The sequence below is a fragment of the Scleropages formosus genome, chromosome 17 (assembly GCF_900964775.1).
Source record: "Scleropages formosus chromosome 17, fSclFor1.1, whole genome shotgun sequence".
In the NCBI taxonomy this organism is placed as follows: Eukaryota; Metazoa; Chordata; class Actinopteri; order Osteoglossiformes; family Osteoglossidae; genus Scleropages; species Scleropages formosus.
Genome location: NC_041822.1, coordinates 993,413 through 1,054,876, shown reverse-complemented (window position 1 = coordinate 1,054,876; position 61,464 = coordinate 993,413). Strand labels below are relative to the sequence as shown.

The 61,464-nt window shown below is 41.5% G+C and overlaps 1 protein-coding gene across 1 annotated transcript; it reads right to left on the bottom strand.

Annotated features, from left to right (window-relative positions):
- Positions 1-5,349: 5,349 nt before the first annotated feature.
- On the bottom strand, positions 5,350-48,802 carry LOC108931015 (vasoactive intestinal polypeptide receptor 1-like). The gene is made up of 13 exons (XM_018746569.1): positions 48,705-48,802; positions 43,178-43,286; positions 30,664-30,771; positions 26,129-26,229; positions 25,178-25,275; positions 24,818-24,950; positions 22,672-22,825; positions 18,742-18,802; positions 18,538-18,607; positions 18,315-18,406; positions 8,809-8,938; positions 6,696-6,737; positions 5,350-5,687 (listed from the first exon to the last, which is right to left on the bottom strand). Exons 1-13 carry the CDS (start codon positions 48,774-48,776, stop codon positions 5,505-5,507), a joined length of 1,353 nt encoding a protein of 450 aa, XP_018602085.1. The 5' UTR covers positions 48,777-48,802; the 3' UTR covers positions 5,350-5,504.
- Positions 48,803-61,464: the final 12,662 nt, after the last annotated feature.

Genomic DNA, 61,464 nt, shown 5'->3' with positions numbered 1-61,464 from the left:
GTACAAAACATGTCAAGCATATAAAATCAATATACAAAAACATATACAGTATACTTGTAAAGAAGTATATCGAATTGTGTGTAAAACTTTTTATATGAATGGTTTTTATTTTTCAATTTCCTCTGTACAGTATGTTAAGCTAATTATTGTTATGCTCTTGTGTTCAGCTGAACAAACTATTGGAGTCCAAATCTGTAGAACCTACTCAATGTATTTGGGGGAAAAAATGATTATTTTTTAAACTATGTATCAATAGAACAATAAAAAAAAAACAGGAATATAGTGACACCTAATAGGCATTTAAAGAAAAAATTACACTGATATTGTTTAAAAGAATATGAAATGAAAATTAATTTAGCTAATTTGTTGTCTGCATAGTTCAAGTCAGGTAAACTACATTAATGGTTGTATTTACCATATAGGAGCATTGTTAATATCTGCCACTTTTTAAAGATTATGCAGGTACATATCTCATCTTTACTCTAGTTTCTCAGATGGGAGGAATGAACAAATTAATTCCACTTCACAAAAAAGCCATTGGGACAAAGAATTCCAAAGATCCAAAGTATTTTAAGTTGATAAACTATTTCACTAAAGTTATACTGTTAGGCTCTGTATTAACTTGTAAAGCCTGCAAATGCTTTACAACTGATGTCAGTGAAGATTTTCCTCTTACATTATTATCATGCAGTTATAAATAATTACTATTTTCTTTAGTGCCCAAAGTGCCTTTCAGTCACCTTAAGAGCAACAGTACCTAGTATTGCATTTTTTTTTTCCAAAAGCAATCAAGAAAGTTCTTTAAAATGAAAAAAAAAAAAAAAAAATCACATAACAAAGTGCTTTTCTTATGCATAATCAGTATTCTCAACCAAAACGCCTTTAAAATTATGTTTTAAGTGTCAGATGGCAACTTTTATTTTGAAAACCTGCATCCTAATAATCCAGTTTCTATAAGTGAGTAATTATTATTAACGTTGCAATATATCATGGTATTCATGTATTATGTTCCAGTTTAACCTTGTAACAGTATTCTTTTTATTATTGTTGCTGGTTGGATAACATCAGTATTTATTATTATTACAGTACTAGTAGTAATACTATGAGCTGTAGCTGTAGTTGTATTTTTTGTAGAAGTAACAATTTTTTTTTTTTTTTTTGTTTCAGCAGATGCCTCAATCCAAGACATCTTGTAAAATATTGCAATGAATGCATAGCACGAGAGAGACATCAGTATCACAAATGGTAATAGTTTAAGTAAAAGAAACACGTAATTCCCTCATGTGCCACTTTGGTTCTGTGAATTAGTTTAGGAGTGAATAATGGTTCTTGCCAAGACATCAAAGATGTACGCCAACATTTTCAGTCAAAATTATGTTTCAAAGTATAATAATAATAAGAACGTTGAGAAGCTTGTGGGAAAACTCAAGGTAACCTGAGTGTGAAAGACTGAAACAGTACATTTTGCTCAGTTTGGCAGAAATTGAAATATAGTCCATGTTTTTAAAGTGGCAATACACAGATTTCTCTTTTATGACTCTCAGGCAAGCCATTAGTTAAATAAATATATATACATTTATGTAATGAATATTTCAGTTACATTTCCCTTATTTATACTTGATGTCATTGGCCTGGACTGTAAGTACAGATTGTGTGGAAAGCGAACAATATTTTTATAGTTGCAGAAAATATTGTATTTTACAAAAGAGCTCTGAAAACATTATGTCATAGGGGAAGATCTTACCACATGTAGACTGCAATGACATTATAACCAATCTGAAAACTACCTTTAATGTATTGTTTTAGCTTTAGCACTTTGAATGAACCATCCCTGTGTTGATGTCAAACTAATCAGCGTCACTTTTCTCTGTGTGGGTTGATCAGATTAAGTGGATTAGTGGTTAAAAATGTGCATATTGTGGCTCAAGACACAATGTTCAAAGGTCAAAGTTAGAGTCTTATTTTAACATACCATGGCAGTATTTTTGTAAATGGGGCAATCCTAAATGCAAGAAAGTAGAATTACATACTGTATGTGTCTTTATTTGCTGCTTGAATTGTTGTAGTGATTGTTCTGTAAAAGTGCAGGCAGTGTAACAGTCTCTGGAATGCTTCTGAGCTGGCTTCCAATGTTTGGATAAAAAGTATGATGAGAGCAATTACATACTCAATCCCAGAACACAACCACGTACAGTTGGTGAGGGTGTCATTCATTGCCACTTTTCTGAAAATTTAAGTGCACCTCACTAAAATAAGAGAAATGGAAACTCCCACTAGAGGTTTTAAACAAAATTACCACAATACATGTAAAATAGCCTTATAGCCTTTAAAATATTTTTACAGAGTTCATTGTAGGAGAAAAATTAAGTATACTGCATGCATATATATATATATATATAATATAGTGTGTGTATGTATGTGTGATATATATATGTATATCCACACATACATACACACACTATATTTTTTACACTATAAAACTGTTGATATTTTTTCTGGGTAACCACCAATCATCAATTACCAGTGAATTATGAGGATTAGTTTGCCCCTTCAGAGCTCTGGGTGAAAAACAAAAATGAACTGTGAGTGTCCTGTACAACACAGAACTCTTGAACCACCAAACTGGTCACGGCATAGGAACAAATCGCCCACAATCATTGCATTAGTGCGTGTGTACACTTTCTGTCTGCAGTTCTTCCTGTCCTGTGTCTAATAATTAACACCAGCATTCATTTCTTAGCCTAAAATCATAGATGGAATGACCATGTCTCAATGGTGTAAAAAATGAGGTGTCACCATGTTCTGTGCTGGTATCAGAAGGATATTCATGTTATCTTTTTACAGCCAAGAACCTTGGAGTAGTTTAGCTATCAAGCAGAACAAGAATAATCTATGATTTTGTCCAGTATTATATCAGACTTGCTCTATCTAGAATGACTTTGTACATACAGGAAGACGTAAATACAGGGCCCTTTAGACATTCAAACCTACAATGCATTTCCTGACCTCAAATATGTAGGGAAAAATACCTTCAGATACTTGCTTTAACTTAACTAATGCAATGAATAAATGTATAGATGTCATTAAATGAGCACCCTGGAGAAGAAAAGTAAAATAGCTGTCCAAACACGCTGTCTGATTTTGGTGGCCACCTGTTCTGGGGGCAAAGTGGAGCTGAGACTGGTTGGTTATGTTTGTGACTTGCAGTGAAAGTGTTCATACGTATGCGTATCTGTGTAACTGTGTGCCTGTGGTGGTTGTAGTACTTGAACTCTGAATGTAATACATGCAAATGGGATGTACTGTACAACTTGCTCTGCTGCTCTGCTATCATTGCCTGCTGTTTTTCCTCCATTTGCTATAAAACACATTTGTTTTCTTGTACAGTGTACATTAGAAGTTTTGTACATGATTGATATGACATTAATGGCATTAAATGTTTTTTCCCATTTTGACAATGATCTTCATTAGTGTATATATATTGAGAGCAATAACAACAATATACTGTACATACATATTATTATTATGAAAAAAACCAATAAGTGCAGAATAGTTTATGTTGTTTTTCACAGCTTTAAAAAAGCAGGGTCAGAAAGTATGGCACAAATAACAAATCTAATGATTACTTTCTTTTTGGGAGGCTAAACAACATAATCTATACATAAAGTCACTACAAGTATGACCACAGTACTCATGACTGGAATGGCTGTCGCATAAAATTCCAGATACAGCACACTGAATAACTACTTCCAGTCTTCACAGATTAACTACTGGCTGAGCTGGGAGAGTGAAATGGTGTTGCTTCGTTCTTTGATGATTAGTAGATGAGTATGACTTGAACAAACATATTCATGAATGCATTTTGAGATAGTTACAGCATCTGAGTTACATAAGACTGAAACAACAAAATGAGTAACATACAGATTTGAATACTCATAAAAAGTCAATTTACAGTCTTAGTGCTCCAGTAATACAAATTAAAAGACAGTTAAAAAAAGAAATTCTGTGCAAATTTATCGCTGCTTGCATTGCAGAATTAAGAAAGTAAACTGCAATCTTGTATCACAAAAGTAAACATTTAAATGCATTGATGTTAGGTTGGAAAAACTACATAGCATAGATTTAATACAGGCTGTAGCATTTGCTGTTCAGCCATTAATCTATGCTTCCTGCATGATAATTTTATATTGCCACACAAGCTAAAACAATAAATGAACAACCAAACAAATAAAAGGAAAAAAAAATGCTAATGGAAAAATGTAATTAATTTCACACACACACACACACACACACACACACACACACACACACACACACACACACACACATTTTCAGAACCGCTTGTCCCATACGGGGTCACGGGGAACCGGAGCCTACCCGGCAACACAGGGCGTAAGGCCGGAGGGGGAGGGGACACACCCAGGACGGGACGCCAGTCCGTCGCAAGGCACCCCAAGCGGGACTCGAACCCCAGACCCACCAGAGAGCAGGACTTTGGTCCAACCCACTGCGCTAATTAATTTCATATTACTTGAAATTAATGTAGAAACACAATGTAAAATAAATTCCTCCCTGGGTTATCCAAAAGTATGCATTAAACTGTACAAATGAAGATTGCCAAGATTATTGGATGGTTTATTTCTTCCTGAAATTACATTATGACAATAGAAAAAATGTCATTTTATCTAACGACCATTTCAGTATATCTTCTTGCAGCTGCTGGGGTCTTTTAATGAACTCATTCCAATTTCACTTGTCTGTGACCTTCAGAATTAATAACCTCAAATATCACAGGATATATCGTGTGTATTGAGTATACAGCACCTGTCATACTTTAGCCCGACAACATTAATGCTGAGCATGGTACTCCAACACCATGAGCTCTCCAGAGCACTCCATAGCAGAACTTCGTCATCCATGCATGCTTCAGTTACCCTTACAAGAAATGGCACTCTGTAGTCCTCACTGTCTCAACTAATAACATTATAGTATTGGGTGTCACTAAAGGGACAGGATGAGGCAGATTTTTTTTTTTCTATCTGTGGTCTGTATGGAGGGTGACAAAACAGATCACCACCACTGTCACTGCTGCTGTAGGTCACTGGAGTGTAAGTGCAGTTTGCTTTTCACCTCACAGAAAAATAATTGGATTTTATTAAGTTACAGAATTATAAAAATAACAGGACAACACAAACACACAAATGGTTTATCACTGGCTGAATATTAAGTTCACTTTACCATGGAGATGGTAGTGCATTTCCTTGAACAAAACATTGTTTTCTAACCTTTTCACCCATACACAAACTCTCTCTCACACACGCACACACAAACACACACACACAGTATATGCATTTACAAACATGAATTCTTGCGCTGTATGACTCTGAACTGTGGAATTATGGCTCCTGAATGTTTTAGACTGCATTGGATTACCACACCCTGGTAGCTGTGTAGATTGTCCTTCTGAGAATGTTCTCATAGCTCTTAGTGATACTGGCCATATCTCAGACAGTAGAGATGGCACTGGGGTCCTTTGAGACAGGGGGCCCTTTTGGGGACAGCCTGTCCAGGACTGTAACCTGTGAAATGATGGTGTTTTCCGTGAACACGGGCTTGCGCCTCTTCACTAGACTCAGACGGCCTTGTGTCTGCCACTCCACCAGCCTTCGCCTCATCTCTGCCTGGACCTGGGACAACGACAAGGTGTATCCTCAGCAGTTACTTTCCCGGATCTGAGCCATCCCTGCATCAAAACCAGTCCCTCCCTACTTTAGCAGACCCCAAAACACTGCTGAAAAAAATAAGATTATTGTTTTAGTGTTCCCAATGAAAAACTTATTCCCCTTTCTAGCCTCTAAACTCAATAAAAATCCACAACCCAATCAGGACTTAAACCTTCACCCCAAAACTCAAGTAGCTAAACATTATCTCATAAAAATTCAAAACTCTCCAGATGTTGGTAGTAATGTGTTACATTTACTGTGCTACTTGTACTTAACTAAATTTTGGGAGAAATGGTACTATTCAGAGTAGTTTTTGTAGTTTCAGTGTATACCACATCTATAAGGAAATAATTCTTATTTAATACTTTAACTTTCTCTCCATAAACATAATTAATTTGAAAAGGTATACTTGCTGCATCTCAACCCACAGGTGGTCCCCAATTTACGAAGGTTCGACTTAAGATTTTTTTGACTTTACGATGATGAGCTGGCAGACATTGATGAGCTGACAGACATTCAGTAGAAATTGTACTTCGAATTTTGAATTCTGATATTTCCCAGGCAAGCGATACGTGGAGCGAAACTCTCTTGCAATGCTGGGTAGCAGCAGCGATCCGCATCTCCCAGTCTGTCACGCAGAGGTGTATTAGGTGTATTAAATGCATTTTCGACTTACAATATTTTCGACTTCCAATGGGTTTTGCAGAACGTAACCCCATCGTAAGTTGGGGACCACCTGTATGTCTTTTGCTAAAGGATGTCAGTCAAATTATATGAACTCCCAAGTTTGTATCTCACTTGCTCATGAAGTACCCTTAAGAGAGGTTCTTACCCTGAAGTGTTCTAGTAAAAATTACCCAGCTGTATAAATAGGTAAATAATTAAAAATTAACTTAACACAGCAAATTGGTTTGGAAAAAAGCATTGGAATCACCATTGAATCACTGATGCAATACATCAATCACTCCTTACCTCTCCATTCAGGAAGCAGTACAGCAGAGCCACCACAAAGCCCTGAAACATATGAAACCCTCAGTAATGTAACTGTCACGAATTTTTCACATTTCTGGGTTATGCACCATATTTAACCATTTGTTTATTTTGTGCTTAATCAGTTTTGCTTGATAGTGCTACTATGCTAAAGTTATCCTTTTGTAACCGTAAAAACAGTAAACATTTCAGTAAATAGTGCAATACCGTTATTAAGATTTTTTTAATGTAATTGTTTTGTTATTAGAAGGGATTTTAATAAAGCATTTAATTACAGTTGATAAATAGGTAATTGATAAATTACTGATTATTTACATATTCCCAGCCTTTGCAAATTAAGGAATGTAATTTTTTATTTTGCCATATAATTAATTTCAACAATTTTATGTGACACTTAAAAACTTGAAATCAGTTTTGCCTGCAGAATGTACCATAGGATAAAAACTGAATCTAGCAGAGTACTAAATAAAGACCCTTAAATGCAAAGCACTGAATAAGGGCTGATGACAAGTAATAGAGTAAGACATACTAGGGAAACAGTTACACCTGCACTGCCACCTGATCAACATCAACTGCTGACACTGGACACTAACAAGGTTAGAAAGGTTCCGCACAGTGTGAGGAAAGCGGCTGGTCCTGATGGTGTCCAAGGCTGTGTACTTCGCGCATGCACCGACCAACTGACACACGTCTTCACCAGCATTTTTAACCTCTCCTTGGCCAGCGCTGTTGTCCCTACCTGCCTCAAAACTACAACAATTGTGTCCATTTTCAAACAGCAAAATGTGAGTTGCCTGAATGACTATCGCCCAATTGCACAAAGTGCTTTGAGAAGCTGATTCTGGCACGTATTAAAAGCATCATCCGCAGAGGATGCAATCAGCCTCGTCCTCCACACTGCTTGGAGTCCCTGAATGGGTCGAACACATATGTCAGAATGCTCTTCATTGACTTCAGTTCGGCCTTTACCACGGTCATCCCCAATGCACTGGTGTCCAAACTCCACAACCTAGGCCTAAACACAGCGTTCTGTAGTTGGACTCTGGACTTCCTGACCAACCGTCCCCAGAACATTATGTTAGGAAAGCACACATCCTCCACTCTCACCCTGAACACTGGTGTTCCACAGGGTTGTGTGTTGAGTCCTCTGCTGTATGCACTCTTCACCCATGACTGTCTACCTGCCCACGCATCAAACACCATCGTGAAGTTCACAGATGATACAACAGTCATTAATTTGATTACAAACAATGATGAGACTGCACACAGGGACGGGTTACAAAACCTGACAGCCTGATGCTCTGTCAACAATCTCATTATTAACACCAGGAAAACAAAGAAGATTGTGGTGGATGCCATTACAAAAGACCTCTCTTGGCCCACACACACCTCTACTGTCATTGGAGATGCACAACAATGCCTTTTTCTTGAAAAGACTGAGGAGAGCGAGACTGCCCCAGGATCTTCTTGTGAATTTCTACTGATGTACAGTGGAGAGTGCACTGACGTATGGCATTACAGCATGGTACACCAGTTGCACAAGAGAAGAACAGAAGACTCTGCAACGGGTCATCAGGACGGCTCAGAACATCATTGGCACACAGCTACCGGCAATCGAGGACATTTATCTGTCCAGATGTCAGAGCAGAGCCTCCAAAATTATCAGGGACCCTACTCACCCTGCACACCGCCTCTTAAACTGCCCCCCTCTGCAAGGAGATACAGGACAATTCATTCACACCCCACAAGAATGAAGAACAGCTTCTTCCTCAGAGCTGTGAAACAGCTGAACACTGCTTAATTTTTATTGTATTATATTGAATTGTACTGTATTATCTATTTATCTATTTATCTATTTATTTACTGTATTATCTGCTTAAACTGTTTAATTTTCTATTTTTATACTTAAGTGCTGTGTTTTATATTGTTGTCTAAAGAACTCAGGGAGTTCCACTATAATTCCGTTGCATTGCACAGCAGTACAATGACAATAAAGTCTTCAATTCAATTCAATGACTAATCCAGAGTTCAGATAAAGATCTATATAGCCAAATGTCTTATGTTCAGGAGCAAATGCTGCAAACCACTGGCTTACCTGGAAGGAGCCAAGGCCCAGCTCGATGTACAGCCTGGCAGCCTCACCCATGCTCTCAGGAAGGAATGCGAACACTATGTAGTGCATACCGAAAAGTGGTATGAGGAACAAAGTGGACTTTGCCAGCCTCCTGGGGGAATGAGGAAAGAAGGGGCTGGAGTGTTAAGGCTTCAGGGTGACCTCCCCTGCAGACACCATGTCCAACTTCCCAGATTAAACATTAGTTACCATTCTTCTCATGCAAAACCTCTAATTGCATTATTACACATTTGAAAAAGAACCACTTTAAGGTAATGAAATATGCATATTATGAACAACCAAACTGAAGTTAATACAAGATAAGATGGTAGAAATACTGGTGTATACAACATTCAACAGGCATAGGACTCAGTATAAAAAGAATTATATACCACAGTTTCAGCAAAATTTAGCCCTCAGTTTTTCTGTTGCAAGACCAAATTATTTTACTATGAATAATTTTCAATAATTCCAAAATTAAAGATATTTTTAGAATTCCATTAAAAATAAAAACCTGAAAATGACAACTTCCCTATGCCCCTTGTCATACCTGTGAAATAAAGGCAAGTTTATTCTTGCTTACAAGGTTCACTCTCTTGATCTGCAATTCAGCTGTGTCTGGACCACTTAAAATAAATATGCCTGAGACCAAAGCAACATTTCCTATACATTATTTTATAATGTGGACCAATGACTTTCACATTCAACTTCCAAATTAAGTAATTAGGGACAGATTGTTGAAAAACATAAAACTGCAAAGCCTTGAACCTTTACAGAAGCACAGTTAATAGATTATAAAAAATGATGGAAAATGGCATAACCCAGCCACTACCAAAAGCAGGAAATTCTACCAAACCATGCAGTTTTCAACTGTCAGCAAAGTGATCAAGAGGTCAGCTGGAACACTGACAGAGTTGTACAGCTCACTGACTGAATGAAAAATACTGCCCACAGACCAACAGTTTCTTCAGCAATTCACCAATAGGACCCCTTTTAAGAAAGGAAACACTAAAGATTCTGGTAGACTCTAAGATCTTCACATTGAGTCATCTGCACTGAATTTAAGTTACTTGAATACCTTGAACTTATTGAACAACTTAATTGAAATCGAGGTCTCAAAGAAAATCACACACACATACACACACACACACACACACACAATGTCTACAACCGCTTGTCCCGAGTGGGGTCGCGTCAAACCGGAGCCTAACCCAGCAATACATGGCATAAAAAGAAAAAGAAAGGGTCTGAAAGAAAAGCATTCTTTTTTATTTTTGTTTAGAATGCAAAACCTAAAAGACACCACTGTTAATGGCTGTGTCAGCATCACACTATGGAGCTGTGTGTAGTACAGACTGAGAAGATGAGGAGAATTCATTTGTAAATGTAAATTTATTTTTGAAAAAAAAAAAAAAAATTACCAGTACAGCCCAAATTTTGGACTGCTTCAAGGAGCCTTCCTACATTCCCCAAAACTCTGAGATGTACGTCGCTTTGGAGAAAAGTGTCTGCTAAATGAATAAATGTAAATGTAATGTAACTCCATCCAACAATCCTCAGATCAGCTGCTTTGATGTGTCTCTAATGCTGTCTTAATAAGCATCTATTGTAGATGGTCATCATCATTCAATTTCAGGCAGGGGAGTACAACCCCACCCCAGCAAGGGTGGTACCATTGGTCAGCTCACAATATATTCACATAGAAGAAATTAAGCCAAATGTATGTATGCTTGAGCCAGCTTAGCCTAATTTTATGATACCCAGGCAGGCTACAGCTGTAGCAACACCTCTTAAATTGGTATTGTAAATTAAATATTAGCTCAGGCTCTTGTAGTACAACATGTGTAGTCACTTGCTGTGGTATTAATGAGTTTGGGATTAATAGGCTTTGGGTTTTTCATACTACAGCAAGCTATCCACAGTTCCTACAGATTTATCTGAATAAGAAAGAAAAGAAAACATGAGTTCTTCAGCTGATACCATACCCTTGCTCTCAATTTAAAAATTAAAACAACTAAACTTTTAATATAATTCTATAATTGTCATGGTTTTCGTCCCAGAAGGAAGGGGCGGACTCAAGAGCAGAATGCACCGGGGTTTATTCAGACGCTAGACAGGAATCAAAGTCAGGTACAAGCAAGGGTCTTCGAACTGCAAACGGGCTAAACCAGGAAATCCAGTGTCGGAGTCGGGAGAACAGGCAGTGGGTCAGAACACGAGTTCGCGGTTCGCGGTTCGCGGTTCGCGGTTCGCGGTTCGCGGTTCAGGGTTCAGGGTTCAGGGTTCAGGGTTCAGGGTTCAGGGTGGGAGCGAGGAGTGAGGACGTGATCGGCGAACAAGGTTCCGCGACCCTCATCGTTCGTTTCAGCCCTTTAAGATGTCGAGCCCCAGGTGTATCCGATTACACCGATAACGTGGGTGTGGCAATAATCAATTACTAGCTGCGATAGTATCAAAGCTTGACCACTGGGCTTATAATTAATAACCAGTGTGATGCTAATTCTTGCTTTTACACATCAGAGCATCTTAATGATTCTGGAAGGTAAAATATCAGATAAGTAGTAATTTATTCAGTGCCAGTTATGACGTGAGAGACCTTATTTAACATAAGGTTATATAACTGTAATGGATGAAAAAACTAAACATCATATTTAAAATGGGGCAGAAGGAATAGCACTTGTGCTATGTGATAGGATGTGGGTTCAAATCCCGTTATCTGAGTAGTTTTCATGTTCTCTTCAAACTTGTCTGGCTTTAGTCTGGGTGATGCAGTTTCCGCTCCCCCGTCCCACGACATAGCCAAACTGATGACTCCAAATTGCCCATAATTTGTGTATGTGTGAGTGAATGGATGTGTCAGTGCTCTGCAATGGGCAAGCATCCTATCCAGTGCGTAGTCTGCCTTATTCCTTATCCTTCTAAAACAGTCATTGCTCTGCCTTGACCCTGCATTAGAATAAGCTGTTAATGATAAATTGGATGGATGGATGGAAATTTAAAACGGAAAATGAAAATATAAAATAAATAAAATTATGAAAACACATGCTACACTCAGAAAGAAATACTTCATTACTTTCACACATTTCTCCCTCAAAGAAATATAAAAATAAATTTCATGTTTCAGTGTTCAAAATAAAGATACAATGACACAAACTGTGCTCTGCCTCGCATAAGTAGCAATGTTCTTAAAAACTACGAGCTGTCAGTAGCCTTTCACTCTCAGCTCTGCCGTCAGCTACACATTTTCTGCTGTAGAACTGCTAACCTGTCAGCTCTTGGTTGCTTCTCAGACAATCAGATGCACAGAGCGCTGCTTTAATCTATAACTCTGAAAGATGCCATTTCCGTGACATGTCACCAACTCACAAGGCCTTAGAAACTGAACCCAGGCCATGCAAGATGCTTGTGAACTCCACCTGATCGCTTGCATACATTATCTCAAAGTGAGCTATCCGAATTCTATACCTTTCCCTTGTGAATTTTTACATTTTGCAATACACATATTTTTTCCATAGCACACAGTACAAAATGGTATGCCTAAAAATTATGATTCATATAAGCATCACTCCTGAGGACTATATTGTTGCACATGGTGTACAGCATATTTAACCTCAGCCAGGTATACAGCACTGGAACATTATATAAAGCTTGTCTTGTAAATATATAGAAAGTAAACTAACAAGGTGGGAAGGATTTGTCACAAGGACAATTTGTGTGGGTAGTTAATCAGGTATATGGAACAAACAGTGCTCTACTATGATCTTACAGAGATGTGGACATGGATTCTGGAGGGAGTTTTGAGGATGAGAAGAGAGCTATGTGCTTTATTCATTAAAAAAAACTTACATAAAAATATGAATACGTAGACACACAGCAGCATGGAAAGCTGCTCCAACAGATTCTCTCAGAATATATCACAGAAAATTAGGCCCTCAAGCGTAGCTTTCAAATCTTTGCATGATGTGGAATTTATTAGTTGGAAGACCATTTCAGGATTCTGGGGGACAAAAGCTGAATGTTTTACTGTTAATAGGGGTTTTATTTAGTCTAAGATTTACTCAAAAAAGTGCTATTTATGATCAAAGAGTTAATTCTAGTTTGCACATCATGGACTGTAGGATTGTACATCATGCACAATAATGTGCAATAACTTCATTACTGTTCATTTGATAGTGTAGTGGTTAAAGCTGCAACATTTGGACTCAGATTGTAAGTGGCTTTGGCAAAAAAGTGCCAGATAAATGAATAAATAAAAACAAATCTTACAAAATATAGTAGATTAACCTTGCATTTGCAGAGAAAACACATTTTTTCTGTACATAGTAATTTGTGTACTCTTTAACGTTGGCTAAGTTCACTGGCTATAAATATATATATATTATATATATTTTTAAACCATGTTTTGTGAACATACAGGTTTGGCTTAAAATGTTAAAGCTCAAATTCTCTGGAAAGCTCCTGTATTGATTATAGTCAAAGGTTAATGACTGATTAAAATCAAAACTCACAGGTTGAACCTAAGGTCTCAAACATTATAGGCTTGTTTATTATTTTTGTTCTATAGACTTTCATTACCAGCGGGTTTGGATGGGTACTGCTCTCCGGTGGGTCTGGGGTTTGAGTACTGCTTGAGGTGCCTTACAATAGACTGGCGTCCCGTCCTGGGTTGCCAGGCAAGGCTCCAGCTTGCCGCTACCCTGCTCCGGACAAGCGGCTACAGCCAATGTATGCGTGTGCGTGTGTAACTTTCATTACAGGCAGTCCCCGAGTTACGAACGTCCGGCTTACGTAGAACCCGTAGTTACGAACCACCCCCTTACTGAATGGAAGTAGAATTTTTTGTCATCCTTAAGTAACAATCAAAGAAAAACTTCATAATTAAGCCTCTTATTTTCAAAATTCGGTTACATACAATGGTTTGTAATAACAAACGGGCACTACTTTGTGCTGTGCATTAAAATATTACATGTCTACAGCAGTTCGTCGGCTCGTGGGCAGGGTGCGTGACACCGAGGTAGGACAAAGACTTCTGCCTTTTCCTGTTAAGTGTCTTGTGTGTTACTGTATTTGGGTTTAATTTTTTTGTTTTTACCCTCCTAACCATGGCACCAAAGCGTCAATGTGATGCAAGTGATCGGGATGCTTCAAAGAAAAGGGAAACGATCACGACTGAAACTAAAGTGGAAATCACATACACACACTGTCTGAAACCGCTTGTCCCAAGCAGGGTTGAAGCAAACCAGAGCCTAACCTAACAACACAGGGCACAAGGGTAGAGAACACACCCAGGACGGGATGCCAGTCCATCATAAGGCACCCCAAGTGAGACCCCCAGACCCGCCAGAGAGCAGGACCCGGCCAAACTTGCTGCACCACCACACCCCCCTATAAAGGCACCATCCTTAAAGTGGAAATAATAAAGCGAAAGGTGAAACACTGGTTCTCTCTCTCTCTCTCTCTCTCTCTCTCTCTCTCTCTCTCTCTCTCTCTCTCTCTCTCTCTCTCTCTCTCTCTCTCTCTCTCTCTCTCTCTCTCTCTCTCTCTCTCTCTCTCTCTCTCTCTCTCTCTCTCTCTCCAAAAGACACTTGGAATCTCACTCCAGAGATCTAACCCCCCTGCTTTCTCAAAACTACCTTGCTTTGCTCTTCTAAGTCCTGTCCCTCATCGTTCGCCAGTCCCGTTCCACCTATCTTTGATAAGGACTGCATGCCTTGTCCCTCGACCACGATTTTGGATCCTTGCCTCTGTGAAGTTCGTCAGTCAACCGATCTACCATTCACCCGTCACCAATCGTGAGAACACGTCTAATCTTTCGATTTTGAATAAACAATCCTGCACTTACATCTAGCTTCCTCCGTGCCCTCTGTGCATCATCACAATAGTAGCATTTTTTATCTTTTTCTATGCCTATCTCTATTACAAATACAAAAAATTGTATTATTATAATTGTTATAACTATTATCATTACATTCTTACATTGTATTATTATTATTATTATTATTATTATTATTATTACTGCATTGTTATATTAAAGATGTTTTAACATATCCAGAAGTGTTTCTTTAAAGTTTTTTTTATGCATAGAAAGGTACACGATATATGATATACTAAGACAAACATTTGACAAACTGGCGTTAGATACCCACCATATCTAACTGTTTCGACTTATGTCAAAATCCGGCTTAAAGACAGAGGACACGGAACTCGTTCGTAATTCGGGGACTGCCTGTATTAGTTGTCATTGCTTATATAGCATCTGATATCTACTGTATATTATTCAGAGATTTTTGCATCTAGATTTCAAACAGTACCCAACTAATGGCCCTAACAGTGTTCTTACAACCCTGTCAACTAGAAGCTACCCACCTTTGTATTTCCTACCAGCTGTGGACTCTCAAAACCTGAACAGTCTCCATTTAGCTTCACTTACTTCCAGAGAGCTAGGAAACATAAATTAAATCAGCTAAGAAACATAAATTAAAACAAATTGAATTAAAACATAAATGAAATCGTTAGGTCCCGCAGGACTCAGTACTGGATCCTCTGCTCTTCTCGATCTACACCTCCTCCGTCGGCCCTGTCATTGCCTCCATGGATTGAAAAACCACTGCTATGCTGATGATACAAAACAGAGATCCTACACCTCCCAACTGGTCTGTCTTCCTGTCATGATCTCTACTGCAAATCTCTCCTGTCTGGACTCCCAGCTACTGCCATCAAACCTCTACAGCTGATATAGAATACTGTTGCCCGGTTTTGTTTGACTTGCCGAAGCGCTCCCATGTATCTCCTCTATTTGTTTCTCTGCGCTGACTTCCTATAGCTGCCCAGATTAAATTTAAGACTCTGGTTATAGCTTACAAATGCATCAATAAAACTGCTCTCAGCTATCAAGTGCTACACCCCAACCAAACCACAACGCTCTTCCACATCTGCCCACTTGGTGGTCCTGCCCACGAAAGGTAAAGCACAAAGGTTCTCAGTTCTTGCTCTATTGTAGTGGAACAAGCTCCCCCTCTCACTTAAAACCGCTGAAACTCTGTCCATATTAAATATTAAAAGGGATTAACTTTTTAGTTGCATGCAGTGCTATCAACCCATGATTACAGTAATGCCTGCAGCTCAATATTGCTATAAATTCTTTGCTTACCTGAAACTCTTATTCAAAGCAGCTCACAGTGCATTGCCCTTTTATAGTGCTGGACCTTTAATGGAGCAAGTCAAGGTAAGTATTTTACCCCTAGATATTACAGCTATACAGGGGGCGCAGTGACACAGTGGGTTGGACCAGGTCCTGCTCTCCAGCTGGTCTGGGGTTCGAGTCCTGCTTGGGGTGCCTTGCGACGGACTGGCGTCCTATCCTGGGTGTGTCCCCTCCCCCTCTGGCCTTATGCCCTGTGTTGCCGGGTAGGCTCCAGTTCCCCGCGACCCCGTATGGGACAAGCGGTTCACAAAGTGTGTGTGTGTGTGTGTATATATATTACAGCTATAGTGGGGACTCTGATTACAAATCTATACAATTAGCTACTATCCAACAGAGGATTCTTCTCATCTTAGTTAAACGATTCTCAGTGCAAGCAGTGACATTGTATTATAAAACCATTAAGATACCTTTTTGTTCTGAGAAACTTTGTTTTCAAAAGAGCTATTTCATTTAAAAATGGTCTTATGAGGCAATTCAGGAATATTTCAAAACAAAGTTTTCTTTTTCTGTTTCAGATTTGTGTATATAGATTTGAAGAGGGACATAGTGGTATAGTGGCTTTGGCTGGAGCTTGCTCTGTAGTGGTCTGGGGTTCGAGTTCTGCTTGGGGTGCCTTGCGGCAGGCAACACTCCTGCCACATTAAAGCAATTCAGAATGCTGCAGCAATAATTATAAGCATGAACCAGAAAGCATGATTGTATTACACAAGTTCTCATGTTCCTGCATTGGCTCCCAATGAAGTAATACACACACACACACACACACACACACACACACACACACACACACACACACACACACACACACACACACACTGTCTAAGCCGCTTGTCCCATACGGGGTCGTGGGGAGCCGGAGCCTAACCCGGCAACAAAGGGCAAAGGGCTGGAGGGGGAGGGGACACACCCAGGACGGGACGCCAGTCCATCACAAGATACCCCAAGCGGGACTTGCACCCCAGACCCACCAGAGAGCAGGACACCCGGTCCAACCAACTGTGCCACCACGCCCCCCAAATGAAGTAATATATAGGATAAATCTAAATGTTTATATACAAGGTTTTCAAGAGTTTGTCAGTTTATCAGAAGTTGTAAGTCCACACTGTCCACAGTGCAACTTGTGATCACAGGCTAGGTCTTTCTTGAAATCCATAGATTAAGTAAATCAACTTACTAGGACAAGTGGGATAGAAGATGGATGGATGGATGAATGGATGGATGGATGGATGAACTTTTACATAGCGTTCAGACAAAGGATCCCAAAACTCTGGAATAGTTTACAAGCCAGTGGTAGAGATGCCACTTCAGTTAGCACACTGTAATACACAATTAAGTGCCATCCTTTTTTTTGTATAACTGTACAGTGTTAGTATACCATGGTGAGGTAGGTTGCCAGCTGGCCTTGGACTCCCTAAGGTTTTTTCCTTCTCTACTGGCCTTAATTAGTCTGGTTTCCTTTCTTCTATTTTTTTCTGACATTATTCTTCACTTCTTTGTTTATTTTTTCACTTATTACTTAATGCACCTCATTTAGTTCTGAGATCTTTAAAGTATTGTGGCACACAGCACTGTGGGTTTGGATGGGGCAAGGAAGGGCACAGAGGCAACATTCACACACACACACACACACACACACACACACACACACACTTTCAGAACCGCTTGTCCCATACGGGGTCACGGGGAACCGGAGCCAACCCAGTAACACAGGGCGTAAGGCCGGAGGGGGAGGGGACACACCCAGGACAGGACACTAGTCTATCGCAAGGCACCCTAAGCAGGACTCAAACCCCAGACCCACCGGAGAGCAGGACTGTGGTCCAACCCACTGCGCCCCCCTACTGCAACATTCATCCCGAACGATTTATTTTTGAACACCAGCACCAGGGAAACAATGCTATCGGTCTGAGGACCCCATTTCCTCCAGGACCTACACTTACAGCCAGCCTTCCCAGCCTGCTTAGCACCCCCAGACTCTTTCTCTATACACTGGTAGGCACAGTCACCCCATCATTTTCCCCATAAGTGCCCCCAGTGGTTGCACACCCACATTTAACATTATTCCCTACAATGCAACTATTTACATTACACAGGTTTCCCTCCTAAAACAGTAATGCGGGCCATTACAGTATTCTTTAATTTACTTTATAGTTTACTCTTCCAGGAACCTGTTGGGAAGGCTTACACAAATATGTATGACACTGAATTAAAACATTTAATGGAGTCGATGAGTCCACATAAGCTTTTGGACACAATCATACACTGGTTTTGTAAATGGACTCACATGAAATTGCTTGTGTCGCTCCCACCCACTGCGGGGGACCTCAGCTTCTGCACCAGGATTCGGATTATGTTGATGAAGATGATGAAGTTCAACTTTAGGGCAGAAAAAAATTTATTGTGAAGTCATTACAGTGTTTAGTGCTTGTGAACGTGATCAGTGTTGTTGAAAGTTGCCTCGGACAATGGTATCAGCTAAGAAAAGGTTAAATAAATGTCTCCCTTACAAGTACTGATGCTGTTATTGGACCCTTGATGATCCACCAGATGATCACATTATCAGTATCATCCCAACACCTAAAATTACAAACAGCAGCAAAAGAGAATTGAGCCTGAACTGTTATAATTTTCTAAGTCATGTGATAACTACAGTGAAGGAAAAAAAATCTGTTAATTGTTGCAAGACGGCAATACTAAGGAATCATACATACACTCTGTTGTCATAAAAACTCCGAGTTAGTACCCACACAGTGAGTACTGCTGATGGGACACCTAAAAGAAATAGGAAAAAACTGACACTGGTATGTACTATGTCCAGATATGTTTAAAAACACGAGTCCTCAGATACAGTTATATTCACAAAACTTGTACAGCAGTATAATATTTAAATACTCACTCACTGAACAGTTTGTTCAAGTTAGCACAGAAAATTAGAGAACATAATTTTTTCTTCTAGAGCACCTATAAAATAATCACATTTCTTTCTTAAGGTTTTATACAAGATACACATATTCATATTGTGCACACTGAATGTATCAATGCAAGGGTGACTGACAAATATAGTTTAGAAATTTTTTTTGCAAGTCTAAATCCCCTGCAATTTATTGTATATGTCACGCCCTCCACCTCAGCGCAATGAGACGCACCTGCAACACATCTGGGGACGAACATAAGGATGTCACGCCCGCCAGCTCGGTAACAAGCAACACCGGCAGCTGTTCAGGGTCCGGGCACATAAAAGGGCAGCCCAGCCCAGAGGAAGCTGCGGAACCTTTTTCAGCCTCGGTACTCACTCGCGCGGCTTCCTGGTTTGCCGCAACTTCTTGCATGTCTTCTGGATTACGTTTCTCAGATTCCCCCTTCCGGACTACGTTCGCACATCGGTTTCTCTTGTTTGTCTCCTTGACCATATCTTCTGGATTGCCTATTGAACAACCTTCCTGTGCTCCGCACTTGGGTCCTGCACACCCGCTCCGGGGAAACACCGTGACAAAGGGAAGCGCAGAACACGCACATTTGCGGAACCTTGCTGAGACCTGCTACTCACTCGCGCTTCTTGTTATCGATCTCCCTCGTTCCTGCTCCTCGTCCTTGACTTGCTGATTTACTACGACTCCTCACCTGTCTACAGGGAGTTCTCAGATTATGCACGTCTGATTTACGTACAACCCATAGTTACAAACCCCCTTACGGGCTGGAAGTAAATTATTTTGTCACCCTTAAGTAACAATGGGGAAAAAAAAACTTAATAATTAAGCCTATTATTGTCAAAAGTCGACTTACATATAATGATTTGTAATAACAAAGAGGAGCTGCTTTACGACCCGCAGCAAAACATTGCGCGTCTACAGCAGTTCGTGGGGGGGCGCCTGAGTCCAAGGTAAGACAAAGACTTCCGTCTTTTCCTGTTAACAGTGGCTCGTCTGCGTTACTGTTTTTGGCTTTAATTTTTTTTTGTTTTTACCCTCCTAACCATGGCACCGAAGCGTACATGTGATGCAAGTGAGGGTGATGCCTCATGGAAAAGGGAAACGATCACGATTGAAACTAAAGTGGAAATAAAGCGAAAGGTGAAATGCCAATAAACACTGGAAAAGTTGTTTTAATGTTTTGCACGTGCACATGCACCCTCTCTGAAAGAGTACTCGGCGGCAACAAAAGATACTTCTTTCCAGTTGCGGAATCTCACTCCAGACAAACCCCCCTCTGCTTTCTCAAACTACCTTGCTTTGTTCTTCCAAGTCCTGTCCCTTATCATTCCCAGTCCCCTTCCACATCTCTTTGATAACGGCATCTCGCCTTGTCCCTCAAGCGCAATTTCAGATCTTCGTCTCTGTTTAGTTCGCCAATCGACCAACATTTCACCTGTCCCAGACCACGAGAATGTGTTTAGTGCTTTGATTCTGAATAAACGATTCTGTACTGGGATCCAGCCTCCTTTGTGTCATCTGTTCATTATGACAGTAGTAACATTTATTCTTTTTCTATTTCTCTCTACTATAAATACTGTACTTAAGTTACATGTATTATCATCCATCCATTTTCTTGCCCACTTGTCCTTCTAGGGTCGTGGGGGCAATAATAAAAAATCGCTATTAGTATTACTATCAATAGTGGTAGTATGGGGGGTACGGTGGCGCAGCAGGTTTGGCCAGTGCCTGCTCTCTGGTGGGTCTGGGGTTCCAGTCCTGCTTGGGGTGCCTTGAGACAGACTGGCATTCTGTCCTGGGTGTGTCCCCTTCAGCTTTGTGCCCTGTGTTGTCAGGTTAGGCTCCGGTTGGCCGCGACCCCGCTTGGTACAAGCGGTTTCTGACAATGTGTGTGTTTTTGTCTGTATGATTAGTAGTACATCATTACATTGTATTATTATCACTGTATTGTTATATTAAAGATGTATTAGTGTATCCAGAAGTGTTTTTTTAATGTTTTTATCCATAGTAAGGTACACGATATACTACAACAAACACAACTACTAACTGACTAACTCATTAACTGACGTTAGATACCCACCATACCTATCTGTTCCAGCTTATGTCAAAATCTGACAAAGAAAGAATGAGGACATGGAACTCATTGGTAATTCGGGGACTCCCTGTACACTGTTGTGGGATTTTGCATTTCCCTTGGGGTCCATTACTGCTTGTTCAGACCACTGGATTAGAAACTTTCTTTTGATAATCTGGAAAGGTTTCTTTAGCAAAAATGCACATTCATAATACCATTATGGTTGTATAAGGAGGTGGCGAAAGTGTATAAGATGGTAACACCTGATACCGACCTGATCATTCCCTACCCTCCAACAAGAGCTCTACGATCTTCTATCTCTGGCTACTTTCTAATCCTAGTCATAAGGGATCTAAAATCAAAAGCGTACAGTTTCTCAGTTTTAGTCCAAGTGTGGCAGAATGAGCTCCCTCTATCCCTCAGAACTGAATCACTTTCAAAATTTAAAAAGGCTGCCAAAATGCATGACTTGTCTCCTGACTTCCTAAGAGATACAAAAATTAGCAACACACTATCTGTCATGATCACCTTTGTATTTCCTGTCTCATTCAGTTGTATAGACTACTGGTGCAATGTGTGAATGGAAAAATAGTGGAATGAAACACACAATGCTTTGAAAATCAAGCATCTTTATCTAAAACTCTGTCTGATGTGAAATGCACTTTTGTTTACTCTGAGCTGTATGTAACTTTATTGAAAAGTGTTAAATAAATGAATGTAAATTGGATGTAAAAAGCAGTTATGAAACCATGTGTGTATATATTCAAATGCAATCTGATCTCAGCTGCATATATAAACAAAGCGGTGCAGCAGGAAGTTGAGTATAAAGTAAATGTGCTTGCTGTATAAATGTAAATGTAAATGTCAGTGTTTATGTGCTCTAAGGAGCCGTTGTCAGATGTTGCCAGCGTGCTATTTTTTGACAGTCTGCTCAACCCTGGGAGCTCCTGCAGGCAGTGAAATGGGAATCATCTCTGCATGCCTTTGAGGTGAAAAGCAGACAGAAAACAGTAGGTCCACGTGTGGCCAGCATTGACTTCCTACTTCGAAAAGACCCTCATCTCATTTATTAAGAGTCTCACACATAGTACGAACACATAAAATATAGCCTTTGGACTGTGTTGTATTTTATGTTTTCCCTGTACTTTGTTGTTGTACCACACTAATAGCAATTTCAATATTTGATATACAATCCAGAGGATGCTTGCCCACTTAATGCCCACTTCTAAACGGAACCCCAGCATACATTTTTTTCTGAAAGTATTTATAAAAACAGTGGTAAATCAGCTTAGAAAAGATGGGAACCATACTGTAAAAGGGGCAGTCTGCCCTGTCAATGCAGTTCATGGGTTCAGCATGTAAAGCAGGTATGCAAAACTCAGTCTTCAAGATCCACAAGGTATGCAATGGTTTTTACTCAGTCCCAGCTCTTCACTGATGATTTCTCTGAATAGCATTTCACCTTTCCCGTTATTTCTGGTGTCAGCCAGCCATCGAATAAAATGAAACTACGTGCATTGTAACAGTCACAGCGTGTAACCAACTGAAAAAACTCTTTTACAAACTAGAGCATCATGCAAATCAATCACCATTACCAGAAAATAAAACAATTTAGGATTGTTATGATGAACACTGACCCCATCCAATCAAGATGTACCACCAGAAGTACTTCTTTTGTGAGATGAAGGTAAGGGCCAGCAGAGTCTGCAGGTACATCCCTTCCACCAGCAACCAAAAATAATTGGCCAGTATGCTGAACTGGAAGAATGCCACAGCGCACTTACACGAAGACTGTGGGATGAGAGAAAAGTTAAGGAAATACAGGCTAAATACAACACATTTATGTTCAGAAGGATTAGCAGTAATCCACTTCAAGTTGCTACTGACTTACATTAAGGTGACACCTTTGTGCACAATTTTAAATAATCTTATACACCATTTATACACCACAATCTTCTTACAATACCAGTTCAGTGTACCCTGTGCTACCCTGAGCTAGGTTAATAAAGCAGGAGTGGGATTTAAACCAGGAGCTACCTACCACCCAGTATCATACGAGCAGAACTGCTGTGGTTGCACTGAGAAAGATGCTTATTCATAATTGCTTCTGTAAAAATGAGAATCAGTACAGTGATTTCAGTGTCCTATAACTCATAACCTTGAGTCTCCTCGGTCCTAAATCCAGGTAATTGTTTCTAAAGGCAGCATTAATGGAATTCACATATTCCTCTATTAAATAGTGATTGATCAAAGGTGCATAATGGAGTCAAGATCTCTAGAATTTCCGTTTGTCTAAAACATGGATTTTATATAACATGTCCACTCCAGGTTTAAGGACAGAATAACTGAATGACTGAGTTGCACAACAACAAATGTACTATGAATCATTGTTATCAGTTTAGCTAAAATTTTTGTACTTCAAAGTTAGGTTTCCACAGTAAGCTACCTTACCAGTGACTTACCCAATTATACATCATGACATTATTATTGTAGCATTTTCAGGTAAGTGCTTTGATCAAGGAATTCAAGGTGATAGCCCTAACCACTATTCTCCCTGCTGCTCCTTGCCCCAGCGTACAAAAATGAGGCCAGACACAATTATATACTCTCCAAGCTGAAGCTGGTGAGCAGCTAATAACATAGTACGTGATATGGTAACTTGTAACCTGAAGGTTTTTGGTTCAAGCTATACCGCTGGGGAATGCTATAATGTCCTTAATTGCTCAATGGCTATACTGAACTGTACAAAAGGCCTTAACACTAAAAGTACCTTTTTACAAATCCTGAATTATATATAGATTCTGCTGGTTCTATCAGAAGGCCAAGTGGTTCAGGGACTGGACTTAAGATCCAATAAACATTTTGTATCTCTCTGTGGTGCGGTGGGTTGGACCACAGTCCTGCTTTCCGGTGGGTCTGAGGTTCGAGTCCTGCTTGGGGTGCCTTGCGACGGACTGGTGTCCCATCCTGGGTGTCTCCGGCCTTACGCCCTCTGTTGCCGGGTAGGCTCCGGTTCCCCGCGACCCCGAAAATGTGTGTGTGTATCTCTCTGTGGGTTTGAACTTCACACACACACACACATTTTCTGAACCGCTTGCCCCATACAGGGTCGCGGGGAACCGGAGCCTACCCGGCAACTCAGGGCGTAAGGCCGGAGGGGGAGGGGACACACCCAGGACGGGACGCCAGTCTGCCGCAAGGCACCCCAAGCGGGACTCGAACCCCAGACCCACTAAAGAGCAGGACCCGGTCCAACCCACTGCGCCACCACACCCCCCACGGTTTGAACTTCAGTCCCTGTTAAAAAAAAATTAAACCTTTTCTTAACTGGTATGTTGTATTCCTTTGGTATGTTCATCAGTCTTATATTTTTACAAAAAAAAAGGTGGTTTGGAGCATGATGCATAGGGAATAAAGACTGAATATTGCTGGTTTGGGTGAAGGGCCATACTATACTGTTCCTGAGTAAGATATTCACTTCTTTTGAAATGTGCTGCTGTATAACGACTAAATTAACAAAATTGTTCAACAAGCAACAAAGCAACAATAATTAACAGATAAAACTGAGTGCTAACTTGTATGGTTCTCGGAAATGTCAATACTGTGACAGTTCTACCCATAAAATTACAGTGGTATTATACTTGTAAGTACCAAAATACTTATTTGTGGAACTACATTTCATGATCTGTCTGACAGAGGCTTTCAGTGGTATAATGCATTCTGTAAACTACACACTGAATCTGCTAACTAAAGTAAAGCAGAGGAACACACAGCTGCACCCACTGTGGACATGAAGCAGTGGTCCAGGGTCTCATCCGCAAACAGCACTCCGTCCTTGATAAATACAGCACTGGCTCGCAGGATGAAGGAGGCAAACAAATTGATGTGAATGTAGTTCCTGGTACAGTGAAACTTCCTGTGGAGGGATTTTGCATGGTCACCTCAGTGCGGGAAAAATTATAGGCAGTACACACACATGCTCACTGTCAAATCCAGGGAGTCAACCCTGAAAGGATGATATCAACGGGTGATGCAACATGCTGTGTCCAATTTAAAAGTGAAAGAACTGAATACTGGGAAAAGAGAAGATACACAGTTAAAAGAAGATAAAGTGTAATATGTAGTCAAAATATGTGTGCTTACCTGAAAACAGTAAATATAAATATTGCAGTGATCAAAGAGATCAGTGATGTGGCATAACCAGCTGTGTAGACCTGTCTGAAAGTTGAGAAGTATGTTGTCTGAAATGAAAGAAAAGATTTTTCCTTTCTCTGTCATTTATATATAATCTTTTCACCCAATATGAATAACTGCAAGGTTGCTAAGGTTTAGAGTTTATCCCAGAAGCAAAGGGTGTTATACTCTGGATGTGATGCCAAGGCAGTGTAGAGTGTCACACACAGACATTGATAAACACATACACACACTAAAGGCAATTTAAAGTAGCCAATTCACCTGAAACACGTCTTTGAATTGGCACTCGCAGGGAACCCACATGAACACAGGGAGAACAACCAGGTTGTATAGGAGTGAAAGCAGAATAGTGGTTAAGGGCATAGGCTCACAAGGAACCCTGCTGTACAAAACTTGCTGTCACTTTGACAACAGCACTATTAATAGGGACTTCAGCACCATGAACAACAGCCTGACTCACTTTTTACTACAATTATGATTAAAGTAGCTTTTTAGCAGTTGATGTAATCCAAAGCCATTGCATGGCCTTTCTTCTTCTTTCGGGGGAAAAAAAAAAAAATCCTCTTTGCCTAAATCGAATAGTGGTTTCCACCATCTTCTGTCCAATTCAGATGATGTTGGGGAAGTTGTGTTCGCTTGCTGAAATTTTCATTGTGGGATACATGAAACTTGTTAAATTAAACAATGGCCCAAGATCCAGGGCATCTTCTGCTCATAATATGCTTCCTTTGATCAGGTCACTTTGGATTGTATTGAGTCAGTATATAACACAAAGTGCCCCAGCCTGTCAGTCATTTGTAGCTACTTCACTGGTCATACAGGGTTTCCATGAAGCAAAGCTATTGCAGTACATCTATGAAGCATGGCAAATATGAAAAAAGTGCAGGTCAGCAGGCTAACCTGTGATTCTGGTTCCATGTCCTCTCTGATGTCACAGGCCTCTTGATAAGTTGGCTGGAGCTCTGTCCACCCGTTTTTTGTGCAATTCCTGAAGATATACCCTGAAGACAAGTTTACAGTTATAATTTTACAGCAATACAAATGCTAAACAGTGAACAATAGGGAGAGACAATGTCATAGTAGAAATGGCATTTTTATTGCTCTTAGGAGAACATACACTTATTAGGGTTGCCACCTTTCAGTTTTATGCTTCCCAATTCAAATTCTACTCCTTCTATAGTATGTATGATCCTGGAACTTACCTACATTACTTCATCACTTTTTCATTACCTGTTAGAATATCCTGCTGTGCAAATAACTGTAAATTACTTGTTGTGTAAATATAATACTCTAAACTCGACAAATATAAAGATATACAGAGAAAAGTAATACAATGCAACTTCTGTAATTAAAGTAACTAAACACTGGGAAAATTAACCAATGCAATGTAAGGTATATGTAAACACATGAAAGTTCCCTTGAGGCACTGGCCTTCTGTGCAGACATTACAGTGTATATAAAAAAGTAATCTTATTGTGGATTATTGTGAACAATCTGTGATCCCTTGAGTGTTAAAAAAGGAATAACAAACACTAGTCATGGGAAGTACACAATCAGTAACAACAACAACAACAACAAAAACAATGATAATAAAAGAAATATTGATACAAATCATTTGGAAAACTAAAGATGACCTTAAAAATCATCAGTTCCCAATTTTTTTCTGTTAATATAATCAGATCTTCTCAATGCCCTTCCCAAGTCAATAATTCATAGTTAACATGCCTTAAAGTCTAATTAAAAATTGGATGGGTCAATAACTCTTGTGTTTTGACCAAATCCAGTGCTTGAGGAGCAAAACATAGAATGCCGTAAATGTCTCTGTCCCCTCTTTAAATGTCTTATCCTCAGGGAAGAAAACTAGATTGCCATTGCTGGCTTGGGGAAATCATCACTGCAACAGATCACTGCAGATATGTACAGTTTTGAAGAAGTCTGTACGACAAATGACTATGACTCATCACACTAAAGGAAAGATTTAATCTCCACACCAACCCAAACTGTCATGACCTGAGGGAGATTACACCAGAGGACCACAGAATAAGGTCATCAGAGCTAATTCCACATACATGACAAACACCTGCACCTTATTAAAACACTCTTTAAAAGAAGACCACCTAACCTCAGTGGCTGTGGAATCTCATTGACAAACATTACCTTTCCTCACGCTCAGCATTGATCGGCACTCCTTGTCAATCACCCTTCGGACTACAATCTCCACATTTGAATTACAGCTCTTCGGACCACGACTCCACGGGCTACAACCTTCGTGTTCAAATCCCATCTCTTCATATCACAACCCTTGCTCTGCGGACTATGAGACTTCAGACTACGATCTCCACATTTCTGTTCTGTCTGACATCTTGCAAGATGCCAGACTTATACACAAGCAACACACGGGCATACACAGACTGAGAATACACTGATAACTTTGCATCCCCTCATGAAAATAAGGGTGAAAATCATTCATATCACCCACTGAACACCTTTTTGGCTCATTCTTGACACTTCTCTGGTCTATAGGTCTGAGTACCTAGTTCCTCAGGATGTCATGTTTTTTTGCTGTGTAACACAGTGTAACAATGTTATTATGTCATTTTTTGCATTTTCCATTCAGTTTTGTTAGATTAAGCATACTTTTTGAGGTAATTTGTACAACATCAGTTTTTAGAAAAATATTCCACATTCTTGAAACTGGCAAATTTTGGAAGCAGGTTCCAGGTACTGAATATTCCAGTATTCCAGTACCCTTTAGGAGCTGATGCTTTCTAGAAGAGGCTGATATTTTTCTAGAATGTTCTGATACTTTCTAACATGACAGGTGGTAGCACAGAGGTTAGAGCTGCTGTCTTCGGTCTCCAAAATCACAGGTTTGAGTCTCACCCTCCGGTTGCTGTACCCTTGAGCAAAGGACTCACCCTAAATTGCTCCAGTAATATAATCCAGCTGTACAAATGAGTAAATAACTATAGGTGGATTAACAGTATAGGTTACTTTAGAGAAAAGCATCAGCTAAATGAATAAATTAAATGTTCTAGAATTGTCCAATGGCTGTAGAGGACTAAACTGACACTGTTGACCAACTAGTGCTTTTTTTTGTAATCAGTACAGTTTAAGTAATCATAATCAGTGCAAGAATTGACATAACTAAGAATTGAAAAAATTTGTTCCATTCTGTAATCAACTATCCAGGAGCCAAAGATGTTTTAAAGATGTTTACGTGGCAAATCACTCAAGTGAAAAACCCATGACAGAACCTTTAGGAAACAAATTAAGAAACTGAACTGAAAACTTTGGAAACAGTGTGGGTGTCATTCTTGAACCCTTAACACTGTAGTGTCAGGAGTGTCCAGGATCAGACTATGGACTGAGGGCTACAGGGCCCCAGCAAGTTCCTAGTCAGTTTCCCAAGGTGAGGATGATTTAGTGAGATGTCTGTCACGAGAGTTTTCCTTTGCTTTGCGTGGGTATTGACAACATAATGACAAATAACAACTTAGAACCACACTGACAAACAACTCAGAACAAAGAACCATACGCTATACTACCTCAAGACCTTGCATACTTCCTGCTTTGCTTCCATCACTTGTATCACTGTTACATTTCCAACCCCATAACTCATCTCAACCCACCATGTGTTCTAAGGAAAGGGAAAGGTGACTCAATCCTTCCATTTCAGAGCACTGCTCAGTCCTCTGCTCCTCAGTAGTGGTTCATACTAATAATAAACAAACACTGACTCCTGGAGCTCAGCCTAACACGGCAGGTTGAAGTCTGTCAGTCTTTTGTCTACTGCCTGCCATAACACTTCTATTGAGCTATTTATAGACATGGATTACATAATATCACAAGATGTGAAATGCCAGGAAAGTTCTTAGGAATTCCCGGGAGTCTTCTACATTTACATGAGTTGCACGGATAGTAACACATCACTGGATTTAATTTCTGCCTGAATATCATGAATATGATCAAAACAATTCATTGTAAAAAAGAGAATAATGTCATTTTTAACAAGAGAAAATAGTTAAAAATAGCTCAGTTCTCACTTTTGACGACTATTACAGATAGCTGAGAAACTTCCCACCCCCCATTGTTTCCACCCTCCTCTTACTTTTTTCCTTTCTCATTTATAATTCTTTCCTCCAACTAGTTTATTCCATTGACAGAAGTTACTATATTGGGAAAACCTTCTGCATTATGCTGTTGCTTTGATATTTTCCCCACACAGCACTGACTCAACTATATATACCCTAAAATATGGATAACTGTTTTGCCTAATCAGAAATTCTTTTGTCATATCCACTCTAAGAATACAAAGACAGCTCAGAAATTGATCTGGAATGTTTAGTTTTACATCCATAGTGAATGAGAGTGCAGGCAATCTTCATAAAGACACAGAAGGTCAAGAAAGGACACAAACAGCAGGTTTTGTGGCAGTGACAGTTACCTTTAGCTAAAGGACACATCCCATCCTGGGTGTGTCCCCTCCCCCTACAGCCTTATGCCCTGTGTTGCCGGGTTAGGCTCCGGCTCAACACAACACCGCTCGGGACAAGTGGCTTCAGCCACTCTGTGTGTGTGTGTGTGTGTGTGTGTGTGAAGGACACATCGCCACTGAAGGCCGAGACTATTGGATGGATCAGAAAGGCATGGTGTAATGTTCTACACAATGCTCAGTGCACAGAATTCAGTTGCCATGACAATATATGATCACTGCGTTCAAGAAGAGGGCAGGAAGTATTTCAGGCAGATAATGGCACTTTTGACATAAGGCCCACACCTAGGCAGAGAAGTAAACAGCAGAGACTTGTTACATGACCATATTAAACACCATACTTTCATATCCTCCAATTAACTGTACAGAGAAAAAATACAAACTTTTTTCTATACTATATCTGGTCAGCTAATACTGGTAAACTACACTGGCAGATGGCATTGATTTTGAGAAATGATAGAGCAAACTGGTAAAACATGTAACGTGTATATTCTATAGACATGAATTCTTTTGAAAAAACTTGGGTTTGTCATTTCAGACTTTTCTTCATCAAAGACCCTTGAAAGTGATGTTTCTGGGGTTATGAAGATGTCTTGGACCATTTCATTCATAACAGTGTTTCAGTTCTCACGATACTGTACTATGGAGTTATATTCTCTTTTGCAAAGAAGATTCTTAAGGGTTAGACAAATTTCTGTGAAATGCATAACACAGTGAATTTGACCACAATTTTAATTATTTTAGCATAATTTTGACCCTTTTTATGGACACATAATAAAAATTCTGTATTATCATTAAAACTATGTATTCTGAAGTTCATGCATATTTTTGTTTTGAACATGGGTCTTGACCTCACTCTACTGTTACCAGAATTACAGTACAGATCCGAACACAGCAGCACCGCTGCATGTTTAGTGTTGTCACGGTTTTCACTCCCTACCTTGGTTGCTGGTGAAGTGCTGAAAGACCTCAGAGCAGGAAACATTGACCACTTGTCCAACATCCGCCCTGTGCCAGCAGCGTATCTCATCCCATTCTGTCCGACAACCTGGGGAAGATGAACCTTAAACACAGTGTCCCACCTGAGGAAACATCATTGAAGTCTTTCAAGGCAGCAATTCATAACATCTCCCAAAAAGCTGCTGTTTGAAGGCAATGGATCCTGTGCTCTCTACTCTCTTGCATGGTACTTCAATAAAAATGTCCAAGTGTTTAAATGGGTAATTTGTACACTATGCATGTCCCTTTCATAGCAGAGTAATAACTGGTCAGGTTGTTTTGATGTGAATAACTGAATTGAGTTAGATGTTGGCATATGTATTCATTGATCATGTGGTCATTATAGTGGCACTGGTTTCAGAGCAATAGACAGAAACAGAAGAAAAAGTTACACTGCTACCTTCAGTTTTGTATCAGGAGCTATTTCATTAAAATTAAACTACTGAATTAAAGGAACATGTTGCATGACAAAACTTACTTCTATTAAAAAACACCAATTCTGCAATGTCTGGATACTTTTCTGTAACTGAATCTGCTGTTTCAACTGTGATTTTATATTTACCTTCATTGATGGTTGTGATTGGTTCAGTCTGTCAGTGGAATAAGATGTAAAAATTATGTATTGTTGTTACCCAGACAATGTAATAGCCAATCAGGGATGAGGCACTTTCATGACTGCACCTTTTGGACCTTGTTCACAAAAGTTCACAATAGGAACAGTCACTTACCGATAATATTTGCCTCTATGCAAGCAGCACAGCATGTGCAGGTGTATTCCATACGCTTGTGCAAGGTATAAATATAAATATTCATTACTTGCATTTCTTGCAAAATCAGACCTACAATATACATTTTAATGTAAAACTAGCTTTAAATAAAGAATGTAAGGTTTTCCAATTTTCTGTTTTTGTTTGTGAAATTAACTGTAATACTGTAATTCTAAAATAATTATACACATGTATGTTCTATTATTTATATGTTATGCTTACATGATTTCTCTACATTCTACATCATATCACATCATGGGCAAATGCAAGAAATGATTACACCTTATTTTAAAATTTTGGGGTACCGGATTTAGGGAGTCATCAGGTGTGACATGTTATGGTATGGATCATAACCACAAAACAAATAGTACAAAAAGACATAAGAAAAGACAAAATAGGAAATTTTGGCACAACTACATCAACACAAGTATAAGCTAAACCGTGAGATGACTCCCATCCTCTGTCAGTCCACGTACATGGATTGGGTACATCAGACAATCAAGGAGGCAGATTTTTTACAGCTCTGGTGCTTGTTTTTAACACTTGGTATTTCAACAAATTTAAGTACAAATTTCAATTTTAAATTTTTTGACTATTTAACTGAAATGTTACCACTCACAGGACCTCATAGGACCCAGTCATGCAGTTAGTGGACAAGTGCAAATTACAGGTAGTACTTCACTCCCTAACCCTGACAATAACTGGACAATGACTGTAGTTAGTTTTATTATAAAAGAAGTGTGACTGTGTTAATAAATTGCTTAAAGAGGGAAAAAAGCATCACTTCATCTAGGCTGGTCACTGCTGATGTTCAAGTCAAGCACACAATAAGAACTTAACTCCACTAAAAGGTCTAGTAATGGAGGACAAAATAGCAAGAGTGTTGTTCAAACATGGTTTAGAACATACTAGCTGAGAAGGTTATCATGATCTCCACTGCCCTGGAATGGAAAAATAAAAAGCATCTGCATTCTGTGATGGGCCATGATTATGATTGGTTGCACTCATCTCCAGCCTTCTGGTAAAAAATATTTAAAAAAATATCAGATAAAATCTTGAGCCCCAGTGGATCTTCCTTTACTTCAGAAACAAATTTAAATTTCCACAATATATAAGCATTCTAGTTGAAGGTGCACAAATATATGTTAAAACAATTTAGTATATAATATTACTATCTGCTCCAACAGGGTTGTTAATTAAAAAAAACTGACTCTATGCTTTGCCCAGTTCACTAAAACAGGAATGAGCCCAGTCATACTATATAATACTAGAGAACAGACATGGAATATGCTGTAATGGGGTTTTACATATATTGGAAACAATGGCATTAATCTAAAAAAAAAATATATACATTTTGCCTATTTGCTTTATTTATGTTATGCCTGTATTTGCTACTTCTTTTGCACATAACTTTGTCTCTCCTTCTAGGTTTTAACATTTCATATTTAAACCAATTTTATTTGAAGCAGAAATACATTTTTGGTGATATTGCATATACACCCCCAAATGCAATAACTTCCTTGCAAGGATTGACTGCTAGGAGTTCTGAGCTGCTGAATGATGTGAAAGCTACTGCATTTGCAATAGTGATGCAATGCTCAGGGCTTCTTTACATGGTCCATACTTTAAAAAAACATGCCTCTGAAGTTAAGAAAAGTTTCACTCTATCCATTAAAAGCTGAAAAAGAAATACTACACACAAAACAGTGTTGCAGTATGTTCTGTATAAAAACTGTAAAGGAATAAATTCAGGTACAATGGAAAAATCACCAAAAACATAGATTGAACATCTATCCCAACATTAGTACAGTTCAACAAATCCCTAAAAACATGTCAGAGAAAATGAAGTGAAGGTCCATGATACTTTTTAATGCTAAATCATCTTAATAGTGGTTTCCTCGCAGCCTAAGGATGTGCTGAAATCCTCATACTCTATGTCTTGTTACATTCAATGCTCACACCACTAAATATATTATGCTTGTAAGAGAGGCATTAGATGATGTAGCTCTTGTGAAAATAAAGTCTAAACTTACAGTTGTTGATTTTGCTTAAACAATACACAATCTCCCATTAAAATGGAAATCTGTAAACCAGACAAGATAGAACCTGTGTCTTTCCATCATTATGAACAAATACTATCGTATGCTGCAAAAAGCTCTCAGTATGCCTCCCTGCTACTATTGTTCAGAGCTGATATGAAATAACAAAAACAACCTTTGTTTCCTTTTCAGCATCATGTCCAACTAAATAAGACATCTGAACTGACAATTTTCCACTTAATATTAGGAGCAATAATTTCATGGACTTTTCTGTTTTTTCCAAATAGCTAAACAATATGTTAAAGCTGAAATTCAGCTGTCATTTGCTAAGCATGATTCGGAATCAATGATTTTGGAAACAAAGCAAAGTACATCTCAGAGGATGATTCAATAAGATATGCTGTTATCTTTTGATAAAGGTTGCTATACAATGTCTGTTTTGAAAGTCGACATCCCTTTAATTCAGTAGGTCATACCATTCTGCTACACAGGCTTGACTCTTACACTGGTCTGTCTGTTCCTATTGTTTGCTTCTCATCTAAATCACTATTGTGACCACCTTACCATTTAAAAAATTCCCTGGATTCTCTCATTCTCTTGATTTCCCTGCAGTCAAGAGGACTTTGAAATAGTTTGACTATTACCAATCAGATAGTACAAGTTCAAGTTCAAGTTTAGCTTATTGTCATAGGTACAAGTACCACATACAAGTATCATGAAATTCTTCCTGAATGCTTCTCCACAGACTATAGACAAAGACAGAGACAATAGAAATACTGCACAAACAAAAGAATGACAATGACAGTGAGTAGTGCAACAGCAATAGCAATAAATAATGGTAACAGTAATAACAATAATACCAGCTGACAGCCAGAGAACTCAGAACAAGAGAATGATAATGCGAATGCTAAAGTGGCAGTGTAATTTAGCAATGTGCTTGGGAGGAGCAGTCCAACTCTAGTTACTAAAGGTGGCACACTGGTTAGTGTTGTATACTCTTACAGCAGTGGGGTAAAAGCTGTTCCTGTACCTAGCAGTATGGGTTCGAATAGACCTGAGCCACTTTGCAGATGGCAGAGAAGAGAAAAGTGCCCATGCAGGGTGACTATGATCTTTCATGATGCGCATTATCTTTCTGAGGCAGCGTGTGGTGTAGGTGTCCTAGACTGCTGGTAGCTGTGTGCCGATGATTCCCTGAGCTGTTTTGACCACCCTCTGTAGGGCTTTCTTGTCCTGTATGAAGTAGCTGCCACCCCAGGATGTAATACACCCTGTGAGGACAGACTCTACAGCACACCTGTAGAAAGTGGTGAGGACTGTAGTGGACATCCGGGCTTTCTTCAGACGCCTGAGGAAGTGGAGACGTTGATGGGCGTTTTTGATGGATGATGCTGTGTGTTCAGTCCATGTGAGTTTGGCAGTGAGGGTGACCCCTAGGAATCTGAAGGTGTTGACCCTCTCTACAATGTCCCCTCCTATGTAGATGGGTGCATGCGCCATATCTTGTTTCCTGAAGTCAATCACCAGCTCCTTAGTTTTACTGACATTGAGAGACAGGTTGTTGTCCTGGCACCACTCTACCAGGAGGCTCACCTCCTCTCCGTAGGCTGTCTCATCGTTGTTGGTGATCAGACCCACAATGGTGGTATCATCAGCAAACTTTATGATGGTGTTGGAGCTGTGCCTGGCCACACAGTTATGTGTGAGCAAGTAATATAGCACCAGGCTCAGGACGCTTCCCTGTGGAGTGCCAGTGTTGAGGGTCAGTGGGGAGGAGTTATTACTGCCAATCCGCACACGTTGGAGTCTGTTGGTGAGGAAATCCAGGATCCAATTGCAGAATGTGGCACTCAGTCCCAGCCCTAGTAGTTTGTGGATGAGCTTGGTTGGGATGACAGTGTTAAATGCTGAGCTATAGTTCACAAATAATAGCCTTGCATAGCAGTTTTTATTATCCAGGTGAAACAGAATGGTGTGAAGTGTGTGTGATATTGCGTCTTCAGTAGATCTGTTGTGGCGGTAGGCAAACTGCAGTGGGTCCAAAGTGTCTGGGATGGTGTCCTTAATGTGTCCCAGCACCAGCCTCTCAAAGCATTTCATCGCAATGGGGGTCAGTGCCACTAGGAGATAGTCATTAAGGCATCTCACTTTGTTTTTCTTAGAAAGGGGGATAATGGTGTTGTTTTTGAAACAGGTGGGTACAGCTGAGCTTTTTAAGGAGGTGTTAAATATGTCTGTGAACACAGCAGCCAGTTGTTCACTGCATGTTTTTAAAACTCGCCCTGAAATTCTGTCCGGACCAGCAGCTTTGCGGATGTTGACATGGCTAAAGGTTTTTCTTACTTGTGCCACAGAGATGGTGAGACTGGCGTTATCATGCAGCGCAGTGGGGATCCGCACCAAGGGGTCTTCATGCTCGAACTCGAAGCGGCCATAAAATGCGGCCCGTTCATCAGGGAGAAATGGAGCGGCACCTGTCAATGTCTACATCTGTGGTTTATAATCTGTTAATGTTTGGATTCCCTGCCACAGCCTATGTGCATCTTGAGTGCAGTTAAACTCTGATTCCACCTTCCTGCTGTATTCCCGTTTCGCGCTAGTGATGGCTTTGCGAAGCTCGTACTTGCTTTTCTTGTACGCATCCGTGTCTCCAGACTGAAACGTGCAAGTTCACGCACGGATCTTATTTCGGATTTCAGCGGTTATCCACGGTTTTTGGTTGGGGAATGAGCGGACTGTTTAATGTGGTATGCAGACATTTACACAGTACCCAATGAAGTCTGTGACCACTGTGGCATACTTGTCCAGATTGGAGGATGAGTTTCTGAACATGTCCCAGTTCACTGAGTCGAACCAGTCCTGGAGCCTTTCCTCCGCTTCTGGTGTCCAGCGCTGCACAGTGCGTATCACAGGGTCCTCTCTCTTCAGTTTCTGCTTGTAGACCGGAACAGCAGAATCGAGGAATGATCTGACTGCCCGAGGTGTGGACGCAGCAGGGAGCAGTACGCACCTTTGTGTGCAGTGTAGCAGTGGTTGAGGGTGTTTGAGCCTCTGGTGGGGCAGGAGATGTGCTGATGGAACTTTGGGTACACATTCCTGAAGTCGGCTTGGTTAAAGTCCTCAGAGATAATGAACAGTCCATCTGGGTGCTTGTTCTCGTACTTGGTGACAATGTAGTACAGTTCGTTCAGAGCGCTGTGTGTGTTCCCTTGGGGTGGGATGTAAACAGCAGCCACGAGCACAGCCAAGAACTCCCTGGACAGGTAGAACGGTCGGCATTTGATCAGAAGGTATTCAAGGTCCGGAGTGCAGCTCTGTGCAATCACTTCCACATTCGTACACCAAGCATCGGTGATAAGAAAGCATACGCCCCTTCCTCTCTTTTTCCCAGATGAACCAGTCCGATCTGCGCGGTAGATTGAGAAGCCCTCGGGCTGGACAGCGTGGTCTGGTGTGCTGGCGATGAGCCACGTCTCCGTAAAGCAGAAAACAGCAGTTCCGTAAATCTCTTCGGAATTTAAGTCGCCCTCTGAGATCGTCCAATTTGTTGTCCAGAGACTGAACGTTAGACAGGAAAATACTGGGCATCGGAGGTTGTAGCCTGTGGCATTTCGCTCTCACCTGTACGCCGGCCCTGCGGCCCCGTTTCCGAGCTCGCGTCTTCTGAGTGGTCCCAGGTGGGTCGCGGTCATGATGCTGTACACTGCAGAGCGAAGGTAGCGAATTCAGCTCTCTAACACTAAGAATTGCATCTAATTGCACCGTTTCACGTGTTTGAAAAAGAGTTTGGCGGTCATAAATAATAAGAGAGTAAACTGGCTGGAGGGATAGTGACACAAACAAAATAACATACACTAAACTAACAAGTCTGCGAGGAGAAGCAATCAACACGTCGCCTCGCGCCGGCGCCATGTTTTCAATACATCTAATAAGGTAATCTAACGTAGCTCCCTGTCTTCCTTGCAGTTTCATTCAGTTGGTATTCCACAGGGCTCAGTGACGAGCCCCTTACACTTTTCTATCGATACCTCATCTCTTGGCTCTGCCATTGCCTCTTGTAGTTTCTCCTATCTCTGTTATGCTGATGATACACAACACTTCTTCTTCCCCCCACCCCCCCCCCCCCCCCCCCCCCTCTGTATCAGATGTATAGCAGCTTACCTCTTGGACATCTCTGTAGGGATTACTAAAACTGACCTACAAATCAACTTCTCCAAGGCCAAGAACTTTCACATGTTAGCAAGTATGTCCACCCATTGGGAACGCTATATAAAACAGGGCAATTTGCTCATCTTTGCTTCATTTCTCAAGAGCCAGGGGGGCGCGTTGGCGCAGCAGGTCTGGAGCTCGAGTCCCACTTGGGGTGCCTTGTGACAGACTGGCGTCCCATCCTGGGTGTGTCCCCTCCCCCTCCAGCCTTATGCCCTGTGCTGCCGGGGCAGTTTGGGAACTTGGGAGCAGTGGCTTCAGCCAAAGTGTGTGTGTGTTCTCAAGAGCCTCAGAGTACCTACTTGACTGATGAACGTCGGTGCAGCAAGTGGTAGGTAATGAACTAGGTTTGCTTGAGATTTTCATGTTTGCAGCTACGTCTTCTTCTCTTAATGTAATGCATAAATTGTACTTTTGCTGAGATGTACGTCGCTTTGGACAAAAGTGTCTGCTAAATGAACAAATGTAAATGTAAATATAAATGTAACAATAAACGATATGCACCGTGATAGCTAAAGGACCAATCTCTCACTCTGCTCTAGCCAGACTGGTATACTACTTCATCTTAGGCCGTGTAGGTGTTTCATACAAAAAATTGAAAATTTGAAAGTCCGGAAGTGCTTGGTTTTGATTCTGATGTGGTGAATGAATTCCCCCTCCCTCTTAGAACTGCTGAATCCCTCTCACTACTAAAGGGTTTCAAAACACATCTCTTGAAAAAACCTACCCCATCTCTTGAAAAAAAACTTCCCCTATCAATTCTATATCCAGCCACTCATGTAATGTATGCTGGCAAAAACTGGGTAATTGGTCTAACTGACTACTTTAATCACTTAGTTGCAGCTCTCAGTCTACACTGACATTGGTCTGATGCTTCTCCCCAAAGCAACTTACAACATTAAGCTACTTACAATTACTTACCTATTTATACAGCTGGGTATCTTTACTGGAGCAATTTAGGGTAAGTGCCTAGCTTAATGGCAATACAGCTGAACAAGGGATTCAAACCTAGACCTTTGTATCTAAAGGCAACAGTTCTAACCACTACACTACCAGTGTATGCTACCTGCTGCCACGCCCTCTGCCTCGGCAATGGGGAACACCCGCGACTGATCAGGAACCGGGTGCATAAAAGGGAAGCCCGAAGCGCAGGAAGATGCGGAGCCACGTTCAGCCTTACTCTTCGCTCACCTTTCTCAAATAGTGTTGCTTACCTTTTTCCTGACCTCCCAGTCCTTGCTCCTGTTCCCCGACCTTCCTTGTCCTGACTCTCCTCACCCTCTTCATCTCCCTCGACCCATTGCCTGATCTTCGACTCACGTTTTCTGATTCTCCTTGTAACGACGTCTGCTCCTCAGTGACCTTCGCTAGTTTCCTGACAACGACTTTCGGATCATCCCCTAGCCTGTGCGCCTGTGCGTCTCTGATGACTCTCTTCCCGGTCGGAAGCGTAACACCTGCCTCCTGTCTGTTTGTAAAATGTGATTTTGTTGAGTCTGGTTTTGGAGAAGCCTGTTAAATTAATAAACAGAAATGTAAATGTAAATGAGCAGATAGTCTGACTTCTCATTTTTCTGTCTAGTTGAATAAAAAATTCCACTCGGATTAGTGTTCATGCCAATACTGTTTCCTATAGGCTTGGGAATAGAATGTATTTTCAATTCTATACTGATAAGACAAAAATATATTTACTGACATAACCAAATTATTCTGTCTCCTGATGCTGTTTTCTTAACATAAGATTTTGGGTCCAAAGAAACTACACATCCTTAAACAAGGAGATATGGTAGACAGGAAATTGCTGTTATCAGCTATTAGTTTGAACAATTTGAACATTACCTCTCCAAGAGCACATAAAAGCCACCAGAAACAATAACATCGACTCAGCAGTGGCCGAACACTCACTGCAGACCAGTCATGAGATTCGCTTTGAGGAGACCACAGTGCTCGCACCTGCTCCCGGGTACAGGAGTCGCATAGTGAGGGAGGCAATCGAGATAGAGATGCACGCTGACAATTTCAATCGGTAGGAGGGCTTCAGACTGTCAAGTGCCTGGACACCACTCATTTCAAGTCTTTGCGCCGGTCCGACAACCACCTCTCATTAAAACTCGGTTCAGCGAGCCGTCCTGTAACATGAAGGAAACAGCGCAAAGGGAAAACACAGCAGGGGCACCACTTATTACAACCACCCGCTACAACCTCCTACCCCTTTCCCGCCCATAAATACACCCACCCTCGTCAAACACTCTATTTCACATTTAACCTCTACAAGATGTGGTCACACCCTGACGATGCGTCCAACAAGACATGAGAAACGTTGGAACCAATGTCCCATACGCGGTTTAATCCAGAAGAACAAAACCTTCAGTCAGCTGACACCAACCACGGAAGCCTACGGATTTTGATAGTTTAAACATTATCTTTACAAAATGAACCAAGTGTCTAGGCATCATTTTAAGCAGATCTATCACTTAACTCTCATATGAATTCTCTGTTTACAACATTTCCAACAGGTTACAAATATTGTAAAATTAAGGAAACTTCTGCTCAAAACACATTACAAATTGTATATGATCTTTACATGCATTATCTGGGAGTCAGAACAGCACTCTTGTTGCTTTCCCACAAATTCAGAATGTTGCAGTAAGGACTGTAGGACAAACCAGAAGGTATGATCATATTCTGGCAGTCCTCAGGTCCCTGCACTGGCACAGAGTAATGTTTAAGACGGTCTTTATTGCTCATTTACAAAACTGTGAAGGGTTTAGCTCCGACTTATTTATTAGAACTCATTAGTATGTACAGGCCGGCTTGCACTCCTCGATCACAAGATGCAGGCTTTCTTGTAATTCCTAGGGTAAATACATCAACTGTTGGCAGTAAAGCCAACAGTTACAGATGCTCAAAAGTGAGAAATATTTTTTTTGGCAAATATTAGTATGGTCCTACATACAAAAAAAAAAAGAGGAAATCTTGAATTAAGATCTACTGTTTTTCCTTAGCATACTTTGAGCAAAGCTGCTTGCTGCCGCAATCCTTGTTGCTTTTTGTCCAGCTGTCTTTCAGCATGTTTGTGCTGTCTCACCACCATTATGTGGAGTAAACATATATATTTGTTCTTCCCCAACAACTGCCTGCCAGAGGGAATGTCTCTAGGTTGAGACCTGTAAGCCCATGTGATTTGTACAGCCTGACCTATTGAAGTTCTCTTACTGACTGAACAGGGAGCATTAGGCTGACCATCTGACTGCACCTCAAACTTAGGAAATGCTTTCATTTTCTCTTAATGTGACTATTAGTCTTGACATCAGTTGGTTTTCTACCTCAGGAGGCTTTTTTTTATTTGTCTTGTACTACCAAAACTAATTTTGTGTCTTCTTAACGGTCCTTTACCTTCTGGAATTTTTGATGGTCTATTGTAATTACCAGTACTATCTGATAAATTTCATTCTGTATTTTTGCACTATTCTATGTTAAGTGCTCTTATGAAACATAGTGAGAAAAACTACATTGTTAATTTTATCATATTTGGTTATCCCTCAATGTATCCCACATTCTACATTTTTGATAATGTTGTAAACACTAAAAAAATCATATTCATACACAGAACTCATTAAGAGAGAATGTAGTTGAAGCCATGAGTCAGAAGTTAAAGTCAGAAGGGTCCTACTGTTATCCCACTAAGAGAAGTACTTAACCTGCTTCACTTAAAACCATCCAAATGCATATGGTAGCGTAAACTCTAAGTTATGTACAAAAAGAAAGCAGGTTTCTTTATTTTTCCTTCATTATGATCAGGGATGTGTCATCTAAAAGCTATCCATTGAAGGATAAATAAATGTCATACTAACAAGGGCTGGTCTTTGAAAGTCCAAATCACGACTCCAGTGTATTCATATTCACAGCCATTGATCTTTGAGAAAGAATTCTTTATCTTTTTCAAGCTTTGACAATACTGGACAGTGCCTAGAACCATGCTAGAATTATAAGTCTCAATTTCAGTTTCACTAGTATTATTATAATGGTACACTGCTTTTGGGAAAGAGATCCAAAGTCAATATCAAATATGACATTTAAATTTCTGGTAAAGTTTCTGTGTTTTATGCCTTCAGAAAAGCATGATAAATATTGTATACGAACACTATCATCTGTTTCCAATGTTTCATTTATCAAGGACAACTTTATTTTGTTTAACATGTTTTTTAGCCTTATTGATAGAGTTTATGACTGACATCATATCATTGCCGTAATGCTGTAATTGCTGTAATGCCGTAATCATTAATTATGATTTTTAACATCAGTCTTGAGATTAATTTAGGCTGATGTCACAAAATTCATGAAGCCCATTAACATTGTTTGCCCTTGTAATCTTTTCAGTTCTTATGCTTATCACACTAAGCGGAGCCTTTATTTTGTCAGATCCAAGCAAACAAGATAAACTGACAAAATACTTGTGTTGTTACAAGTATTTTTTTTTCTCCCTGAATTTCAATAACCACACACACACACACACACACACATTTTTAGAACCGCTTGTCCCATACAGGGTCACGGGGAACCGGAGCCTACCCGGCAACACAGGGCGTAAGGCCAGAGGGGGAGGGGACACACCCAGGACGGGACGCCAGTCCGTCGCAAGGTACCCCAAGCGGGACTCAAACCCCAGACCCACCAGACAGCAGGACTGTGGTCCAACCCACTGCGCCACTGCGCCACCGCACTTTCAATAACCATTTGAATAAAAATAAGCTTAAAACACAAGGTTAGGAAATGACTGACACTTTTACATGTTTCTCCAACCTTAAACCGGTTTATATTTAGCTCTGATTTTTATTACTTGCATTTCACATTCCTCTTTGATGAAAAAACAACCAAAATAAACCTATAAATGTCAAGAAAAAATAAATAAAGAAATTAAAAAATAAAGAAATAAATAAAGCAAGCAAGCAAGCACAATTGAGGCAAGAAAAGTCAACTTTCATTAAGGCATATTTACCAGCTTCTTGTCAAGTTTGTTTGTATTAATAAACTGGAGAAATTCAGGTCAGCAAAATTCAGGTCAGGTGCCTGCATTAGTGCACACTCGTGATTTCTCACCCTCTGTTTCTGCATCTCTCTTGGCGCTCAGATTCAGATTCAGGATGCATATCAATTTGCTAAAGAACACATCAAATGAGGGACTGTTGCAATTGTAAGACTGAAGATGGTGTTTTTTTTAATGATTCTTTGAATAAGTTGAACTGTATTATTATTGTCTTGTGCTTCACGATTTTGTATATTCTTATATAGTGTTTCTTGTCTGGTGCCAAACCACAATCAATACTGATGTGCTATATATTGGCAATAAAGAATTCTAAGTCTGACACGCAATCAGAGCATTGTGGCTGGGCACCATAAACCTGTTTGAGAAAGTTGCCCTGGAGTCCTGGGGCCATACCTGTCCGCCCAGTGTGGTTGTGGGATTCCCTCCTGCGGGTTTGCATGCACACCTCCTGAGCTTTCATGTGCTGTGAGATGATGGTACAGTCTGGGTGAATGGCTCGGCACTGTGAGGACAGGACAGAGGAGAGAAGTGAAGCAGCAGTGGAAAAGTGCTGGAGAAGCTTAACTGGCAGTGGCTTGCACTTTCACACCACGTCTAGTCATCCTTTGCTATCCTTGCAAAGGGAAATCCCCTCTGGTTTGATTTCCTCTCACTGCAGGCATTACAGTGCACTTTAACACAATCGACACATTCTATTTTCACTACTGAAAAGTCATAATGATTCACATTGATACACTCAGTTGATCATTACAAGTAAAACCCTTCCAACTTAAAGAACCACAAAGTGAATGCATTTTCTGGGTAAAACTGGTTTCTCTACTTTGTTCTCACTTGCACCAGAGGTTCACAAAATTGATATGCATGCTACGTGCTAGTAAATTATTCAAGTTGGTCACTTTAAGCATAAACATTGAAAAATGGTCAATTTATGGTCCATTAAAAATAAAAAATAACATAAAACAACATGTATATATTTTACCCTTGGACATTATGTAGGTAATTTACCAAAGTTATATTAACTCTTCAACAGCAGATTTGTGTTTTTTTACATGTGATGAAAGGCAGTGGTGCAGTGGGTTTGGCTGGGGCCTGTTCTCTGGTAGGTCTGGGGTTTGAGTCCTGCTTGGGGTGCCTTGCGAAGGACTGGCGTCCCATCCTGGGTGTGTCCCCTCCCTCTCCGGCCTTGTGCCGTATGTTGCCGGGTTAGGCTTTGGCTCGCTATGACCCCACTTGGGACAAGTGGTTGTAGACTTTGTGGCAAGGGGGGACATGTGATGGTTTACTGAACTGAAAACAAAAGTGGCCAAAACACTTGAAAGGATGCTTTTTGTACATGGAATAATTTGGTTGGTTGGTTTCTAAATTTTGGTTTTGTGTTGGGCTTGTCTAGTTAGGTATAGTTCATCTTGAGCTTGATTCATTTAGTATGGCTTATTCTTACTGGAATGAGAAAAACAGGTTAAGTTTTTTCTTGAATGAGGATGTTAGGTGTTGTATAAGGGGTGAAAATGACTAATTACACAGTTACAGCAGGAGCTTCAATCAAAAGCAAAACACACAGCTTGTACAACCCAAATAATTTACAATTTAATAACATTATTAAATTCACTCTTTTGGCTCTGTGCCTTTTCGGATGTGAACCGACCACCATTTGCTCACAAGTGTAGTTACATAACCACTAGGCTGCTAGCCAGCTGACACTTTTGATGACTAAGGTAGAGCTGTGGACAAACTACCGCCACAGAAGTGAAGGAGTCTTTCAAAGCTAAACTGGCTCGTCATTCTACCATATTCAGAGGCATCCACAAAAACTAATTAGTGAAAAGGCAACGTAAGCTGAGAGATATATATCAACAGAAACATTCATGAAACGAGCAGCGCGAAATGCGAAATCACTGAAACAAGAACACTGCATCCATCTCATCTTGTCAATGTCATAAAAACCTGAACTGAAGTATATGCTGCCAAGTGGTGTCACAGTAGATATATGTAATATCTCGACAGAAAGATGTTAAAAACTACAATGTACTGAACAAATCTGCCGTGATAAAAAGACATGGGTCCTGCATGTTTCCAGCTCCCAATAGAGGAGGTCAGTCCAAGAAGGATTATGCCCTTCAAATTTAATTCTTTTACAAAAGTATTTTTGTTCTCTTGCATCACAGCCCCCAGGGTGAAATAGCAGTGACGTGCTCCATGTTAATTTTTACTTATCTACCTCCTCTTCACCCAGAATTCATTGCTCCCACCTGAATATAACATTGAAACAATTATATTACATAATACTATTACAACCGACTGGAAAATCAGCTGGAGGGTATATCAAAAGCAGGGGGCTCGTAGAGCTTTGCTGTCAATGACAGCAGCGAGCTCTGCGGAGCAAATCATTCTTTGTACTGGAGTGTGTGTTTCTATGACACAAACACTCTGGTTAATAGAAATATTCATTTTTTTCCTAAGAAGTGTTGTATACATATACCAGCATGGTTTACTACTACTACTAGTACTAATAATAATAATAATAATAAATGCTAAGCTGGGGATTCAAGATACCATATAGCAACAATATCATTATTACTTGTTAACTGGCTTAAAATTGTTACTTAATCTAGAATGCCCAGGAGGGGTGGGCAACCACTGGCCCTTGGATCCCCAGAGGTTTTTTTGCCCTCGATTTTCAGTTGGGAGTTTTTGTTCCTTTCCTCCGTGGCCAGTAGGCATACTTATAGCTCTGTAAAAGTGCTATATTATGGTAGTCATTAGTCAACTGTCTTCTTTGTTTCTTATCTGATGTATTTGTTTCTCTTGCCTTATGCCTGTGTTAAAGCACTCTGTGTCACTGCGTGAGAAGAGCACTCTATAAAAATAAATTGAATTATTATTATTATTATTATTATTATTATTATTGCTGTTGTTGTTGTTAATAATAATAATAGGGTTGAGCAGCAGGTAACACTGATGTCTGACTTGTCCTGGGCAATGGATTTGGTCATGAATTTGAATCCAGCTCACTCTGTATGCAGTTTGCATTTTCTCCCTGTGTTTGCATGAGTCCCCGCACCAGTATGAATGTACTGGTAAGCCCTGCCTCATGCCCTCTGCTTCCAGCATAGGCTCTGATGCACTCCAAATTGAATAATAATAATATAGAATAGTAGGGGGTGTGGTGGTGCAGTGGGTTGGACCGGGTCCTGCTCTCTGGTGGGTCTGGGGTTCCAGTCCTGCTTGGGGTGCCTTGGGACGGACCGGCGTCCCGTCCTGGGTGTGTCCCCTCCCCCTCCGGCCTTACGCCCTGTGTTGCTGGGTAGGCTCCGGTTCCCTGCGACCCCGTATGGGACAAGCGGTTCAGAAAATGTGTGTGTGTGTGTGCTCTCTATGCTGGAAACTTCACTGAAGCACAGAGATACACATAGCCATTTATATAAATGTAACATAATAAATGTGGTATGTAGCACCAACAGCTTTCCCAAAACTTCTCAGATAAGGAGTTTCTGAGGCAATGACCCTGTTTCACAAAGACATTTTTAGGACTGTCCTGATTTACATAATTTTTCCTATCTAATCTGAAAACACAGAGCACTAGTCCACACCACCAGGGAGCTGAGTTTTCAGACACCAAACTATATGAAGGCACAGCTTGTGACTGTAGAGCCCCTAATACAGGCTTCTCCGTGATTGGTCCACACCATCCTCCCTGATATAGACCAATTTAAAATTATGAACTAGTCTATGAAAAGAAACAAAACTTCTGCAGTTCAGGTAGTTGGACTGTTACGATAGAGAACGGGCTGACGTGTGTGTGTGTGTGTGTGTGTGTGTGTGTGTGTGTGTGTGTGTGTGTGTAGAACTTCCCCATCACCCCAAAAAACCTCCACTGTATTAAGTCTGAATGTGAAGCCTCAGCTGTTGACCGTATGTGGCTGATACAAGGAGAACCTCCATGGTATCCCTCCATGGGCACACCCAGAACTGCCCTCTGATTCAGTTCAGCCTTGTTGTGCCCATGAGCTCTAACCTTCCAGAAGGACTGGAAACTATTCAAGTGAGTGTGATCCTCTACCAAGCACATCCGCAGGACATTTCAAAGGACAGTATGATCCATGGCACAAATAACAGTGGGCATATTGCAAAGCTTCCAATAAATTGGCAGGCTGGCTCAAAGGTTTCTTCTGCTTGAAGAGATGAGTTTTACTGAGCATAAAATTAAACAGCCATGTCTTGCACTGTAGACCTATTCTTCGGGCTCCAGCTATACAAACAGGAAACATGCACAATGAACGCAATATCGTCTCTCCATGTAAATCAATAATGCAATTCTTTTCTTCAGAGGAAAATCTGTTTCCGCATAGCAATCTTCCACTGGCTGTCCCCTTGACCTTAAAGCAAGCCGAGCGATAATGTATCTTTAATATTATCTCCATACCACAGGAACACAAGATGAGTAATCACTGAACGTGGTGGTATCTTGGACAGCTTGAGAAAATATAATCAGTAATGTGAATACACATGACATGCCACATATTTCACATTCAAAGAAATATGTTCAGAAGTCAGTCAAAACCATATGTATATTCAGGTAAGCTTGTGTATAACTCCATTAGTATATAGGCATCATAGCATCAGTGGCTTTCAGACATCAGCCAGTTGAATTTTATTATGATGAAGATAATGATGGTTATTATTATTATTATTATTATTATTATTATTATTATTAGGTCCCCCAGAAAGCTGACTAGCGTTATGACCCCGTCTGAATTGTCCACATATTATAGTCAACTTTCAATAGTTTTGCAGGAACCTTTTCACTTTTATTGCAGTACTGAATGGCTGAATACGGCTGAAGAGGGAAAAGTGGAATGCACCTCATTATCCTGAGTGGTGTTGCCTCTTACTGTGGACAATTTTACGATGTGCTGGCACTGCGCTGTAAACCAAGAGATCACGTGACGATGGTCTCCAGCGCAGACTCGAGCGGAGACGCGCTAAGGTATAGCCTCGACCGAGTCCTGAACGTCGCAAAGACGCGCTGACAATAATTCAGCCCGAAGGTCGTTATGATAATGGAGCTCTCCAGCAACAAGCAGCGCACAGTGGCATACATTAACTCATGTTATATAACTAAATAAACAGAAATGGGACATGGGGTGTAATGTCTATCTGCAACTTGCAAATACATAAGTGAAAGGTAGTTACACAAACTGACACTGACGACGACTTGCACTAATGACCAAAAGCAATTGTTTAGAAGCTGCCTAAATACCACCCATTTTGCCGTCGTAGGCTGGAAATTCACACACACACACACACACACACACACACACACACACACAGGAGGTTATATTCTAGCACCCTCAGACAGGTACATAACCTGTATTCCTAACGCATGGTACGAATAACTGAAAGTCACCGTACGACAACACGAACCTGGTTTTATTTATTTCAACACGGTTTTAATTTTGTATTCGCACTCTATTAATACTTTGACTGAGGGTTTTTTTTTACTAATCATTAAATGGGCAAAAAGAACAATTGCGTTTCATCATTGTCAAATCTTAATTACAGAGGTAACAAAGCCGAAACATGAGAGCAAATGCTTTTCGGAGTGTTTCTCATCCGTTCCTAATGATCCTCTATTCATTGATTTGTTTCTGTGCAACATTTCACTCTGCAATGTCAATGTAACGTTAGTGACTGTGCATGCTAAATAAAATACAAAACTTATTACAAGATCCTTAACAAAAAACATTACAAAACAAATGTAATGCAAAAGGCAATTGGAAATGCATAGAAATTGTATTTTTCATTATTATAAATACAGAGCTGAAAATATGGTAAAAGGAAAAAGCTCACGGGCAAAACAGGCACTGCAATAGAATAGCAAACATAATCACACGTAACTTCAAACAACTTAAAGACTTACCAGCACATAAAAAGTCAGATGAAGCCAAATATGCAGCCTACTCATTGTGATTGTGCCGGTTCCGATGATCATGATTTAGGAACGCTCGAGACAATGCAGCAGCGGACGCACAAGGCAGAAGTGAAAAAAGCGCGCGCCGCACATCATTCATCTCCGTTGCTCAGCGGGTAGCTGGAGAGAGAGCGCGAGAGAGCGCCTCGAGACGAAGCTAGAATTCTTATTCCCGCGCTAACGTCTTGCGGCACTACACGTGCCTTCCCTTCCTCCTTGTTTTTTTTTTTTCTTTTTTACTAATTCGGCTCTGTTTTGAGTCGCTGGGTTTCATTGTCTTCTTCAGTTATGTCCACCTAAAGAAAACAGCCTTTCTTGGACAGATTCTGATGTCACAAATTCTGTCCCACTCTGCCTATTTGGAAAGCGAGGGAGGACTGGCGGGAATCTTCTAGGCATCCAGGCACAATAATTTCAAAACGGTGTAAACAGTTCAAACCTGAACTTAGATGCACTCTTTGACAATAACCAAAGAATACCAGTGTTTCACTGCAGAGCACAGGTAATGAAACTGGCTAAATGTAATGTGACAAGCAATCCTGAATTTTCAACACAGGCAAAGACCCTTTGCAGGGGAAAAATGGCCTAGGCCCACAAAGCGATGCCAGGAACACCTGATTGTGACTCTGGTGTTCCTCTGTTTCCACTCAGATTTTGTTTACTTGTTTGAACTTCATGTTTTCACATTTAGGCTTTCAGCATAGAGGGGGTGTGGTGGTGCAGTGGGTTGGACCACAGTCCTGTTCTTCAGTGGGTCTGGGGTTCAACTCCCGCTTGGGGTGCTTTGCGATGGACTGGCATCCCGTCCTGGGTGTGTCCCCTCCCTCTCTGGCCTTACGCCCTGTGTTACTGGGTAGGCTCCGGTTCCCCGCGACCCCATATGGGACAAGTGGTTCCAAAACTGTGTGTGTGCTTTCAGCATAGATTCAGTTGGTCAAATCAGTAAATCAGTTAATACTGTATTAAGTCAAATATGAATAACTACAATTAAATTATAATTATTTATAGGTCAGAAATGCAAATATATGGGAATATTATTTCTGGTCTGTTGAACTCAAATGTTGACTTCAATGAACCCAAATGTGTAAAACCATAGTTAGGGTTGTTGTCATACAGTTTCAAAATTCACAGGGGGAACCTAATTGTCTCTATAGGTATCCTGCTATATAAAAGGATAAATCATTGTAAAGTTGATTACCAAGCACTGCCTGTCACCCTGGATTAAGGATAGTACTTGTAAAGTTTAATAGTTAGAGGTATCTCAAGGAAGGCCAGCTGGTTACATCCCTGTGGTCATCACCTGACCTTATGAGGGGAGCACTAACAGGTTGTTCCAAATGAAGAAGAAACATCAAAGGAACATTTCAGAAAAAATTTTGTTCTGACCAGTGTAAAAAGAACAAACCACCAGTTACAGGGATGTGGGATTTTGAGGAAATCTACACAGACAACTGTTTCACTATAAAGCTAAGAAAATGGTACAGTGGGTAGCATAGTGGTTAGAGTGACTATATTTAGACCCAAAGGTTATAGGTTTGAGCCTCACCTCTGGCTGTAGTACCTTTGAACAATGTAATTGCTCCAATAAAAACTACCCAACTGTATAAATGGGTAAATAATTGTAACATTATAAGTCACTTTGGAGAAAAGTGTCAGGTAAGTGTAAATAGCTCATTTGCTGTCCAGTCTGTTATAGCAACATGAGAGGAGTAAGCTGAAAACCTTCTAGTGAGTTCATGTTCTCTCTTATAAATGTTGCTTTTCTAGGTGACTCAGGGCAACTTTACCTACATTAAAGAGATTAGAACCAGCCCAAGGTGTGCTGATTTGTATTAGCTGTTGGAGACAAGATTACTCATAAAATTGAATGTTCTGTAGCTCAACATTACAACTGGTAGATTAATGAGCTTCTCACTCCCAGAGGGCAGTTTCCACTGGGATAGCTGAATAGTCAAGGAATTAGACTTAAGATTCATTGTACGATTATCCACTTGGGTTTGAACCCGGTTCCTGCCAGTTTCTTAAGCACAAGTACGGGTTATTGGGTAGACTCTGGACCACCTTAACCATGCATTGAACAAGTGGTTATTGATCAAAGATGCACTAAATAATAGATTTTTTTAAATTACAAATAGTTTGAAATCTGTTGGTGTTATCACTGTACCATGTAAAATACCTTTTTGTTCTAATATTTTTTCTTATTATTAATTTTTTCTACAAACAATAATGGTAATTTGACCCCCTCACAACTTTAATTTTCCTAAGAGGGTGATTTCATGGAATGAATTAAGCCTGTTGTGTAAGAAATGGGTGTGTTTCTGTTGAGCTGCCAACTAATGAGTTTCATCAAAGTAAGAAGAAGGTGTAGCCAGCAATCTGTGGTGGGAGGCCAGGCCTCGTTTTGCCAATGGCCAGGGTATTCGGGCTTCTATCCCAGCCTCTGCCTTGTTAAGTACTGTCAGTCATTTTCATCTTTTTTGGCAAAACTATGTTCATTGAACACTTTTATAAGCATAATGACCCTGCTGTGCCTTTCACTCAGTGTTTGAAGTGATTGCTGTTTTTTTTTTTTTTTTTTTTTTTACATTTCAAACAAAATAATTTAATTAAGTGCAATTGGTTCCTTGATAAAGGCTGGAACCCTGTAGATTGGCAAGATGAGGATTGGCCACTGCTACTGTCTATGGATAGTGAACAACACTTAACCTCGGTAACCATTTTGACTGAGCATGGACTGTGTGATGTTACATCTTTTTTGTTTACTTGTTTTATTTTTGCAGTCATTTTTGGCATCTCCACATATATTGCTTCTGCACTTTGATTACTGTCAGCTGTGAATGAACAACACAGCATTGTATTATGCCAGTTTCACCTGTATTGGCTGTGAAGCCCAAAATGTAGTTGGAGGCTTACTCTGGTGTAGGATATTTGCATTCACTAGTTACTCTATATTACAGAACAATTTTATGTTGTCACGTAAGTTTTAATCAGCTGTGCAGATTGAGACTTGGACAAAAGTCTAGGTGACTTGAACATATCATATGATTCCAGATATTTTGTAGTACAAGAAACAAATGCTCTTTTGAAATATTAGTTTCAAGTGGTTTTTTGAAGCCCCATGTATGGGAGAGCTTCTTAGTATAGTGTAACAAACCTATATTATTCCCATAAGGGAGGGTTAAAAAAAAAGAAAATCACTGGAATATAGCAATAAGGCCAAAGAAACAGAACCAACTATGTCATATATAAAATTAGGACAATTCCTTCACTGAAGTAAGACTGAAAACTGTTGTATTAGATGCCATCACATGATTAAACTTTCCAGTACAATGCTGAAACAATAAACAAAAATCAACAGACACCACTGGAGACCAGTAGAAAACCATCAAACATCAGAAATTCAGCTCACTCACTCCCATTTGATACACACTCATCCTAAGGCAGTGTTGGGGAAGTCCAGAGCCAGTCCGAGAAGCATGGGCACCGGGCTAGGCAAGGCACACTCCAGATAAGAAGCCAATCCTTTGCAGGGCAATGACATAGTAAGGCAATGCAGAGCCACCAGTTCACTTGAAAAATATGTCTTTGTGGGAAGAAACCAGAGTACCCAAAAGAGTTTAAATCTAAATTCACTTGCACAGCCCCACCATTGTAAGACACCTGCACTATGCATTGTACCACTCCAGTATTTTTCCAATGACCTTTGGGCCTCTAACATTTTATCTGTGAAATATTACAGGACTTTGGAGGTCTGAAGTAGACCTATACAGAATAAAATAGCCAATTCTTAATGAGTTTTTGTTTATATGTAAATGCAATATGCTTAAATGTTCTTATAATAATGGGACTGTGACTTCAATTTACTTGACCCAATAAATACTTCATGAATGAAGACTTTTTTTGTAGTGCTTATGATGTTTCATCTGCCCATTGCAAAAGAAGACCACTAGAATATATAAGTATCTGGAGTCAGAAAGGATCTTGAGTCAATTGGCTTCTGCCACATTTGGTGCAAGTGAGCCATCAGGTTTAATCACTTCCCTGGCAAGTAATTGACAGAGACAATGGCTACGACTGTGAGATGAATTAGGCAATGAGTTATTCAGGTGCTAAGGTGGAACAGTCACTGCCTCCTTCATCAAAAAAGAATTTGTTTTTGAAAGGAGTCCGTTTTCTATAGCTGCCCTAAAATGAATGCAACTACATGGACTGTGGTGAAAAAAGCAGTCCTTAGTTTCATACCCCAATTATGTAATTACCATTTATTATTATTATTATTATTATTATTATTATTATTACTACTACTACTACTACTCCTCCTTGCAAAGCAGAAGCTGGATATTGAAATGAAAGCTGTGGATTAATTAAAGAAAATGTGGCAAAGACAAAATAAATGGCCTAGGGAGTTGAAATTGAATTGTCATTGTGGTTTCAAAAACACAACATACATCCTTACAAAAAAGGATTTAAATGCCACAATATTTTCATAATTAAAATTATGTTGTTTAAAATTTTAAAGAAAATTGTAACAAAGAAACACACACACACGCAGCCTGAAACTGCTTGTTCCGAGCAGGGTTGCAGCAAACCGGAGCCTAACCTGGCAACACAGGGCCAAGGGAGTTGAAATTGAATTGTCATTGTGGTTTCAAAAACACAACATGAATCCTTACAAAAAAGGATGCCAGTCCGTCGCAAGGCACCCCAAGCAGGACTCAAGCCCTATACCCACCTGAGAGCAGGCCCCAGCCAAGCCCACTGCACCACCACACCTCCCAGGTACCATTAAAGTGATTTTAAAAAAATATATAGGGGATCCAAGATGCCATTTACCAACATTATAATTACTTGTTAAACACTGGCTTACAAATTGTTATTTTCTAGAATGCCCAGGAGGGGTGGGCTACCACTGGCCCGTGGACCCCCAGAGGTTTTTTCTCCCTCAACCATCAGTTGGGAGATTTTGTTCCTTTCCCCAGTGGCCAGTAGGTATCCTTATAGCTCTATAATAAGTTCTTCATTATGGTAGCCATTACTTGACTGTCTTCTTTGTTTGTATCTGTTTTTCTTGCCTTATGTCTGTGTTAAAGCGCTTTGTGTCACTGCGTGAGAAGAGCGCTCTATAAAAAAAATAAAATAATAATAAATAATAAATAATATAATCAACACATTAGTAATTATGCTGAATAATGAAATCACTTTAACTGTACCTTGATTAAAAAAAGATTATCCATTCATCCATCCATCTTCCTCCGCTTATCACGGACCGGGTCGCGGGGGCAGTACTCCAAGCAGAGCCCCCCAGACTTCCCTCTCCCCGCATACCTCCTCCAGCTCCTCTGGGGGAGCCCCAAGGCGTTCCCAGGCCAGCCGGGAGACATAGTCTCTCCAACGTGTCCTGGGTATGCCCTGAGGCCTCCTCCCAGTGGGACATGCCCGGAACACCTCACCAGGGAGGCGTCCAGGAGGCATCCGGAACAGGTGCCCGAGCCACCTCAACTGGCTCCTCTCAATGCGGAGGAGCAGCGGCTCTACTCCGAGCTCCTCCCGGGTGACTGAGCTCCTCACCCTATCCCTAAGGGTGCGCCCAGCCACTCTGCGGAGGAAACTCATTTCTGCCGCTTGTATCCGCGATCTCATTCTTTCGGTCATGATCCAGAGTTCATGACGATAGGTGAGGGCAGGAACGTAGATCGACCGGTAAATTGAGAGCTTCGCCTTACGACTCAGCTCCCTCTTCACCACAACAGACCGGTACAATGACCGCATTACTGCGGACGCCGCGCCGATCCGTCTGTCAACCTGCCGCTCCATTTTTTCCTCACTCATGAACAAGACCCCGAGATACTGAAACTCCTCCACTTGAGGGAGCAACTCCCCCCTAACCCGGAGGGGGCAATCCACCTTTTTCCGACTGAGAACCATGGCCTCGGATTTGGAGGTGCTGATTCTCATCCCCGCCGCTTTGCACTCGGCTGCAAACCTAGCCAGTGCACGCTGCAAGTCTTGACTTGATGAAGCCAACAGGACCACATCGTCCGCAAAAAGCAGAGACGAGATCCTGCAGCCACCAAAACAGACACCCTCCGTTCCCTGGCTGTGCCTAGAAATTCTGTCCATAAAGATAATGAACAGAATCGGTGACAAAGGGCAGCCCTGGCGGAGTCCAACATGCACCGGGAACAGGTCTGACTTACTGCCGGCAATGCGAACCAAGCTCCTGCTCCGGTCATACCGGGAACAAACAGCCCGTAGCAGCAAGCCCTGAACCCCATAATCCCGAAGTACCTCCCACAGGATACCACGAGGGACACGGTCGAATGCCTTCTCTAGGTCCACAAAACACATATGGACTGATTGGGCAAACTCCCATGAACCCTCCAGCACCCTAGTGAGGGTATAGAGCCGGTCCAGTGTTCCACGGCCAGGGCGAAAACCGCATTGCTCCTCCTGAATCCGAGGTTCGACTATCGATCGAATTCTCCTCTCCAGTACCCCGGCATAGACTTTCCCAGGGAGGCTAAGGAGTGTGATCCCCCTATAGTTGGAACACAGTCTCGGGTCCCCCTTCTTAAAAAGAGGGACCACCACCCCGGTCTGCCAGTCCAGAGGCACCGTTCCCGAACTCCACGCGATGCTGCAGAGGCGTGTCAGCCAAGACAGCCCCACAACATCCAGAGACTTGAGAAACTCGGGGCGGATCTCATCCACCCCCGGAGCCTTGCCACCGAGGAGTTTTTTGACTACCTCAGCAACTTCAGCCAGGGTACTAGATGAGTCTCCCTCTGAGTCCCCAGCCTCAGCTTCCTCTACAGAAGGCGTGTTGGAGGGATTGAGGAGATCCTCAAAGTACTCCTTTCACCGCCCGAGGACATCCTCAGTTGAGGTCAGCAGCGCACCACTTCCACTGTAAACAGTGTTGGCGGAACATTGCTTCCCCCTTCTGAGCCGCCGGACGGTTTGCCAGAATCTCTTTGAGGCCGACTGAAAGTCCTCCTCCATGGCCTCACCGAACTCCTCCCAGGCCCGAGTTTTTGCCACGGCGACTGCCAGAGCCGTCTTGCCCGCTGGTACCCGTCAGCTGCTTCAGGAGTCCCATGAGCCAGCCAGGCCCAATAGAACTCCTTCTTCAGCTTGACGGCATCCCTTACCTCCGGTGTCCACCACCGTGTTTGGGAATTGCTGCCGCGACAGGAGCCGGAGACTTTATGGTTGCAGCTCCGAACCGCCGCCCTGACACTGGAGGTGTGGAGCATAGTCCATTCGGACTCAATGTCCCCAGTCTCCCTCAGGACCTGGTTGAAGCTCTGCTGGAGGTGGAAGTTGAAGACCTCTCTGACAGGGGCCTCCGCCAAACATTCCCAACAGACCCTCACTATGCGTTTGGGCCTGCCAGGTCTGTCCAGCTTTTTCCCCCGCCATCGAATCCAACTCACCACCAGGTGGTGATCAGTTGACAGCTCAGCCCCTCTTGACCCCGACCACCGCCCAAATCACAACGCACCGGCCCCTTACGGCCTCTCCAGCAGGTGATGAGCCCACCGAAGAGCGGCTCCACGTCTAGGCCTGGCTCCAGGGTGGGGCAAACGAGAACCTTGATTTAATGGTCATCATAAGGGGGTTTTGAACCGCGCTTTGTCTCGTCTGTCACCCAGGACCTGTTTGCCATGGGAGACCCTACCAGGGGCATATAGCCCCAGGCAACATAGCTTCTGAGATCATTCAGGCACTCAAACCCCTCCACCACATTAAGGTGGCGGTTCGAGGAGGGGTAAAAAAAGATTAGTTCTTTCAAAACATTTCTGGATGATACCAAACTTTTGGACACTAGTCAGACAGATGTTTGCAGAGACTTTGCACCAGTACTAGTAACTACGAGTACAAGGTGTTCCGCCTATCAGCAATATTCCCAAACCAAAAGCCAGTGACTGGTGAGTTCTAATGTTGAGGGCCTGACCCTCTGCAGGTTGCCCTCTCAGATAGAAGTTAGCAGCTGATTGGCACCAAGGACAAGTGGTACCCTGTACAACTTAACAAGCACCAATGGTTATAGGTCGGGTGTGATATCAGTGCTAGAAGTACATTCCGTTTATTTAATGAAATACATTTAATCTATGTTTGCCCTTACTTTGCTTTTCCTGAGTAATACTACAAAACCAAATATCAACAAAACCAAAGCAACAAACCAGATCTAACCGACTAACAAATAACCAAACCAACAACACAAAACACCAAACCACACCCACCAACAAAACACCTAAACCAAGCCTAACCCAATAAACCAGCCATCAAGTCAACCCACTAACAATAACCAACCATCAAACCACACCCACCAAAGACAAACCTACAGACTTAGTCTCAACCACCAACAGAAACCAACCAAGGCTACTCCCACCAACTCAAAAACTAACCATCAAACTAAACAGACCAAGTCTATCACACCAACTCAAAACCATCAAACCATACTACCAACAAAACCAAGCCAACAAACCACATCGACCAAAGCCAAATCAACAAACCAAGTCTAACCCACAAACAAAAAAACTATCAAACCACACCCACCAAAAAACCAAACCAACAAACCAACTCTGATCCACTACCAAAGAACCAAACCAAGGCTAACCACTAACACAAAAAAATCATCAGCCAAACCCAACAAAGCCAAATCAACAGACCAAGCCTAACTCACCAACCAAACCAACAAACCACACCAGCAGGGTACCAACATGTAATATAAAAGTCTTTAGTTCCAATGTCAAAACTGTAATCAAAAATGTGATAGAAGCTCATTAATTGTATGCTTACTAAATGTGCTCATCCAGTTCCCTAAAAAACTTTGTTTTACTTTTTTTATATAACTAAAATGAAGTGAATGACATTATCCAATAAAGAGAACCTAAAATCTGAACCTGGTTTTGCAAAGCTGGAACACAGTTCTAAGGATGCTACATAGTACTCCAGCACATGGCAGGGTGATACACAGACTCAGAGTACATATTTTTGTACTTAATATGTGATTTTAAATAAGTATAGTTAGATTTGACTTTCTGTATGATGATGAATGGGCCCAAGGCTAACAATAAAGTCAGATCTCATCTTGTCTTTTGTGATTACATCACACTTACAGGTAATGAAGTGTAATTCTTAAAAATATTATAGAAAAGTAGATGGATGAAGAGACAGACTAATATACAGAAAGAAATAAGAATGTGTTTTTTTTTTTTTTTAAATCCTTTTGTTCTTTACAGCTGGGTGATGCAGAACATTCTTGTTGCATGTTATTATATACTGTGGCACTATCTTATCTTAAGCCCACTTCAGCAACCTGGTGAGAAGTCTTATACAAAATAACCTGGTCTGAACTGAACATGGTTAGCTAAATTAAAAGGAGTCATTGAGCTTGAAATTAACAATTATTATAAATTGGACATAAACTGATGAATTGAAGACTTGGAAAAATGTAAATACTGAAAATTGAAACGTGTCAATGTGTTTCAATGTGTCATACTGGTTTTACACATGTGAATTCTTGAGCATTTACATTATTGGATTTAGAATCTAATATATGATTCTTTTTGTGTAGGTTTGAAACCTACTTCTGGTTTCCCTCCTGTTTCAGGAAATAAACTATTACAACTCATCACTTAAAGTAAAATCCCACTAAAATGATCAAAGTTTGTAATTCCAGCCATACAGAATATGACTTAATAGGGAATGAAAGGTATTTCTCTCTGAACCTGCTTCTCTTTGTTGATCACTGTATATAACCAGATGATGGAGTTGTGAGGAAAAGTTTGGAAATTTGGAATCATTTGCATGATTGAGTCCATATATGTGATCTGATCTTCATTTAAGTGATAATAATAAAGACTGTCTTATTTTATTTGTAGGGGGGTGTGGTGGTGCAGTGGGTTGGACTGCAGTCCTACTCTCTGGTGGGTCTGGGGTTCGAGTCCCGCTTGGGGTGCCTTGCAACGGACTGGTGTCCCGTCCTGGGTGTGTCCCCTCCCCCTCTGGCCTTCCGCCCTGTGTTGCCGGGTAGGCTCCGGTTCCCCGCGACCCTATCTGGGACAAACGGTTCTGAAAATGTGTGTGTGTGTGTGTGTGTGTGTGTGTGTATGTATTTTATTTATTATTATTATTTTTATTTTTTATAGAGCGCTCTTCTCACGCAGTGACACAGAGTGCTTTAACACAGACATAAGGCAAGAAAAACAGATACAAACAAAGAAGACAGTCAAGTAATGGCTACCATAATGAAGAACTTATTATAGAGCTATAAGTATACCTACTGGCCACCGGGGAAAGGAACAAAAACTCCCAACTGATGGCTGAGGGAGAAAAAACCTCTGGGGGTCCACGGGCCAGTGGTTGCCCACCCCTCCTGGGCATTCTAGAAAGTAATTTGTAAGCCAGTGTTTAACAAATACTGAACCTCCGTGAACCGCCACCTTACCGTGGTGGAGGGGTTTGAGTGCCTGAATGAGTCCAGGAGCCATGTTGTCTGGGGCTATATGCCCCTGGTAGGGTCTCCCATGGCAAACAGGTCCTGGATGACAGACGAGACAAAGCGCGGTTCAAAAACCCCTTATGAAGAAAAAAATCAAGGCTTTCGTTTACCCCGCCCGGTATGGGGTCACCGGGGCCTCACCCTGGAGCCAGGCCTGGGGGGGGGGCTCGCATGCGAGCGCCTGGTGGCCAGGTCTATGCCCACGGGGCCTGGCCGGGCTCAGCCCGAAGCCATGACTTGGAGCCGCTCTTCGGTGGGCTCACCACCTGCCGGAGAGACCATAAGGGGCCGGTGAATTGTGATTTGGGCGGTGGTCGGGGCCGAGTGCCTGGCCGACCCAAACCTCGGGCGCCAACTCTGGTTCTTGGGACTTGGAATGTCACCTCACTGGCGGGGAAGGAGCCTGAGCTGGTGCGGGAAGTTGAGAGATACCGTCTAGATATAGTCGGGCTCACTTCCACTCACAGCTTGGGTTCTGGAACCACTCTTCTCGACCAGGGGTGGACTCTCCACTATTCTGGCGTTGCCCAGGGTGAGAGGTGGCGGGTGGGTGTGGGCTTATTAATAGCCCCACAGTTTAGCCGCCATGTGTTGGAGTCTACCCCGGCGAATGAGAGGGTCATCTCCTTGCGCCTTCGGGTCAGGGAACGGTCTCTCACTGTCGTTTGTGCTTATGCGCCTAGTGGCAGTGTAGAGTACCCGGCCTTCTTGGAGTCCCTGGAGGGCGTGCAGGAAAGCGCTCCCACTGGGGACTCTGTCGTTCTACTGGGGGACTTTAATGCCTACGTGGGCAGCGACAGTGATACCTGGAGGGGCGTGATTGGGAGGAACGGCCTCCCTGATCTGAACCCGAGCGGTGAGTTGTTATTGGATTTCTGTGCTAGTCACGGTTTATCCATAACGAACACCATGTTCATGCATAAGGGTGTCCATCAGTGCACTTGGCACCAGGACACCCTAGGTCGGACGTCGATGATCGACTTTGTAGTCGTTTCTTCTGACCTTCGGCCATATGTCTTGGACACTCGGGTGAAGAGAGGGGCTGAGCTGTCAACTGATCACCACCTGGTGGTGAGTTGGATTCGATGGCGGGGGAAAAAGCTGGACAGACCTGGCAGGCCCAAACGCATAGTGAGGGTCTGTTGGGAACGTTTGGCGGAGGCCCCTGTCAGAGAGGTCTTCAACTCCCACCTCCGACAGAGCTTCAACCAGGTCCCGAGGGAGGTGGGGGACATTGAGTCTGAATGGACTATGTTCCACGCCTCCATTGTCGGGGCGGCGGTTCGGAACTGCGTCCATAAGGTCTCCGGCTCCTGTCGCGGCAGCAATCCCCGAACACGGTGGTGGACACCGGAAGTAAGGGATGCCGTCAAGCTGAAGAAGGAGTTCTATCGGGCCTGGCTGACTCATGGGACTCCTGAAGCAGCTGACAGGTACCGACGGGCCAAACGGAGCGCGGCTCTGGCAGTTGCCGCGGCAAAAACTCGGGCCTGGGAGGAGTTCGGTGAGGCCATGGAGGAGGACTCTCAGTCGGCCTCAAAGAGATTCTGGCAAACCGTCCCGCGACTCAGAAGGGGGAAGCAATGTTCCGCCAACACTGTTTACAGTGGAAGTGGTGCGCTGCTGACCTCAACTGAGGATGTCCTCGGGCGGTGAAAGGAGTACTTTGAGGATCTCCTCAATCCCTCCAACACGCCTTCTGTAGAGGAAGCTGAGGCTGGGGACTCAGAGGGAGACTCATCTAGTACCCTGGCTGAAGTTGCTGAGGTAGTCAAAAAACTCCTCGGTGGCAAGGCTCCGGGGGTGGATGAGATCCGCCCCGAGTTTCTCAAGTCTCTGGATGTTGTGGGGCTGTCTTGGCTGACACGCCTCTGCAGCATCGCGTGGAGTTCGGGAACGGTGCCTCTGGACTGGCAGACCGGGGTGGTGGTCCCTCTTTTTAAGAAGGGGGACCCGAGACTGTGTTCCAACTATAGGGGGATCACACTCCTTAGCCTCCCTGGGTACTGGAGAGGAGAATTCGATCGATAGTCGAACCTCGGATTCAGGAGGAGCAATGCGGTTTTCGCCCTGGCCGTGGAACACTGGACCAGCTCTATACCCTCACTAGGGTGCTGGAGGGTTCATGGGAGTTTGCCCAATCAGTCCATATGTGTTTTGTGGACCTGGAGAAGGCATTCGACCATGTCCCTCGTGGCA

Bases quoted from the DNA above. Each gene is read 5' to 3' on its own strand.
- LOC108931015 (XM_018746569.1), bottom strand. From the start codon at position 48,776: ATGATCATCGGAACCGGCACAATCACAATGAGTAGGCTGCATATTTGG. The intron at 18,608-18,741 runs GTATGTATGATT...TTGTAATTTTAG, and splicing joins AGTTTTTATGACAACAGAGT to GTGTTGGGATGATACTGATA. The intron at 18,407-18,537 runs GTAAGGGAGACA...TCTGCCCTAAAG, and splicing joins CAATAACAGCATCAGTACTT to TTGAACTTCATCATCTTCAT.